This window comes from Phragmites australis, chromosome 22, assembly GCF_958298935.1.
Source record: "Phragmites australis chromosome 22, lpPhrAust1.1, whole genome shotgun sequence".
NCBI classification, from domain to species: domain Eukaryota; kingdom Viridiplantae; phylum Streptophyta; class Magnoliopsida; order Poales; family Poaceae; genus Phragmites; species Phragmites australis.
The window spans coordinates 3,684,268-3,756,356 of record NC_084942.1 but is presented as its reverse complement, the minus strand read 5'-3'; the positions used below and the strand labels follow the sequence as shown (position 1 = coordinate 3,756,356).

At 48.1% G+C, this 72,089-nt stretch overlaps 3 protein-coding genes across 3 annotated transcripts in view; 1 reads left to right on the top strand and 2 right to left on the bottom strand.

Annotated features, from left to right (window-relative positions):
• The window catches only part of LOC133905209 (ankyrin repeat-containing protein NPR4-like), a 17,146-nt gene extending 11,188 nt beyond the window's left edge, over window positions 1-5,958 (bottom strand). Inside the window, exon 1 of the mRNA XM_062346941.1 lies at window positions 5,866-5,958. The gene's annotated coding sequence lies outside the window, so the exon portion shown is untranslated. The remainder of the gene's footprint in view (window positions 1-5,865) is intronic.
• A 39,194-nt stretch (window positions 5,959-45,152) lies between these two features.
• On the top strand, window positions 45,153-47,504 carry LOC133905407 (uncharacterized). Its single transcript, XM_062347167.1, has 4 exons — window positions 45,153-45,392; window positions 45,493-45,594; window positions 45,975-46,134; window positions 47,114-47,504. The coding sequence occupies exons 1-4, from the start codon at window positions 45,153-45,155 to the stop codon at window positions 47,284-47,286; spliced, it is 675 nt and encodes a 224-aa protein (XP_062203151.1). The 3' UTR covers window positions 47,287-47,504.
• Window positions 47,505-60,715: 13,211 nt separating this feature from the next.
• LOC133905070 (uncharacterized) lies at window positions 60,716-61,538 on the bottom strand. Its single transcript, XM_062346775.1, has one exon. It carries the CDS (start codon window positions 61,463-61,465, stop codon window positions 61,028-61,030), a length of 438 nt encoding a protein of 145 aa, XP_062202759.1. The 5' UTR covers window positions 61,466-61,538; the 3' UTR covers window positions 60,716-61,027.
• Window positions 61,539-72,089: the final 10,551 nt, after the last annotated feature.

Below are 72,089 nucleotides of genomic sequence, written 5' to 3'. Positions count from 1 at the left end.
CAAGGGATGACCTTGATGTGAGGATGCGGTGATCTGAGGAATGCTGTCGCAAGGAATCCTTGTTGCACGACATGCTTATACACCACGAGCGCAGCATGCCTAGGTCACCGCGAAGGCATCAAGCCTAGGTTTCCTGGAAGATATTGCATAGCTTCGGTCATATAAATGCCACGCGTCGGGGCACATACTTGGTGGATAGTGTTGCGGTGCACCCGGGGTGTTACCACGGGAGCATGACAAGCCTACACACCGCGGGCATGATATGCCTAGGTCACCTGGAAGGCAAGACTGCCTAGGTTTCCTGGAAGGTATTGTATAGCCCCGATAGTTTGTAGGGCATTTGGCATTAATACATGTCGAAGGGGATACAAAACCTCTGACAAAAACAAAGAGTCTTACAAAACCTCCGGCAAAAACGAAGAGTCCCACAAAACCTCCGAGAAAAAATGAGAGTCCGACAAAACCTCCAGCAAAAACGGAGTCCCACAAAACCTCCGGCAAAAACGGAGAGTCGTACAAAATCTTCGACAAAAACGGAGAGTCCTACAAAACCTCCGGTAAAAATGGAGAGTCCCACAAAACCTCCGACAAAAATGGAGAGTCCTACAAAACATCCAGCAAAAAAGGAGAGTCCTACAAAACCTCCGACAAAAACGGAGAGTCCCATAAAACCTCCGCAAAAAAGGAGAGTCCCACAAAACCTCTTGCAAAAACGAAGAGTCTTACAAAACCTCCGACAAAAACGGAGAGTTCTACAAAACCTCCGGCAAAAACGGATAGTCTTACAAAGATTCTGTCAAAAACGGAGAGTCCTACAAAACCTCCGGTAAAAATGGAAAGTCTTACAAAGCTTCCTGCAAAAATGGAGAGTCCTACAAACCTTCACCAAAACGGAGAGTCTTACAAAACCTCCGCCAAAACGGAGAGACTCCCAAAACATCCGCAGGACGGAGAGTCTTGCAAAAACCTCCACAGGACGGAGAGCCTTGCAAAAACCTCCGCAAGACGGAGAGTCTTCAAAAGTCCCCGAGAGGCACAGCCAACAGACCAAAGGGGTATAAATCCCTCTCCCCGCAAGAAGAGGTATGGACCATGTGACTCAAACACGTATGGTAAAAGGTAAAGTCATTACCCTATAATCTCATCTAAGACATGATTCATACGTCGTTTATGAAGATTATGTTAATATTAAGTAAAAGCCCACTCTGCGTGGCACGGGAAATAGTATGGATCCCCAACTGTTCATTGCAGAGACAGCATCTTCTGGCACGCCATCGCCAGGCTCCGGACGGATTACCTCCGGAGCCGGGCAACGGCCAAGGGCCGAGGTGGTCGAGGACCACCTCTCCCGTCTAGCATTTGGCTTCGCCTCCGACACGCCATCGCCAGGCTCTGGACGGATTTTCGGAGCCGGGCAGTGGCTAAGGGCCGAGGTGGTCGAGGGCCACCTCTCCCGTCTAGCCTTCGGCTTCGCCTCCGACACGCCGTCACCAGGCTCCGGACGGATTACCTCATGAGCGAGGCAACGGCCAAGGGCCAAGGTGGTTGAGGACCACCTCTCCCGTCTAGCCTTCGGCTTTGCCTCCGACGCGCCGTCGCCAGGCTCCGGACGGATACCTCCAGAGCCGGGCAATGGCCAAGGGCCGAGGTGGTTGAGGACCACCTCTCCCGTCTAGCCTTCGGATTTGCCTTCGACATGCCACCGCCAGGCTCCGGACGGATTACCTCCGGAGCCAGGCAACGATCAAGGGCCGAGGTGGTCGAGGATCACCTCTCTCGTCTAGCCTTCGGCTTCGCCTTCGACACGCAGTTGCCAGGCTTTTGACGGGTTGCCTCCGGAGTCGGGCAGCGGCTAAGAACCCAAAGGGTAGTGGACCACCTTTGCAGCTTGTCCCCAAAGGTTCCAGATGGACTTTGTTGGGTCGAAAATCTGAAACAAATTTGGAAGAAGGCCCTACCAACACCGAACCCAAGGAGTACGCGATGACCGGGAACGATGAGGTCGCCACTACTTCGCCCGGCCCTCTTTAGTTACCCTATGTGTCTACCACTACCAGATTCCTGAGGCCACCTCTCCCTAGGAAGGAACGAAGCCGGCTACGATCTATGCGAAGGCTTGGTACCTCGGTCATCTGAAAAACTAGTCATTGCCTATGATGGGGATGAAGAAGCGCAGCATGAAGACACGAAGGCACACAGACATGCGGTCACCTGCTCGAAGGATCTCCTTACACTTCGGTCCAAAAAGAGATACAACCGCCCCCAAGGTCCAAATTATATTATTAACAACTCGTGCATCCGGTGGACGTGTACAAAGAAGCAACAGTGCAAAGGCTGCTACGGAGGAGACAGACCCCGAAAGAGCAAACCAGGGGAGAAAGAGTACAAGGTGGCAAAAGGTAACTATGGCCCGCGGTAGGGCCATAGTCGAACGGCAAGACAGGGATGTCCACAGCTTCACCAGAAGCACCCCTGAAGGCCGCCTTTACCTCCTACGGATCCTAGCAGGGGCCGCGCACGGAGTGGCGTATGCATCTCATCCACGGCCTACCGCCGTGGAAGCTGATACAGTAACCAGCCCCCAAGCTGTCAAAAGATGAAGAAGAAACCGAAGGATCCACCGTTGGGGCCTTCTCCCCCTTCTTCTCGGCCTCCTCCCTCGCCGCCGAAACCTGCTCCTCCTCGTCGCTCTCCCTTCGTAGGAGATCCTAGTCAATCTCCTCATTGTCGTCGGAAGTATCGATGATCTCGACAGACGTGGTCTCCTGAACAGGGGGTCGAGCAGGAGCAGAAGGCAGCTGTCCACCCTGCAAGGACGAAAGCAAGACGGCCACCGGCACCACCGTCGGTAGCTGAGATGGCCCAGCCCCAGTAGAAGCAGTCGAGATCATTGACATTTCTGAAGAGGATGAGGAGGAAGATGATGCCATATTCAAAGTCAAGGTTGAGTGCTCGCTCGTGGGGCAGTGGTAAATCCAGCCAGATGACCCCAGCTTTATATCCGGGCCAAACGGCACGTACGCTCTGGAGGTGAAGCGAAACCCACGCGATGTCGCTCCATGGCGTCCCTTATTAATCTCTGGGGGCCGTGGCCATATCCAGGTCGTTCCACCGACACATGGCAACATCCCACGGCAACGCCTTGTTTTCTCGCACGAACGTCCCGTCACATTAATGACCTAGACTCCTTTCGGTGCATGCTAGGGGCATGGGCACAAGACCCTAAACGAACCCATGCATTATCCATTTAGAATGTGCCAGTGACACATCACATCCTGCCGTTCTCAAACAGGCGAACGTGGGGAGTCCGATCTCACATGTAATCAACCACTCTAAAAAACTCTAATGGCAAGAAGACCCATTACCAAAGAAGTCCGAAGAATCTAGATCGACCTCGGTACGGACCCCAGAGTGCATCACCTCCACTGACTCCCCTCCAGCCTCGCGTCCCGATACCGCATACACCAACTCCGACAGGCTCCGGAGCATGCCTCATCTGCCAATACCTCTTCAGTCTTCGACTTTGACGCCGGTCGCACCTCCGACCTTGGCATAAACCCTGGGTGTGTCACCACCTCCAATGCACCATCAACGCCCATGGTTCCCGCCGAAAAACTTCTCAGGGACAGGGAATGGCCTTCGGGCATTCTTGTTACTATACCAGGCTGGAGTTGGTTTTCCTCTATATCCTCTCACCCCTCCGAACGTCAGGGCCAGAGAATGAGGGGTACTGTTGGAAGGAAATAAACCAGCCTGAGGACAATGGTTGAAGATTGCTATCGAAGGTCCCTCCAGACCCTTCGGTCTCCAGACTCTCGGTAGGAGGCCCGACTTCCGGAGGCTATGGGCCCCTTCGGGTCATCTCTCCGGTACGTACGTAGCCTTCCCAAAACTCGGAGCTACAACAAGCCCCTCCGGAGCCTTCAGCCTCCGGACTCTCAGCAGGAGGCCTAGCCCCCAGAGGCTGCAAACCCCTTCGGGCCACCCCTCCGGTGTGCGGCCTTCCGAAGCCTAAAAATGCAGTCGGTCTCCGGAGATAATATCAGGGAAGAAAGGACATGCCCTGCACCCAACCTGACGCGAGGTGACGGGCGATTAATGTTAGTGCAAGTAGTGCTTCTCCTGACACCCCCAGTGCGATTAAAGTCATTCTGACACCCCCGACAGAGCAGCGTCGGGACGCAATTGGCGACCGGCTCACTCCTCAGGAGGCAGGCACCACAATAGTTACCACGATAGATATTTATCTTCTATGTAGGGTAAAAAGTAATTATACAAGATAAGGCTTAGTAATTCGGTTAGGTCCTAGATATTTGTATATCGTGATAACTTGTACACTAAGCTATGTACCACCCTATAATAGGGGGTTGTGGTCATCTGAGCAGGGACAGGTCACAAAGAGAACACTCAATACAACATAAAGAGCAACACACAGGACATAGAGGTGCACAAACACAAAGTCACGCTGTGATACTCCCCTAGATCGATCTATTTTTTCTACTATCAATAAATTTGTGATGTTCCTTCCTCTCAAATTTCGTCTCCAAACTTAAGTCTTCTACTTAGAAGAAACTCTCACCGTACTTGGTAGGACAAGACGATCTCTTGCTCCAACAATTACTATTAAAATAGCCGGATCGCCTGCGCAATTGCGTGGCTAGTTTTGAAAAGGCAATTGTGTTTGCTACATAATTTTAATTTTATGTTGTGAAGATAGTTGTCTCTGCTATAAAATAGTGATATCTATATCCGATTAGATTTAGAATACAATTCTAATTACTACCTCTCTGAGTTGAACAATTGAAAATAGTTCTATTGTTTATACAAGTATCTATATATATGCTTTATTTAAACCACCATAATTTGAACCAAAAAAAGCAGGATGGATTTTGTTTCATTCGTTTAAGTAGAGAATTTTTAGGATTTTTTGTTCTCTTTTTTCACATACAAATTGAGGATTCTAATACTCAAAGCAGAGGATGTGCCTCAGTTCAACATCTTTAGCAAACTAATGAACAACTGGACAACATGTGTTATTGACAGCTTGCACTGACTCAGTTCAGCTCGTTCAGCAAAGGACGAAATAAACAATATGAGCTTGCACTAAGGGGAAAGAAAGGACAAATCGAGATAGTACGTATATATGTAACATATCTCCCTCTCTAAGTTTTTCCCCCCTTATTTTTAAGCCTAGATTATCTTTATCTATCACCAATGTTGGAATTAACAAAACCTTGTTTTGCTAGCACGTCGAGTGCATCTTGTGTTCTTCGTGGCATGGATATATGTCGAGTGCTTATATGCACACATATATACATCTTAATAATGATTTTTGTTTGCTAGAAAATCTTAATTAGGATCCTAATTCAACGTTTACGTCAAAGCGGAAGCATGGATGTTGATGGGATCTAATTAGTTTCCTTGTGTATTCAAATTACTTCAAGTAAGAGATAGAATCATAGGATCTACGGTAGATATACTCGTTTGTAATTCGGGCCCATCTCACTAAGGCTAGATGTTTTTTTTTTGTGAGAATTTCTCTTTTTTCTCAGATTTTCTTGATGTTAGGATTTTTGCGGTGCCTTGAACGCCACCTGTTGTTTTTATATATAGGATAGGATTGTGCAACACTATCAAGTGCTCTCTGCAAGAAAAAGGTGAAGGACATGTTTGATGGAAAATCACATTTGTTTGTTTCGGGCTATTTAGGACCATTAAATAATTTTGCTATCCATAGCAACGCACACGTGTTTAGCTAATTCGAACATGGAGGTAATTCACTATTTGTTGCATAATTAGTATTGGTCGACAGTGCTGCTAGTCACGTTATAATTAAGAAACAAGGATATTAATGTACTGTAGTACCTGGTAGTCGAATTTGTCGGTTGACTGTTACACACGCGCGCGCAGGAAAAGACCCAACTTGCTAGACTGACAAAATAATCTAAGCAACGGGTTAGCAGCTGTTGCGAAACGAATAGCTAACACTGCCTTTTATAGAGCCAAAAAACTGTACAGGAGAATTATATTCCTGGGCTGCCCCGTGCAAGCAAAGAAGGCATTTCGCTTGCTCGGTGCTGAAGGGGAGAAGCACTGAACATGACTTAACGCATCATGCTCAAAGAAGAAACTAAGGAAACGCACATGCATGCGTGATGCGTGCATCCATATGAAAAGAAAAGGATTTACTTTTGACCATGACCGAGCAGCTGGTGCTTCCTTATTGGAGGCTGACATCTAGCATGCACCGAGAGTTGGGTTTTGGTAATTTTGCTCCTTGCTGATGCAACTATAAAAAGGGATTTGGCTATGCAACCAAAATCATCGGTTTCTTCTGGCCGGTTCAGATAGGCTTCCTCGTTCCGATAATCGGTATCAGAAATTGTCAAAATCGGAATCGGAAAATATGATCGGAATCGGTGGCGGAAATGATCATGCAGACAGTAGCCACCGTAGCCCATTTGCTCCCTGAGTCTGCAAGCCGCCTCCACTCCAGGCTAGGTCAGCAAGCAGCATAGCACAGGGCAACCGCTGCCACTTCCCTCCTGCTTTGGTGCAGCTGCCGCCTCTACAACCACCTTTCCTCCCTCCGTCTCCACAGCCTCATGTTAGTGCAAGTTATGCACCAAAATTTTATGTGATTTCGTGGTTATTTTAATAGTATTTAATTATTTATGCCACTTGGTGGCTAACCTAAACCCCATTTTCCATGTATATTTGTCTTCGTGCTTTGCATGGAAAATATGAAAAAAAAAAAGGCAGTTTTCGTGAAGTTTGGCTTGCAACGCTATTTTGGCGACCAAGGCAACATTTTTTGGAACTTGCTGCTATGTGGAAAGGTGTAGATTTTTCGAGAGGAACAATTTAGACTACTAATATGTTGAATTCAGAGTTTGTATGAATGGGATATGGTCTTTGGAAGTTTCGGCCGAGAGTCGAAACCGAAACACTGGCGAATTGGAGTTGGGGTCCATAGATGGAAGCAATTATCCTTCGGCATGCACGGTATTAGCGCTCCATAACTCTATTAAGGGTTTCCCTGAATTAACACCTTAGGCTCTGTGATTGCACCGTGATCTCCCATGCTCCTTCCTCGTGCCAGAGATGCACTATCACCGAACTCTAGTCACAGATATCTCCTCTAAACGGTCGTCACCTTCGCTTGCTCCAATCCTCATATTTGTGGCCTGCAAACCTGGGAAAGGCAAAATGCATTGCAAAATCTATCTATTACATATTCTAACGGGTCTAGGATTTGCGGCCACCTAGGGCCCTTCCCTCACTGTAGCTACTGTACCTGATATGAGGGCCCCAGAGCTACAATGACAGAGACAAACTATTGAGCCATGTCACCCATAAATGATGCAACTGTACGATTGCCGGCCGACGGTAGGGAAAAAAGAAAGAAAAAAACTACACGTTGCCAGCGAGCGGCGACGCCACGACAGATACGCGGCACACAGGCCACACATATGCACACGCACAACAAGGAGCGGATCTGGCGGATCCGACGAGGGCAAGGCCCTGACAGTGGCCGCCACCACCATCGCAGCATGGCGAGATGTGAGACACGGGCTATGGACTTCCTCCGAGGCGTACACAAGCACACACAGAATCACATGTGGCAGGAAGATCGGCGCCTCAGAGGCTGAAGTTGATGTCGCCGACTGCCGTCCACTTTGCGCCACCCGGATGTAGGCGACCTCACCAACAAATGGAAGTAATCGCCAATCTACTCTTCTCGAACCGCTGATGTACTCCTCGGCGCTCCGGTGCGCCTCCACCTCCCTAGATCTGGACGAATCCAGTGAGATTCACCCAGATCTAGAGCTTCTCCGCGTCAGGGGTCCGCCGACGAGGCAACCATTGCCTTCCCATCACCCCCGGCCTCCATCAAATGCGGCAAGCCGATTAGCTTGCCGCCACCGCCTTCATCACATCTAGTCGCCGCATGGAGCAGAGGACGGGGGCTCAGGGCATCGGCACCCCTGGATATCCTTCGTACCACAAGAGACGGAGCTCCTCCCCATGGCGGTCGGCGAGCACAGAGCTGAGGTAGCGGCAGGCAAGCACGAAGGCCTAGGCGGAGGAGGTGAAATGAGGCAACGGTGTAGCAACTAGATCTAGGTGAAATGGGGAAGAGCGCGGCCGAGCAAAGGGAAACCCTAACCTAACTGCCCAGCTGACCTATTTTATACGGCGCGACACACCCCCAGTTGGGCTGAAAGGCTGACCGGGCTTGAGCCTAGGTTGCCTTAGCCCATTCGGGCAATTGACGAAAGGCCCCCGTGATTTTTACAAAAATGCCTCATCGGAGAGAAAATAAAATGTGTAGCCTATATTATATTCTAATGAGCCCAGAAGCGGCGGCCTCCCAAGGGCCCTTCCTCACTGTAGCTACTGTTCCTGACATGTGGGCCCGTCATCAGGCATGGAAACGCTTGGCCCGTAGCCATCCACATTTTCTAGTCAACCGTTGCCGCGGCAGAGACTTTTGCACATACTCACTCACTTTTACTTCACTCTGTAACAAATATGGAGATTTAGATTGACTGCTTCTTAACCCATCTACTTAATTTCAGACAATATTACCGTATACGTATTGCCTAGACATTATCTCATTTGCTTTGACCAAATACTAAAGTCCCATGGGCGCGCATAGGCGTGCCCATCAGCCTAATAATAATAACACTACAAGTAATTAATCCCCGATCTACACTAGAGTTGCGCTACATGGCGCCTAAGCGTCCTCCATCCCAAAAGGGACTACTCACATATCGCAATAAGATGAACACAAGATAAATAGACAAGGAAGACCACTATTATGAATAAGAGAAATGAACACAAGATCCAATGGATTACTTCCTTGATGCGATGTAAGAGTACACTAGAGTACAAGTATGGACGATTACAAGGATGAACCCTAACTAATGGCGGCAGCGTAGTCTCTGGAGGTGTGGAAATGATGTTGGCTGAGATGTGGTGTGTCGAACCCAGATCTCGGGTTCCCCTATGCTTCCTGTACCAGTCCCTGGATCAAGTAGCCGCTCATCTCTCTGTCTTATCTCTTTTCCTTTGCCAACAACCGCTCATCTCTCTCTCTCTCTCTCTCTCTCTCTCATCTCTTTTCCTCCCCTCAAATCTTGTGAAGCTTCCAAGGCCGGAGACCTCCAGTACAAGTCTCCCTACAACTCGGCCACCTCCAAGGCCATCTCCGCCTCGCCCATGTGTGCACCACCGCCATCGTCGCTCCAGGAGTTCTCCGCCTGGGCGAGCTGGTACCACGTGGGGCTTGCCATCAAGCGCTGCTGCGCGGACCTTGACCCTCAGCCTAGGAACCCTTTCCTCGGTGTGACCTAGGCTTTCTTTGGCGTCAAGCTTGAGTTTTGAGAAGGGATGCGGTCCCGCCTCGCAGTGCTCTGGCCTGGTGGACTCATTGTGCGTCAGTTCCTTGCCGACCTCCCCACCGTGCTTGTTGTCGGTGACTCAGTCTTCGTCCATGGCAGCCTTCTAGAGGGCGTGGAGCATGACAAGCCCAAGGGCCGGCTCGCTGTGTCCACTGAGATCTTCAGCATGGTGTCATCTGTGTTGTGGCATGTGTGCTGTGGTGACAGCCTTCGTGCCACCGTGTTTTCTTTTGCAGGGCGGAGCAAGGCCGATTTGGCATGGCAGTGGCGGCAGAGCGCGCCAGCGGTAGCGGCAGCCAAGCTGCCTTGATTTTGAGGTGGCTCATTTCCTTTTTTTTGGCTCCCAAAATCACTTTCACTGCCGATTGTACAACCTACAGTTGGGGTGTGACTTTTACTGCCCGTTGTGTACTGCCGGTTCCAAAACCGGTAGTGAAAGCCAATTTAGAACCGGTAGTGAACTCCTATTTTGTAGTAGTGTAGATACTTCGAACAAAATAATTATCTCATAAGTATAAAAGATGGTCTTGCGGACTAGGATCCACGATAGACTACCCAGGCAGAAGCGCCTATAGTGGAAGAAGCGAAACATCCCAATGCCACAGGCTACTTGGGTGGGGACGTGACCTTAGACTTCTTCTCTTTAACTTCATCTGGGTTGAGGTTGATCTCTATCTCAATAATCTGAAAGCAGCAAGACTGAGTATATAAGCTACTCAACAAGTCCTAACACTATTTCAAAAGGTTGAGTAGATGCAATCAAGGAATAAGCCTTAGGGTTATAGTTTGGACGCAAAGCCAATTTTACATGCAATGTGAATTAAGGTGTAGTACTTAATTTAAAGTAGTTAATCAAAAGCTAGGTTTGATTGATAAAAGAGTTGTTGGCCCTGGGGGAGAGCTATCCATTCCCCAGTCGTTCCCATCTTTTAGCTGGTTGGTGCATAGTCCATCCAGTTTCAATGGCATACAGCTGGCTTTCTCCAAAACACGGGCACACTGCCCACTCACACGCCAAGGGGTACTCACACCGCAAATCTAACAATCAAATAGCCATAACTTTGCATGTCTATGACCGTGGATACGGCTATTCGAATATATTTACACTCTGTAAAGGTTGTTCACTGTACCCACACGATATTCTTAGTTCTCCAACCATTGTAGCGAGGAGCGGATCATACCAAGATCTCATACCCATCCAGCATATTGCTACGGTATACACCCATAAGAAATCAATGACCAGGGGCTTAAAACTTCATCCTCCTTTAGAAAATGGCTCGAACCAGGCCATTACAGTATCACTAGCCGACTTCAATTTCTGCAAATCTTTTCCTGGCTCCTGTTGCACTCCTGCCTCCAAAGTGAGTACCGAGCTCGGCTAGTGGGGTGTGAGATCAAGTCCTGCTCATAACAGGATGTGTGGTTGCACTAGGGTGGCTTAGCACGATGGCTCAATGATTCGGTCCTTATACCGTCGTGGCAAGCATCTTTATCAGCAAACCTCCCCAGAGGACTTGCTTATCAGATGGCATCCTTCCCAAAGGAATTCCCGTATGAGATGGCCTCCAACTTTCAAAGGACTACCCACTACCCCCCGCTCACCCCGCTAAAGCGGTTTTCATGGTTTTCTTAACACCAACACCATTTCCCCTCACACACGCCATCAATTAGCTCAACACATTTCACCCATTTGCAAAGCAAGTGATCATTATAAAAAACAATTAAGAGCTCTTCAAAGAGAGAGCAAGCATCTCCGAAGAGAATAGAGTAACAAGCCCTAAGCATACTAGTTGACAAGGTTCCGTCCAACATCATTATATCAGATGTTGGGATGATCTAGGGTTATTATTGAGTATGGTGAGTAGTAATCAATAATTTGGTCCTTATACCGTCATGGCAAGCATCTTTATCAGCAAACCTCCCCAGAGGACTTGCTTATCAGGTGGCATCCTTCCCAAAGGAATTCCCGTATGAGATAGCCTCCAACTTTCAAAGGACTACCCCCACTCACCCTGCCAAAGCGGTTTTCATAGTTTTCTTAACACTAACACCATTTCCCCTCACACACGCCATCAATCAGCTCAACACATTTCACCTATTTGCAAAGCAAGTGATCATTATAAAAAGCGATTAAGAGCTCTTCGAAGAGAGAGCAAGCATCTCCGAAGAGAATAGAGTAACAAGCCCTAAGCATACTAGTTGACAAGGTTCCATCTAACATCATTATATCAGATGTTGGCATTTTTGAGACGGTGCCTAAGGGCATGCGGCGCCGTTCTCTTTTGTTGTTTATAGGTTTAACTTTCCACTATTTAGTTCTTTTGTAGTTAGAAGTTGAGTGGTTTTGTCTCCTCCTAGCTCGCTTTTGTTGTAAATTGTTAAAATTAGTTGCATTCTTAATACATGTAATATAAATATTTATTACTCGCTCTTTATTAAGCTATGTTGTGATGTACATGTTGGAAGGCATGTGTTCCGATCCTTGGGTACAAAACACGTGTCGGGACTACCAGAGCGGTGTTCTGTTTAATCGATGAAAGTCATGATTGTGTCAATGATCAACTTAGTGATTAATTAGAATACTGTTTGGACAGTTTCTCACAAAAAATCTCTTGTGCCGAGTTTGTCTCTCTACTTTATTTATGTTTCCGCATTTATATACTTGCAATTTACCTTGCTAGAGTATGTTGCAATCCTCTTGAGCGGTAGAATAGACACATTAGATAAACCTAAAGCACATTTAAATAGAATTTAAGGTAGGTTTATCTTAGTACGTCACCGTTCCTCACAGGGGGTGGGGTGAATTAGGATACTTAGAGACTAATTGCTCTAAAAACTTTACAAGATAAACCTATTTCAATTTCAAGACTAATGTTTGCATACTCTTCTTCATTCGCGTACCATTCATATTTGCACTAGACTTGTTGTATTGTTGGAGGGAAGTAGCTGAATTAGATGAAATTTTTAGCACAGTAGGATATCATGTACACTTACTCCACAATGGTACCAATTAATCGTGGCAAGCGGGAACGGTTTCTGGCATGCTATTTTACCGCAACCGCACTATGACATGTGTGCCTTGTGCGCTTCTATCTGCAGCTCCATCTCCCTCTTCTTTTGCTCTAGGTCTTTATTTCTCTTTCGCTCTTCGTCCTCACACTTGAGTCTATCAAAGATGTCGCGCCTGACCCCTACCCTGGCCCTACCCTAACCCCTATCTTGGGTCCTGCCTCTAGCATGCTTTGGCATGCGTGCTGACATTATAACTCACAAATACACGAAAGCAGGAACAAGGTCTCCCAGCGAGACTGGGAACTCGCCCCGGTCGAACTAGCGCATCACTCGGTGGGCAGTGTAGTCCTCAACGAATATGTCAAAAAGCAGCTTCTTCCTCGTCATCCAAAACGGTGAGTCCCTGTACCACAGTGCGGAGATCCCACAGCCTACAGATCATCGGAGAACCAAGTCGGGGGTGTACAGCTCCCAAACGACCATATCAAGCCTCAGGTGGTCAAACTACTCTGTAAAAGTCTCGTACGCAATGCGAACCTGCGCTCCCATCCATTGCGGATGCAAAATTACAATTCATCTAAGTTAGAGAGTCACTATTACACATACAAAATTTGCGGTTAATTGAAAGGGCGTACCCGTCGATGTGTCCAAAGTGATCCCATCATTGGCTTGTCAATGTCGTCGCTATTGTACATCTCTGAGGTGTAGTACATAGGCTGCACAAGGGGTCGTCCAACCTGAAAGCACTCGAAGGACCACAACTGAAGTAGTAGAGGCATACTGGCCAAAATAGACGATTTACGTGTCCTCACGCATGCCTCGCATATGGCGCGGTATGTGGTGATAAGAACAACTGAGCCCCATGAGACCTAAGGAACATCATCGACGTCTGCATCAGTAATAGCCTAGGCATAGGCTATCCAACATACATTCACGGTGTTTCCATGGATGGATATGAACATCACCCAACCAAACAAGCATAGCAGGTAAGCCTTCAGATATCGAGCAACCTGTGCTCTGTGGGATGGGTTGTAGCCAGGGTTCAAAAAACCGTCGGTAACCACTCAAAAATCGCGGTTACCGACCTTCCCGGTCCGGTCCGGTTTCAAAAACCGCTCGGTAACCGAAATTTGAATTCAAAAAATTCGAAAAAATAAAAAAATTCAAAAAAATTCAAAAAAATCTTAAAAAAAACTAGACATAATTCTAAGAACTTATGTGAAAAAAAGTTCAAAAATAATGTCGTTTGCATCATATTCTATAGGGAGAAAGTTTGAAAAAAATGAAAAAAATTGAAGCGTGCGGCTCAATTATTAACTCACGTTAAGGAAAAGTGTAACATGCAAACACATATTTTTCTTGTATAAAACGTATTTTAAGAGAATCTTTAAAATTGATTTCACTTTATTTAGAGTTTTATTAAATTCTCTATGATTTTTACAAAGTTCACAAGCATAAAGTGAATATGTTAAGAAACATCACTGTAATTAATTTTTTTCATGTCTACTATTATTTTTTCTACGTAAATCATAATATAAATAAGCTAATGAAAGTGGTTTCACTAATTTTTAAGGTGTGATGGGTCAGTTATGAATTAATCTAGTCGCAATACATTTACACAATCATGCATGTTACAATAACTAATTCATGAGTTCATATATTTTTAAAAGATATAGGATCATGTAAGAAGACTAACAAAATTAGTTTCATGATTTTTGGATTAGCAAAGAGTAAACTATGCATTTACCTTGGTTTAACAAATAAAATTTCTCACAGAAAATTTTGAACTTTTTTATGAGTATAAATACTTTTATCATGTAGATCATGTTACAAGGAAGCCAACAAAATTTGTTTCACTTGATTTGAAGCTCGGATGAATTAGTTATTGATTTTACAAGATTGAACCCTTTTTTAGGTTTTTTGTTGAACTGCGCTGAAATTCAATAAAACCACTCGATAAATCGAGAAAACCGAGTGGTTACCGACCCAAACCTCTCGGTAACCGACCGAATCAAAAATGCGAGAAAATCGCTCGGTAACCGACCCAAACCGCTCGGTAACCGACCCAAACCGCTCGGTTACCGAGAGGGCAAAAACATGATTTTTTCGCAAAAATTTAAAATTTGTCAAATGAATTTTCTCCGATTTTTTTTTAAATTTTCTCCGGTAACCACGGTTATCGCACATTTTCGGTTACCATCGGAGCTCGGTAACCGAGCTTCGGTCGGTAAATGGAACCCTGGTTGTAGCTGCAGATGGTCCGGAAGCACATCACCACTAGTGGCAATGCCTCTGCTGCAATTTTCTGCAGCGTAGGGACAGGCCAAGAGGCCCACATAGAGCCCACATTGCATAGCACTGGATAAAAGTGAGGTGGAACAGGCCTCCACTAATGTCATCTGGCCCATCAACATGCATGCACATCCACAGTGAGTTAATACAGCAACCTGATATTCCACGGTCCAAATCCATACGTGCCTGTGTCACTCATCATAGGTACCAACCCGGAAGAGAATTTTTCACATGTATATATGCACGAATGGTTTATTAGAACTATTTATTTACGTTAAGATTTATATTGAAGAAGTAGGTAAAAAAAAATATAGGATAGACAAGAAAAAGTAATGAATAGATGAATATCAAATGAGAGGGATGGACGGCTGAGATAAGTTATGTGTGTATAAGCCTACGTGACTTTGCATTTCCTGTACCAACCATATGCATTCCTGTCAAAAGAAGAAGGAAAAAGGGCACCTACAGTTCATGTTCAGAATGACAAAAAAACATGCAAAACTTCACTGAGATGTACACGCAACATACGAAATCGCGCAATCTGAAGCATAGACTGGTGGGGAAACCATTCAAAAACAAATAAACGGCAGTTTGATAAGGGAAATCAAAACAAATAAACGGCAGTTTGATCCACTCAAAAGCATAGACTGGTGGGGAAACCATTCCTTTCCCCATTCTGGCCGCTCTTGCACCTGCATGCCCTCATCATCAGGGGCAGATAATCAGATTCGCCATTCGCATCGGCACCAACCGGAAGGGCGAGCAACCGCCGGGCTGGGCTTAGCCCTTGATGGCCTGTTTGGATGGGACGAACTCCCGGCCCATACAAGCAAATGGGCCAAGAATTTGGGCCGTCCAAATAGGCCCAAATCTAGCCCAACTGCTCCACACAATCATGTGTTCTGTAACCCCTCCTGCCGAGAAAAAAAAAGTGAAGTTCGGAGAACCCCAATTAACTAGTACTAAATTTAACTTCGATCCATTATATATTTATATATATATTTCCATCCGTTCTTTTTTCAGGAATCGCACCCGTTCTTAAGTTTTTCATGTAAAAATAGTATGCATAGATTCATCTTAGAATTTAATAATATTGTAATGTTATTCTATTTAAACATGATTTAAGTGTAAATTAATTATGCTAAAAATATACCAGTAACCGAGGGAGCAATATCATGTTTACTTAGACCCTATTTAGCAGAGCTACAGCTTTCAACTCAACGTTAGATTTTAAGATTGTAAACTAAAATAAAGTAATTTTAATCTCTATTTTTAATTTAAAATAAAAATAAAATAGCACACTCAAATACTCTTAATATTCCCCATAGCTCTAGCTCTACATATCCTTAAAGCTTGTAATATACAACTCTAAAAATTCTTCGAGATAGAGCTCTGTCAAACGAGCCCTTATACATCCATACCACCAAGGTTGTTAAGATCAGATCCTCATCATAAGATCTTACATCTTACCATCCTACCAAATCGTACCCAGATTTGTATATAGAAGGATCATGGTACGATCACGATCCTAATCAAAGAATCGTATTAGGATAATCATGAACTTTACCTATTATGAAAGATTTCATGTTGTTGTGTGCAATCCTTCAATCCATGTCCTATGTTAACAAAAACAAAAACAAAAACAAAAAGCCGCCTGTGATCCTCCCAGACATTGGCATTGTTGCCGACGTTGATCCACCATCCATGCCGGTTCTGGCAATGGAGTGTGTTGGCGTGCTATTTCCCCTAGCCAACACAACCTTTTCTCGCTTGACAAGCTCAGGTTGTCGAATCGGATCCTAAAATCATGATCCTATCATATTTTGAAAATTACATATATATTATAAGAATTGAAATACATTTAAAAATAGAAGCCTATAATATTTATTTTGAGAAATAATTATATTTATAAATTTGAGTGCACTTATTCAGGTCAATTTTAATTAAACTCAATTTAAACATTATTTAATCATAGCTCAATCATTTAAAAGCCCATACATTAATTACATCATTATTTAACATATCACAACATGTAAAGAGTAAAAAGATATCAAATTAAACTGATAAAACTTAATTAATCATAGCTATTACCCAATTTTAGATGTTGACAAAGTTTATTGTCGAGATCATGATTCTAAGTATGATCGTATCGATCCTATAGGTTCATATGCGTTTCTAGCAAAACAGCGACTGGTTCCCAATATGTCCCTAGCTGCCGCTTCTCCTATCTCGCACCGTTGAAACCTCAAAGCCCCCAGCTGTCACCACAACATCCCCTCCTCCCGTCGAGCTCATGCTAGCACCGCCAAACCGGCCATGGGCGGAGCTGCTGCTCAAATTCATCGCTCGACATCACCCACTATGCCCACTGATGATGCCGCCACCTCCACCCTGTCACCGTCATCTCCATCTCAACTACACTGCCACCGATCAAGCTGAGCTCTCCACCTTTTCCCTTTTTGTGTGCCGCATCCGCCTTGGAGTCACTGAGGCGTAAGAGATAGAGACAGAGGAGTGGGAGAGGATGAGAGAGAAGGGTGCACTCGGTTTATTGTAACCATCAATATTTGGTTTATTCTAGAAAAGGCGAAATAGGATTATTGTTATACCATTAAATCGGCTGAGACACTTTAAAATACATAGTAAAAGGAATATAACTCCAAACATTATGAAACTAGTTTTGTTAGTTCTGTATTGACATGCTCTGCATGTTAAAATTACCAATAACCATGAAACTCATTGAAAAAATAAAACAAAATAATCAGGACAATGCTAAATTGGTCAATTATACTATCATCCCCCTCGAGAAACCAAATCTAGACAGCTAGTCAAACTATTTTCAGAAGTCAGAGAAACTTTCTAAGAAGAATCTCAAACCAAAATGTTTATAGAAAAATCTAAATCCCTACCCATCAGACCTTAAGATAAGTATCGAGACAAACTTGCACCAAACTTGCACGTGAGTGCCTTGCGAGAGATTGACTAGTTTTACTAATGTACTTGTGCGCGCTTGCACTATACACATCACGCATTTATTGGCGAGCTGTGCCAACTTTCCACTCACAGGACCGTTGGTTCATAGCTAAGGATGCCTAAACATGCCAAACATTTTTGCCTAACTTGTTTAAGGTGTGGTGAAGAATTTTGGCGCTACGACGATGCAATTGTGCGATTGGCACGTAGCTAATCACGTAGCAGGTTGGAGTTATTCACGAGTAGTGTGTTTGCAAGCTGCTACAAGCATGGAATTAGTCCCTTCTAGGGAACCACGCGGCTGCCATTGTTCGCTCCGGCCAGGCCGCGTGCCGAGGCGTCTATGTACCGGACCAAGCCGCCAGAACTCCCAGAGATGCAGGGTATGTTTGGTTAATTTATCTATCTTGTCTAGTCTTTTTCTAGTAAGGTAAGAGGAAATGTAAATATGTTTGATTCTTTTATTTGGTTTGAATTTAAGGAAGGTGAGCAAAAATTTTCTTACTTCTGAGAAAGAGTTAAGTTGGCTCTCCTCTTGTAAAGTTTACCTTGCCTAACGTTACTAAGCAAGGCTAGTAGCTAAGGATAGATAAAAATAAATCAAATATACTCGTATTTGCTGCAACGAGAAATTCTAGGTAAAAATATAAAATTAGATAATATACGCGACCGTATTTATCGAAATAGACAACATATCCTCGTATTTACAATTTTAACATTCATATTCGGCACATCGTTTACCGAAAATTGACTTTTGGTACACCGTACATTGAAAATATCATATTTGGCACACGGTGTGCCAAATATGGTATTGTAGCACCGTATTCGACACACGATATACCGAAAATGGGCTATATGGCCCATTTTCGACACACATAGGCTACAAATGAACAGTACCGCGTATGAACAGTAACAACAGTGCGTTTGAATTTTGATTTCCCTCTTTTTCAAAACGGTGGTCTTCTGTTACTCCAAATATTTTAAAACATTTTTTACGTGTTCCATAATCTATGTGCAACCCATTTTAATTGGATTCACCGAAAAATTCTTTGTATTTAAAACTAAAATTCTCCAAAAAAGATTACTTTTATAACTTGTAATAATTGTTAGTGTCTCAAATAAATTCTCAAAAATCTAAAAAATTCACTAATATTCTTCTTATATGATGGACTAATTTATAAAATTATTTACATCCCTAATTTATATGATAAAAAAGTGAGTTCCTTTGTAAATGAAGCATTACAAAAGAACTCAGCTGAATATGGTATTTTCGGTGTACGGTGTACCGAAAGTCAATTTTTGATAAACGAGGTGCCGAATACGAATGCTAAAATTATAAATACGATGATATGTTATGGTAAATACGGTCACGTATGTTATCTAATTTTGTATTTTTGCCGAAATGCTACTCTGCATTACTTTGTACACGTATGGTCTCTTGACTGTTTATCTATCATATCTTATACTTATTTATCCATTGATTTTTTTATTTATCTACAATTTTTTAACATACCTTTTAATACGAATCTCACGCTAAATAAATAGCTTTAATAAGCTATAAGTCTCCATGCCATCGTTTTCTTGCTGCAGCCTGTGCATCACGCAGATTCACACTGCCACTGCGCCCGTGCATGCACGAAGACGCGAAGCCATCGAGGACGGCGGAGGCGCGGCGGCAGATCGAGCAGAGGGGAGGACGCGGCAGCAGCGCTTCGCCGCCCTCTGATCTCGCACCGCCACGGGACCGGGCGTGTACTGCCACACGCACGGCCAAGTAGCGAGGCATGGATGCGAGTGCGTGCAGGCACACGGTGGCAGAGAGAAGAACAGCCCGTGCTCAAAGGCTGACTAGTTTATGGATTTGGTGTAATCGCAGGCTGCAGCTCGGACAAAATGAATTTTGTTTCGAAAGGGTGCTGTGAAAGGTTGCATTTTGCGATATGTGTGTGTGATTAGCATGGAGAATACCAGAGAACGTGCGGATTTTATGACAAATCAAATGTAGTTCTTGTGTTCGAAACAGTATAGCACGATCCATGCTGCCCACTTTTGAAGGTGTACTCTCCCTCTCCTAGGTGATCAGCGTTGGGGGAGGTGGTGCTCTGCCATGTGTTCCTGAACCAGAGAAAAATACATCCTCGTGGGAACCATTTAGGATGTGTTTTGTTAAAGTGCGATGTTCAATAGGATATGATTATTTATGTTTTTTTAAATATAATGATCTAATTTTCTGTTTGATTGGTATGAATGAAATAAGCTAGTTTTATATTTGGTTGGTAGGATTAGAGTAGATAGGATTAGCCAGATTTATATTAGGTCGATAGGATTATAGTAAATAGGAGGATTTATTCATATTTATATGTATTTCATAATTATTTGGATGAATTTGTATATGCTTGAATTTATTTGAATTGAATTAAAAAGAGAATACGATGAAATGATAAAAATTGCATATACACGGAGCATTATAAAGGAACTTACTTTTTCACAAAATAATCTAGGGTTGTAAATATTTTTATAAATTATTACATCACATAAGAAGAATATTATTGAATTTTCACAGATTTTTGGAAATTTATTTGAGACATTAAAAATTGCTAGAAGTTATAAAAGTAGGTTTTTTGGAGAACTTAAATTAAATATTAGCTCAGGATTTTTATCAAACTAATTAAAATAGGTTGCTAGTGAGCTTTACTTTGCTCATAAAAATATTTAGAATTTTTGGACCACTAATATACTCCTAGATAAAATCAATAGTTAAATGAAAAAAATGAAAAAAAATGCACTAACTAACAACATGGATCGGTCTGGACATTTCCGGTTGGATGGCTCGCCCATTATTTAAAAAAAATATTCTTTAGTGGTGGCTAACCCATTCAACTCATTCATGCAATCAAACACTTTCAAAACTAAATTAGGATCATCATCTTTCATCCACTCTCATCCCTTCAATTAAACACACAGCTACTATGCATGATACTATGCGTAGTAGGAAATGCTTTTGTGTGCTAGCCTTAAGTGATGTGTTACAATTTCTTTACCTTTAATATTATGTAGACAATACATACATGAACAAGAGCATTTCATAGGCTTTAATTAAAAGAATTAAGTGCTCATGATCAAAGCATCATTAAACATGGCAGTTAAACAGCATAGGCAGAAAAATATTAACCACATGATTTAATATCAGAACTTCTCTTGGTATATGTGTTACTACTAAATGTAGACTTCCAACGCCTTGCTGCTATCTTCGAATCTAGTCACGTGTCACAGTTGTCAAGTTAAGTGGTAAGTATTTCGGTGATTAATGATAACTGTATTATTGTAACTAATAATTTATTTTGAAGTGAATTAAATATTCAATTCACAATGATAATAGGGTATTCTTAATCTCTACGGTGATTATGTGGACGATCAAATAATTTGTGCACCAAGATTAAGGATCTTTTAGTTCTAAGTGTCACAAAAGAGATGAAGGATGTTGGTGTATTCAGAACCAGGGGTCCCTAAGTCCCGAGGCCAGGCCGGCCATCCATCACATGTCACCACCCTGCAAGGTAAGAAAAAGCTAAGTCCCGGGAGAAGGTGCTCGGGGCCGCCGCCTCTGGTTCCCGAGCACCCTAGTTCCCCGATGATCTGCAGGGCCCAAATACTAAGAACGAAGTGCTCGGGAGAGAGTGCTCGGGGCTGCACGTGGCAGCCCCCGAGGACTCGGTGCCCCGAAGGTCCCACCGAAGTGCTCGGGAGAGAGTGCTCGGGGCTGCACGTGGCAGCCCCCGAGGACTCGGTGCCCCGAAGGTCCCACCGAAGTGCTCGGGAGAGAGTGCTCGGGGCTGCACGTGGCAGCCCCCGAGGACTAGGTGCCCCGAAGGTCCCACCGAAGTGCTCGGGAGAGAGTGCTCGGGGCTGCACGTGGCAGCCTCCGAGGACTCGTGCCCCGAAGGTCCCACCGAAGTGCTCGGGAGAGAGTGCTCGGGGCTGCACGTGGCAGCCCCCGAGGACTCGGTTCCCCGAAGGTCTCACTCGAGTGCTCGGGAGAGAGTGCTCGAGGCTGCACGTGGCAGCCCCCGAGGACTCGGTTCCCCGAAGGTCTCACTCGAGTGCTCGGGAGAGAGTGCTCGGGGCTGCACGTGGTAGCCCCCGAGGACTCGGTTCCCCGAAGGTTCGCGCAAGATCATTCAACAACCCGAAGGGTCCCGTCGTCAGGGTGTCATCCAGTCAAAGGCCCAATGCCGCATTTAATAGGCACGCACGGTCTGACATCTTGACATCCTGACATTCTCAGCTGCCCACGCCCCAGTGTCAGACCCTGCCATGCACTGGCAGGGGGGCGTGGGTCCATTAAATGCACGGGTCCCGTCCCGTTTCATCCAGGTGCCTCGGGATAACGTTGCCAGAATCGAAGCGCTCGGCCTGCCACCCTGCCCTGGCAGAAGAACAAGACAGGGTGGGTGCACCGGGCACCTCTGAGGCTGCCCGGTGGGCCCCTTTCATGGCCCCCCGAGGCTTCCGCAGCGGCTGGTGGTCGAATGCGCGCCGCATTTCTCCACCGCCCCTGTCACTTCGCCAAGATGAAATGATTACGCCTTTCTCCGTGGCACCTTGGCATTCGCGTCCCCTATTTCCCATTCAGGATATGTTGAGGTCGGCGCGCCTATAAAAGAAAAGGATGGAGAACACTAAAAAAAAAATAGCCCCCGACGACAAGACAACCAAGAGACCAGATAACCAACAATCTCCGGCGAGCCAGGCCAAAGATAGATCAACAGACACTCAAACCAGCTCAAGTTAAGCTGGGACATAAGAGCCTCAAGCTCTTTGTAAACAGTTCTCCCCTTAGAACCAGATACCTCCTTGAAGAATCCCCTTCAAGGATAAATATAGCGCTCATACAGGAGTGGGGTGTTACGCCTCCGTGCGGCCCGAACCTGTCTAAAACCCGGCGTACCCACTAGCCATCGCATTTATTTCCGTTCCCGCTTGTTTCCCACACAAGCTTTTCCAGGATCATCCCCCCGGCCGAATCTCTAAAAAGGGGTCTCTCGGGATCCCTGCGACAGGAGTTCACTCTCCGACAGCGGGCGCGCCAGGTAGGGGGGAATATCCCTGGATTGTTTGTTTCACTTTTTTCTCCACAGGAAAAGATGGCCGGTGGGCACCGTCTCCAGCGTTCCGGCTCCACTTCCAGTAACGGAACGCTGCCCCACGACCGAGAAAGCCCCGTCGCTGCTGCGTGCCCGCGGCAGCCGCCATCCACACGTGCGGTTTTTCCCGCCCAAGGGGATCAAGGTGCTGGGCCCATCAGCGCCGCCGCCGCTGCCGACGTACTTTCCGACCCCCAGCAGGTGGTCGGGACCCCGGCCGCCAGGTCCGCCTCTGGACCACGTCGGGTGCCGCCTCGGCGCAGGCTCGCTTTCAGTGAGGCCAGCCCAGGGAGCGCGTTGCTTGCAGCACAAGCTCTCCTCAGACACCCGCCCATTCAGGCCACGCCAAACACTCCGGAAGGCCGGTGGATGCAAGATGTCGTCGCTTTGGTCGGCACTGCTCGTCGCCAGGTGCAGGCCGGGAGTCCTCGCGCCACTTCTCGGCACGGTGCCGCCAGAGCCGGCTCCTCAGCGGGCAACACCCGCACGGGCCGAGGGGTCTCCAGGCGGAGCGCCATCCCCATGGCCATGTCCGAAGCCCGGGACCTTCGTTTGCATCTTGACGAGCGAAGGGGCCACGAAGATGCCCGAGTCACTCTCGAACGTCAGCGGGAGACCCGGCAGGGGGTTGGGGCAGAGGACCAGGCTTCCTCTCTCCCAACCCACGACCACCGGGGATCCCTGGTTCGCCGCTTCTCGCCACCGAGAACCCCCGCTTGTGCTGCGGGGTACGGCACCGGTTGCCGTGCCTTCACCACCGAGCTCCACTGGGTGAGGTGGCCTTCCAAGTTCCGCCCCGAGCTGCCGGAGAAGTACGACGGGTCCATCGACCCCGTCGAGTTCCTCCAGATCTACATGACGGCCGTCCAAGCGGCCGGAGGCAGCGAAAAGGTGATGGTAAACTATTTTCATGTTGCCTTGAGGGGTTCCGCCCGCTCTTGGCTTATGAACTTACCCCCAGGATCTATCAGCTCCTGGGATGACCTGTGCCACCAATTCGTGGCCAACTTTCAGGGCACGTTCGCACGTCCCGGTTTGGAGTGCGACCTCCACGCCGTCCAACAGCAGGAAGGGGAGACGCTACGACGATTTATACAGCGTTTCAGCCAGGTTCGCAACACTATTCCGCGAGTGGCCCCCCATGCTGTTATTGTTGATTTTCGGCAGGGCGTCCGTGATGAGCGGATGCTCGAGAAGCTAGGTACGCACGAGATCGAGACCCCTGCGGAACTTTTCGCACTGGCCGATAAGTGCGCCAAGGCTGCGGAGGCCAGGGCGTGGCATGCTCCTCGCCCCGCTTCCGATCAGCCAAGTTCTTCCCGCTCTGATAAGCGGGAAAAGAAAACGAGAAGGAAGCGCGAGGCAGCTCCCGTCGAGCCAGCCCAAATCCCCGCTCACAGGGTACCGCAAGAGCCCGATCACCGGCAAGAGCGTCGGCCGGGTGTCGATCGGCGCCCCGTCGGGGCCCCTGCTCGGGCTCCTCCTCGGGCCTCTGTGCCCGCGAGGGCCCCGGCACCGGCTAGGGCGCCAGCTCCAGCAAGAGCCCTGGCCCCTGGCCGAGCTCCTATTCCAGCGAGGGCCCCCGCTCCCGCGGGGCCCGAGCCAGGTAAATGGTGTCCCATACACCTGACCAGATGGCACGACCTCACGGAGTGTCGTACGGTCAAAGGACTCGTGGAGCAGCGCCAGAGGGAGCGCGACGAGTCCCGCGGAGGAGGCGATACCGAGGTCGTCCCCAACAACGCCGAGCTCGGCTTCCAGGAGCCCGAGCATGCGGTCGCCTTCATCGACAGGGGCGCTTACACACCCTGCTCGCGCCGTGGCCTCAAGGTCATGCGGCGCGAAGTGTGCTCGGCAACCCCGAGCGAGGAGGCCACAAGACCCCTGAGGTGGTCGGATGCTCCGATCACGTTCAGCATGGCTGATCACCCCGTCAGTACTGCAGCCGTGGGACGGCTACCTCTGGTTGTGTCTCCCACTATCTGCAATGTTAAGGTCGGCAGAGTGCTGATCGACGGTGGTGCCGGCCTCAACCTCCTTTCCAAAGAGGCTTTTGAGAAGCTGCAAGTATCTTCCCGACGCCTAAAGCCGTCACTCCCCTTCTGTGGAGTAACTCCCGGGCACTCCCTGCCCCTCGGGCAGGTTGAGTTGCCTGTCACGTTCGGGAGCCGGGACAACTTTCGCACGGAGTGCGTCCTCTTCGATGTCGCGGAGCTCCCTCTCCCCTACAACGCCATCCTCGGGCGTCCGGCGCTCGCCAAGTTTATGATGGCCGTGCATTATGCATACCTTACGGTTAAGATGCCCGGCCCCGCAGGCTCTATCTCCGTGATCGCTGACTCCGGCGGCGCTGTCTCCTGCGCCGAACAATCATACATGGCTCTGGTCTCAGCGCAGGCCGAGGTTGATGGCTCTTCAGGGGGCCCGGGACCCTCTTCATCCAGACCCCGACTCGCCGCCGACACCTCTGTTCCAACGAAGGAGGTCGAGGTGGGCGAAGGCGCTACCCAGGTTGTCCGAATCGGCAGCGACCTGGGCAGCAAATAGGAAAGCGCGCTCGTCGCCTTCCTCCGGGCTAACGTGGACGTGTTTGCCTGGCAACCGTCCGACATGCCCGGGATCCCTAGGGAGGTGATCGAGCATCACTTGGCCGTGCGTCCGGACGCCCGCCCAGTGAAGCAGAAGGTCCGGCGGCAGGCGCCAGAGCGCCAGGAGTTTATCCGCGAGCAGGTCCGCAAGCTCCTCGACGCCGGATTCATCCGAGAAGTCCTCCACCCCGACTGGCTAGCAAATCCAGTCATCGTCCCGAAGGCCAACGGCAAGCTTCGCATGTGCGTGGACTACACCGACCTTAACAAGGCTTGTCCTAAAGATCCCTTCCCCTTACCTCGCATTGATCAAATCGTAGATTCAACTGCGGGATGTGATCTTTTGTGCTTCCTAGATGCAAACTCTGGGTATCACCAGATTCGCATGGCCGTAGGGGACGAGGAAAAAACTGCTTTTACTACCCCGGTGGGGACTTATTGCTACATGTCAATGCCTTTCGGCCTGCGCAACGCTGGATCATCCTTCCAGCGCGCCATTCGTATCACTCTTAAATCGCAGGTTGGCCGCAACGTCGAGGCTTACATCGACGATCTCGTGGTCAAAACCCGAGACCGCGCCACCCTGCTCGAGGACCTTGCCGAGACTTTCAACAGTCTCCGCTCTACCCGCCTCAAGCTCAACCCGGAGAAATGTGTCTTCGGGGTGCCGGCGGGCAAGCTCCTTGGTTTCTTGGTCTCTGGCCGAGGAATCGAGGTCAATCCGGAGAAGATCCGGGCCATCGAGCAGATGCGACCCCCGGTTCGACTCAAGGAGGTCCAGCGCCTCGCCGGCTGCATGGCAGCCCTCGGGCGCTTCATCTCCAAGCTCGGGGAGCGAGGGCTCCCCCTCTTCAAGCTTTTGAAGAAATCCGGTCGTTTTGACTGGACGTCGGAAGCCGAGCAGGCCTTCCGCGACTTAAAGAAGTACCTTACCTCGCCACCCGTTTTGGTGGCTCCCTCCCAAGGTGAGCCCCTACTACTTTATGTTTCGGCCACTCCACATGTCGTGAGCATAGTGCTGGTGGTGGAGCGAGACGAATGTTCGGGGCCGGGTGCTGGGTCCCAGCTCCCAGAGGCCCCCGACCGTTCACTTATCCTCGCGGCTCCCCCTGGGCAAGGGGTCGAGCCCGAACACACTGCTCTTCCCAGCCAAGGAATCGAGCCCGAGTGCCCGGCCAGCCCCAACCATACCGCCAACCCTGGGGGCTGTGGCAGCCCCCCGGGTGGGGCCACCATCCGGGCCCGCCGGGTACAGCGACCGGTGTACTTCGTCAGCGAGGTCCTCCGGGAGGCCAAGACAAGGTATCCCCAGGCGCAGAAGCTACTCTATGCCGTGCTCGTCGCCTCCCGGAAGCTGCGCCACTACTTCCAGGCGCACAAGATCTCGGTGGTTACCACTTATCCACTGGGACCCATTCTCCGGAACCGGGAGGGCACCGGGCGCGTTGTCAAATGGGCGGTTGAGTTGGCGGAGTTCGACCTACACTTCGTCTGTCGCCAGGCAATCAAAAGCCAGGCACTCTCTGACTTCTTGGCAGAATGGACGCCCGTCCCCTGCGTCATCCCAGAAGAGATCTCTGCCTATCCTGGGCACGACGCGCCCGGGTACTGGGTTATGCACTTCGATGGCTCCCTCTCGCTGAAAGGCGCAGGGGCCGGAGTGGTTCTCACCTCCCCAACGGGTGAAGAGCTCCGGTACGTCGTACAGTTGGAGTTCCGCGCGTCCAACAACATGGCGGAGTATGAAGGTCTCATCGCCGGCCTCCGGGCTGCGGTGGGGCTCGGGATTCGTCGCCTCCTGGTCAAAGGGGACTCTCAGCTGGTCGTCAACCAGATTTCCAAGGAGTACCAGTGCACGGATCCACAAATGGCAGCGTACGTGGATGCAGTCAGAAAGCTCGAGAGACGCTTCGACGGCCTCGAATTACGGCATATCCCTCGCCCGACAATGCTCCGGCCGACGAGCTCTCTCGCCTGTCCTCCTCACGTGCGCGGGCCCCTGCCGGAGTCTTTGAAGAAAGACTCGCACGGCCTTCCGTCCTGCCTGCCGAACAGGATGAAGGGGAAACCTCGAACTCAATTCAGGGAACCCCGGCGGTACCCTCAGTGGGAAGCCCCGTCAGGGCGCCGCCGTCCGGCGAGTGCGCTGTGCTCGCCGAATGTTCTCAAGATGCCTCGTGGATGTCTGACATCCGAGGGTACTTGAAAGAAAAGTTCCTACCCGAGGATGAGGCGTCTGCCGAAAGGGTTGCTCGGCAGTCCAAACGCTATGCCATAGTAGATGGGGATCTCTACCGACGTAGCGCAGGAGGTGTCCTCCTGAAATGCATCTCTCGGGCAGAAGGCGGCGATCTTCTCGCTGAGGTCCACGAGGGCGAGTGCGATGGCCATTCATCGTTCCGCACGCTGGTCGGGAAAACCTTCCGGCAAGGTTTCTACTGGCCTACAGCTCTCCAGGATGCTTCCGAGCTGGTTCGGCGCTGCAGGGCGTGCCAGTTCCATGCAAAGCAGATTCACCAGCCAGCTCAGGCTCTCCATACCATTCCCCTGTCATGGCCTTTTGCGGTCTGGGGTTTGGACATTCTGGGTCCATTCCCCCGAGCAGTCGGGGGCTATGCATACCTATATGTCGCTATCGACAAATTCACTAAGTGGCCGGAGGCGGTCCCAGTCATCAAGGTAACCAAAAACACGGCGCTCCAGTTTATCCGCGGCATCACTAGCCGCTTTGGTGTCCCCAATCGGATCATCACCGACAACGGCACCCAGTTCACTAGTGCCTTATTCGGGGACTATTGCGAAGATCTCGGCATCAAGCTTTGCTTCGCTTCCGTCGCTCATCCTCGGAGTAACGGGCAGGTCGAGCGCGCCAACGCGGAAATTCTGAAGGGCCTCAAAACCCGGACCTATAACGTGCTCGCTAAGCACGGGAAGGGATGGGTAGACGAGCTGCCAGCCGTACTGTGGGCCAATCGGACTACGCCAAGCCGCGCCACCGGGGAGACTCCTTTCTTCCTCGTCTACGGCGCCGAAGCAGTCCTCCCCTCGGAGCTCACTCTGGGCTCCCCTCGAGTGCATGCATACTCTGAGGGTGAGCAGGAGCATCAAAGGCGCGACGACGTGGACTACCTGGAAGAGTGCCGGCGGCGTGCTGCTGTCCGGGCAGCTCGGTACCAGCAGAGTCTGCGGCGTTATCATCTGCGCCATGTCCGGGCCCGGTCTCTCGAGGTGGGGGACCTAGTTCTCCGACGCATCCAGTCGCGCGAAGGAATGAATAAGTTGTCCCCTGTGTGGGAAGGTCCCTTCACCGTGATCGCGGTCCCCCGGGTAGGTTCTTTCAGGTTGGCGACGGAGGAAGGACAGCCACTCCCGAATCCATGGAACATCGAGCATCTTCGACGCTTCTACCCGTAGATTGTCGTGTTCGCGGTTCAGGTTAGCAAGGCCGGGGGCTTCTCCCCGCCCAAGCAGTCTCAAGGCTTCGCCCCATGGGGTAAGTCGCTGTCGCCCAACCTTGTAAATATTGCACATTAAGTTTTTCAATAAGCAATCGCTATGTCAGAATACTTTTTCTGGATTCCGTATGTCTAATCTGTCTGGTGAGGAGCTCGGTTGTGCGAGAAAAAGTTCGCTCTCTCTCTCTTTCCCCGCTGGCAAAAGAATCCCGATCGGTATGCATGCGAGCAGTCGCCGCTGACTTATGTCCGCCATGGTAGGCTGTGGTGTTCGGTGTCGTGACAGGCTCCCGGGCAGTACCGAGTTTCGGGGTGCTCCGGGTGATCCCATCGCTCGAGCTGCTCGAGTAGTCCGGAGCTCGGGCCCCTGGAGCGGGCTGTTGGTGCTCGGTCTGGTCTGTCATACCCGGGCGCCACCAAACCATAGGACCTCTGGGTTATGCCTCTGCCCGCTCTTATCAGCCGATTTGGGTGTTCGAGAGGTCTCGGGTTGAAAGCAAGAGTAATCTATAACAAGTACCGCACTGGCAGAGCGCACCAGACAAAGAAATCCTATTTTTTCTCTTAAGTCACAGACTGGCGATCGCAAGCAGCTCGGCCGCGAGGGCTTCAATGCCCCGGTCTTTGGTCGGCCCCAAGGTTCCTCGGGTGGTCCTGCCACTTAGGCTTGGGTGGTCGAGATCACCCGACCCTAGGAGCCTCGTATGCCTCTGGGCACTCGGGCGCTCCGTTGAAAGAATCGAGTCCCCGGGCACCCGAGCTCGGAAGCACATCCCTCCTGGATCGATGAGCCGGAAGGCCGACAGCTGTCCGGTGAGTGGTTATATTCAGACAAGTCTGCTTTAAGTAAATGTATGTCCTCGAGTCACTCTCGAGGGCTCTCGCGGTTTAATCTGTTCGGCGAGGTGGCCTCCTCGCACGCAAAACCCTGCCGCGTGACTACTTTTTCCCAGAACGACAGACGGTTTGCAGAAAAGAGTCGCGTGCTTGCGATAACGTCTGACCGAAGCCCTTCGTGGTGGTCGTGGTGTTCGGTCCGCTTTTAAGGACCCCGAGCACTACCGAGTCCTCGGGTACCCTGGGTAATCCTATCACTCGAGCTACTCGGGTAGTCCGGAGCTCAGGTCTCGGGGGCGGGCTGTTAGTGCTCGGCCTGGCCCGTTTTAAGCCCGGGCACCACCGGACCGCGAGGACTCTTGGTCACATTCTCGCCCGCACGCGTCTCCTTTCTACTAACTGAGTGGTCGCAGGGCGAAAAGGTGTTCATCAGGCACGGCGTGTTCCGAGCGGGATTGATCCATCTCCCGGGCAAAGAAGTATGTGTCTTTGTTCTTAACTTAGGCGATGCGGATTCGCGAGAGCTTGAAGGCCGACTGTGCCAGCAACAGCGATCAAGACAACTTCCTCCTCGGGGACGGGAAGGTCGGGAACGGCCCGACTGAGTACTCCCCGGGGCTTCAAAATAAAACATCGGAAGAAGCGTTGAACACATAGAGAAACTGGAGTTGCGAGCCCAGGGAAAAACAGCCATTTAATATTCACAGGATACTTCCAAGGCATTTTCTAAGGGTTCACTCCTACATCTACAAACAAAAGAAAAGAGGCTACAAAAGATCTAGTCGGCGGCAGAAGCGTCGGCTGAATCCTCTGAGTCATCCCCGGGGGCTGGCGGCGGCGGCACCTCTCGCCTGAAGCCGGCCGCCACCTCAGCGGCGGTGCTCCGGACCGCTGCCCGGGCGGCCTCCCCCTCAGCCTCGACCACTCCCTCCCGCGCCGGCTCCAGTGGGAAGTTCGGGTCCCTGCTTCGGTAGCAGGCCAGGACGTGCTCGGCCACGGCACGTGCCAAGCCACGTCCCTCCCGGGCAGCGAGTTCCTGGACTGCCCAAGGCAGGGTCTCGAGGCGCTCGCAGACCTGCTGCAACCCCAACACTTGTCGTGCGGGGCCGTCGCCCTTCTTGTCGTCGACAAGCCGTCCGAGACCACCCTTCTCCACGGCCCGTCGCATCCGCCGGAGTATGTCCTCCAGCATATGCTCGAGGTTGACCCGCGAGACAAAGGCAGTCTCGATTTTCTCCTTGGCGGCCCGCAGCTGTGCCTCGAGTCCCTGGTCCCCGGCCGGACCGGAAGCACCACCAGCCGCGGTGGGGGCGGCAGCCTGCTTCGTCTTGGCCACCATCTCGGACAAGGCGCGTTCGCGCTCGGCCAGTTCCGCCTCGTGCTTCGCATTCTCCTCCGCCCTGGTAGCCGCGGCGGCCGTCGCAGCAGCAGCTTCGCCCTCTCGGCGACTCATTCTCCCGCCGGGCCAACACATCCTCCTGCTGGGCCACCGAATCCTCCCGGGCACCGAGATCCGACGCCGATAGCTCGTTGTCCACTTCCCGGATGGAGACGTCCTCCTCCCAGCGCTTGATTTCTTCTCTGATCTTCTGGAGATCGTCTTCCCAGCGCTGGAGATCGGCGCGCGTCTTCTCGGCCGCGCCCTCCCGGCGGGCCAGCTCGGCTTGCCGCTCCTCCGCGGCCTGCTCCCGGGCTGCGACAGCCACCTCCCTCTCCTGCGCCTGCCCCATCCTGGCAAGGGCCTCGGCAGCTTGCTGCCTCGACGCCTCGGCCAAGCGGGCGGCGTCTTCTTGTTCCCGCGCGGCCTCTGCCCGCGCGGTCTTCAGAGTTTCTCGTTCCCGCACGGCTTCCGCGCGGATGTCTTCTAGGAGTTTCTGCTCCCGCGCGGCTGCCGCACGGGCCTCCTCCTGGGCGCCCGCCAACTGCGCCTTCTCCAGTGCCAGGCGGGCGCACTCGGCTTCGAGCTCCCCCTCCTTGGCCTTCACCACTGCGCCCAGCTGCCCGACTGCTACTTGGACGCCTTTAATGGCGGCCAGGAAGGGATCGGCAGGCCGGCCGGGCACTGGGGGGGCCCAGGCTTCTCCGCAGGATGCCTCCAGGGGGGCCGAGCTCTCCGCCGGGCCTTGCGCCGCCATCCGCCCCGAGCTCTGCCTGACCGGGGTAGGCTCCGCCGGAGCCAAGGTTTCGGACAGCGGCCGCATTCCCGCATCGGCCTCCCTGTCCGCCGGCCCCGGCAGAACATCCACCTCCACCATTATCCGCCCCGGGCTCTCCGCGCCCGGGGTAGGTTCCGCCGGCGCCCTGCTCTCAGCCGCCGCCTCCGCCTCTCTCCCAGGGGCCGCCACGTCAATTGGCATCTCCGCCGTTCCTATGCCGGCCTCCGCCGTTGCAGCGGGCAGGCTCGGCTCTGGCCCCGGCGCCTGCTCTCTCTCCGTCACAGCAGCGCCTGCAGCCGGCCTACGGGAGACAAGTGAAAGTTGTCAAAACTCAGTTCGGGCCGGAAATGCTCATGGAAAAGCAAGCAAGAAGACTCACCGATACCGCCATTTGGCCACTGGGAGCCTGATGTCCGGGTCTGGCGCTGTCGGTCCTGACTCCTCCCGCTGCCTCTTCCGTTGGGGGCTCGGCTGAGCCGCTGCGCGGGGTACGGGCGCCGTCGTGCGGGCCACGGGTGCCGCCGCACGGGTCTCGGTCTCCGCCGTGCGGGTCGCGGGCGCCGATGCAGGCCCCATCCGCACCAGGCGCGGCTCCAGCACCGGAAATGCCGCCGCTGCCGTCGGCGACGGCGGAGAATCCGGCACTAGGATCAAGGCCCGGGGACGTTTTCCCCGATCTCCCGGCGCCAACTCCTCAACAACTTCAGTGGCGCCCTCCTCTCTGGTATGGCGGCTGCCGCTTGCGGCGACCCCTTCACCAGCCTGCGCCGAACTACCAGCAACCTCATCGCTAAGTAGTTCCTCCAGCCCGGGGAGTTCGGAGGCCTCAGGACTCCGGCTTCTTGGCCGGTCCACGGGCCCCTGGGCATCGAACTCCGGCAGCCCCGCCATAATGGCCACCCGGCTGGGGTTGGCACAGAGCGCCATCTCCGGCCACGGGAGTTCCGCCCGGCTCATATCCTCCATTCCGGTGATCACCCTTGTCATCCCCCGCAGTTCCGCCGCCCCCAGATCCCAGCTCGCGCCAATCTGGGTCCTGGTGATGTCCTCCGGCCCGGTGTAGAACCAGCTCGGCCGGGCCCGTTCTCGCAGAGGCGCCAACCGACGGCGCAGAAAGTCCACAACCACCATGACTGAGGTCAGCCCGCCCTCGCGCAGCTCCAGGATGCGCTCCAGCACCGGCTTCAGTCTCGCATCTTCTGGTGGCGGCGCCTCCCACGTCGATCGCCGAGGTTCCGCCGCCTTCTCTGGCAATTCGAGGCGCTCGTGGGGGTCGATGTCGACGAAGAACCAGTCCCGTCGCCATTCCTCCCACTTGCTGCGCATCACCTGGGGAATGTAATGATCCCCCAGGCCTTCCCGGAGCCGAAGGTTGCAGCACCCCGCGACGTCCGCCGTGGAGTGCCCCCTCTTCTTCCCCACCGGCCGAAGGACGAAGAAGTGGCGAAGCAGCGTCGCCGACGGCATCACCCCCACGAACATTTCGCAGAGATGCGCGAAGACCGCCAACGCCACGACGGAATTGGGGCTTAGGTGCACCAGTTGAATGCCGTACGTCTCCAGCACTTGCAGAAAGAAGGCGGAGAACGGCGGCACTAGCCCCGCCGCCACGAAGGAGGTGAAGAGGACGGTCCGCCCAGGGACGGTCATCGCCGGCGTCAGAGTCGCCGGCCTCACCGCCACAGCACCGTCCTGACCCTCCGGCACCAGCAGCTTCCTAATCTTGTCCGCCGCCTCCTCGTTCCTCAGGCGAGACTCCGGCAAGATGCTGTCCGAAGTCTTGTCCCGGCGCCCTCCTCCAACCCTCGTCATTTCGGCAAGAGGGGGGATGTTTTCTGGTGGTGAAAAGAGAGAGGAGGGAGAATGCTCCGGTCACCTGGGAGTTTCCTGAGGGCTTCGGAGCACAAAGAAGGCAGGAGCGCAAGTGCAAGAGAGCGTAAAAAGGGGAACGGACCGATCCGTTCCCCCTTTTATATCTCAAAATTCGAAAACTGCCGCCCGAACGGTTCGCTCGGCGAAGCGTCGCCTCGATCGGCGCGACTGTCAGGCGAATCTCCCGCCGATCGCGCGATGTCAGCGGTTGCTAGGCGTATTTTCTTCGATCTGCGCGGCGACTGCGCGTGCCGCCCGTATGGTTATCATACCCTTCGGAAGTTGTGTGGACACGCGTCCACTCATTTTCCCGTTGGAACGTACTTGAGGTCTAGGTCCGCAAGGGCCACCCCTCGAAAGCTTGCCGCATGGCATCCGCGCCAGCCTTGGCCTCGGTCGCAACGAAGGGCCCATTCGCAGTCTCCGTCCCATCGGCTACCAACGGGCCCGGGGGCTACTGTCTGTGTATTCAGAACCAGGGGTCCCTAAGTCCCGAGGCCAGGCCGGCCATCCACCACATGTCACCACCCTGCAAGGTAAGAAAAAGCTAAGTCCCGGGAGAAGGTGCTCGGGGCCGCCGCCTCTGGTTCCCGAGCACCCTAGTTCCCCGATGATCTGCAGGGCCCAAATACTAAGAACGAAGTGCTCGGGAGAGAGTGCTCGGGGCTGCACGTGGCAGCCCTCGAGGACTCGGTGCCCCGAAGGTCCCACCGAAGTGCTCGGGAGAGAGTGCTCGGGGCTGCATGTGGCAGCCCCCGAGGACTCGGTGCCCCGAAGGTCCCACCGAAGTGCTCGGGAGAGAGTGCTCGGGGCTGCACGTGGCAGCCCCCGAGGACTCGGTGCCCCGAAGGTCCACCGAAGTGCTCGGGAGAGAGTGCTCGGGGCTGCACGTGGCAGCCCCCGAGGACTCGTGCCCCGAAGGTCCCACCGAAGTGCTCGGGAGAGAGTGCTCGGGGCTGCACGTGGCAGCCCCCGAGGACTCGGTTCCCCGAAGGTCTCACTCGAGTGCTCGGGAGAGAGTGCTCGGGGCTGCACGTGGCAGCCCCCGAGGACTCGGTTCCCCGAAGGTCTCACTCGAGTGCTCGGGAGAGAGTGCTCGGGGCTGCACGTGGTAGCCCCCGAGGACTCGGTTCCCCGAAGGTTCGCGCAAGATCATTCAACAACCCGAAGGGTCCCGTCGTCAGGAGTTCACTCTCCGACAACCCGAAGGGTCTCTCGGGATCCCTGCGACAGGAGTTCACTCTCCGACAAAGGACATTTAGAGTAGTATATGTTATTTTTTTTAGTCTTTTGACCGTACTATAAAGAGGGGCTAAGAGTAGTAACTTGACCTTGTGAGTCTAAACTTGGTTTGATGCACACTTATGAAATTCTAGCACTAGGTAGCTCATAAAAGCCCATGGTTGATATGTTGAGAAGCTAGAGCTCAAGAACATTTGAATTGGACGAGCTCAGAGAAAATTTACTTCAGTGGATGATCCGATCTATGTGAAGTGATCTCATTAGAGCATATAATTATCTCAAGATAGAAAATACTCTATATGCACCGAATGCTCCGATGAACAAAGTGATGTAATCATCGGATGATTTTCTAGGTAACATGTGTGCAAAATTGATAAAAGTGTTACATCGGATAGTCCGGTGATAATGTGGTGAGAGCAGCGGTCTATTTTCAGCAGAAGGGGGATTGCCAGAAAAAGTTGAAGTATAACTCACCGGATTATCCGGTGATGCAATGATGATTGCACCAGACTATTTATTCCAGAGGTGATTCCAAGGCAAGAATTTTGAAGCTCAGTTCACTGGATAATCCGGTGAAGGTGGTGTTTACACCGGAACAATTCTTGTAGAGAATAGTTTTCTTGTGGCTGAACAAACTTCACTCACCGGATAGTCCGGTGAAGGCAAGAATGGATCACCAGAGTAATATTTCCAGAGAGGGTTGTTTCGGTTGGATTGAAGGAGTGCTACTCATCGGATAGTCTGGTGAAGGCAAGAATGGATCACCAGAGTAATATTTCCAGAGAGGGTTGTTTCGGTTGGATTGAAGGAGTGCTACTCATCGGATAGTCTGATGATAGACACATATGCACACCGGAGCTGTTCTACCAGAGAAGATTTTGAGGGTAAAAGAAGTTTAACCCACCGGATAGTTCAATGATGGCAATGAAATCATCACGGGAGCATATTTTCTAGAGAGGGTTGCAACATGCAAATTTAGCTAGTTTGTACGCACATGATTGTCCGGTGCTAGATCGGTGTTCACCGGATGATGTCACCGGACTATTTCTCAGTAGTAACGGCTAATGACAGTTGGAACAGTGAAAATGGAAGTTTGTACTCTCCAGATTGTCCGGTTTGAGTATGGAGGTACTCACCGAATCATCCGGTGTTAATAGAAAAAGTGGGTGGTTAGGCAATGGCTATAATTTGGATCTCTAGCCTATAAATATCCTTTCACTTGGTTTCATTTATCTCTCTTGTGTCCCAGAGGAGTTCATATACTGTGTATGTCATTAAGAAGAAAGAGAGAGCAACTTGAGTTGATTTCTAAGTCCCTAATTGAAGATTAAGTACATCATTAGCACTTGGCGAGTAGCAAGTGTGCATATAGCTGTAGACTAGGCTTGATCTTGGTCAAGTGAAGCTATTGCCTATTTACTCTTGGTGGTTGGCAACACCTAGCCGGTTTTTGGTGATTGATAGTGTCTCGATGAGCTCTTGGAGTTCTTGTGGGAGCCCCGAAAATAGCTATGTACTTAGTTTGATCTTCGCCAATTCGTAGATGGAGAAGTTGCAATCATGAGAAAGCACTTGAGTCTTGGCGACTCAAGGGGGAGCAATATCATTGGTGGATGCTCCAACGAGGACTAGGGGAGTGCCAACTCCTCGATACCTCAGGAAAAATCCGGTGTTCTCTTGTCAGTTTGTTTACTATTCTGCAATTTAATTTGAGCATTTACATTCTTTGAAGCTTTCAATTTCACATTTTCTTAGTGTCTTTGCTTGCTTATTTAGTTGCATTCTCCTAGCTTGTTCGTGTAGTCGTATTTTTTTTCATCTAGGCTAAGATTACTATTTGTTCTAGTTTTTGGTAGATATTTTTAATTGCCCAATTCACCCCCCTCTCTTAGATCATTCGATAATTTCAATTGGTATCAGAGCCTCGTGTTCTTGATAGTCTTAAAATCCTAGAGCAAGTGCCTTGGGGAGTGGAAGTAGTGTGCCAAAGTTCGAGGGAAAGAACTTCACCTATTGGAATGTTCGCATGGCGAGCTATCTTGAGGCTATTTTCTTTGAAGTTTGGCTAGCCGTCTCCATTGGGTTTGATCAACCTTTTACCGACCAACAAGTTATGTGAAATGCTAAGGCTAGAATGCTATATTTGAGGGGGTTAGTGAAGAGGTTTTTTCTAGAGTTAGGAGCAAGGAATTCGCTAATGAGATTTGGATCGCACTTTGTGAAATTCATGAGGGTTCTAGGAAAATTTGAGAGGAAAGATATCATGTGCTTATGAATGCTCTTAATCAATCCAAGATGCTTTCTAATGAGTTATGCAATGATATGTATTCTCACATGAATATGCTTATGAAAGAAATCAATTCTCTTGAACTCACTCAATTGTCTCAAGGAGACGTTATTCATAGGATCTTGGTGATGCTTCCTAAGCCGCAATATAACATTGTCATCTCTCTTCATTATGAAAGGGACATCAATGATATGACCATCATTGATGCCGTTGGGAAGATATATGCTCATGAGATATTCTTGTTTGAAGATCATGAGTCTTCATCCAAGAAGAATCTTGCTCTCAAGGCAAATATAGTTGACAAGAAGAAGAAGAAGATCAAGCTACCATCATCAAGTGAAAACGATGAAAATGATGATGATGGTGATGACTCCGACACCGAGCTTGCTTTTCTAATGAGAAGAACCACAAGTATGATTTCCAAGTTTTAAAAGAAGGGCTACAACTATAATCTCAAGAAAAACAAATTTCGTCCAAAAAAATTTGACAAGTCCGGTGGCAGAGATAAGAAGAAGTACTACAACTGTGATAACATTTGCCACATATCATATGATTGTCCTCATCCTGACAAGAGAAACAAGAATAAGTCTAAGAAGATTGATGCAATTGAGAATGAGGACAAGCACAAGAAGAAGGATCAAGAAAAGAGGAAGAAAAAGCTCTTCAACAAGAAGGGTGAAGGCCGCAAAACCTACATTGTTGGTGAATAGGTCTCCGACGAAATCTAAAGTGATGATTCAAGCAATGATAAAGACAACAACTTTGCGGGCCTCACCATCACCAATGATGATCCACTTCTACCTCCACCAGCTATATGCCTTGTGGCAAAAGGTAACAATAAGGTGAGTAGTGATGACAATGGTAGTAGTAGTGGTGATGATCATGATCTTTCTCCTAATGATCTATCTAAGCTCATGAATGACTATACTACTATCATCAAGAAACAAAAAAACTAAAACAAAATCTCTTAAAAATGCTAATGTTATGTTTAGTTCTAATTATGATGAGTTGCTTGCTAAATACAATGATGTGATTAAGAAACATGATGAAGTAGTTGCATCTAGCAAGTCTCTTGAGGCTAGTAACAAGAAGCTAAAACTTAAGCCTATTGACTTGAAATGCAAATATCAAGAATTTAAGTTAGCTTATGATGCTATTGATTCTAGCATGAATGAATTGTCAACTATTGATATTATTAAGGACAATGCATCTACTTCTTGTGATGATCTTCTTGCTATACCATGCTCCTCTTCATGTGATAATGTATCATCTTCTAAGACTAACCATGCAAGTGAGCAAGAGCTCAAAGAGGAGATTGCAAATCTCAATTCGTGTGTGGCCCGGTTGACTAAGGGGAGTACATGCATAAGAAAAATTTCATGAAAAATGCATTGTACTACAACAAAAGAGGCCTTAGATGCTTCTCCAACCCGGTGGATAAGATCATCAAGTCCCCGTAGATCAAGAATTGCTTCATCAAGGAAGTTGATTCATATTGCCAACATTGTGAAGTCACCGATCACTACACAAGTAAGTGTCCAATTCCTACTAAATCCCTTCCTACTCTGCCTTCCAAGTACAAGTCTACTTTCAATGATCACTATTTTCTATTGCATAAACTTAAAAGTGGTAAAGTCATAGCTAAATTCATTAAAACTCAAACTAGCTAAATTCATTAAAACTCAAACTAAGAGAAAGCTTCATAGGCAAATTTGGGTGGCTAAAGCTCTTGTGAGTCACTTTAAAGGTCCCAAACTTGGTTGGGTACTTAAACAAAAAGCTTGATCTATGTGTGTAGGTGAACTACAAAGCCGGTGGCAAACATTGGGTACTTGATAGTGGATGCACACAATATATGACTGGCAATGTAAAAATATTCACCTCACTAGAAGATGATGTGGGAGATCATAACAAAGTCACCTTTCGTGATAACTCTAAGACAAATGTGGTAGGTTTGGGTAAGATAGCAATCTCCAACAATCTCTCTATTTCCAATGTTCTTTTAGTAGAGTCACTTAGCTTTAATTTACTTTTCGTAGCTCAACTATGTGATTTACACTTCACATGCTTATTTAGTGATGTTGACGTTATCATAACTAGCAAGAAGCATAATGATATAATCTTTGAAGACTTTAGATATGGACATATATATCTTGTGGATTTCTCCTCTAATGAAGTTAGCTTGACTACATATCTCTTCACCAAGGCATCTATGAGTTGGCTTTGGCATCGTTGTCTTGCACACATTAGAATGAGTCAACTCAAGAAGGCGTTCAGGAACGGAATGGTAGTTGGTTTGAAGAATGTTGTATACACAGGACAAGTTGTAAAACGCTTGCCAAGCGAGAAAGTAAGTTGCAACCTCATATCCATACAAGTCCATGATGTCTACATCAAGACTCTTGTAGCTACTACACATAGACCTCTTCGAACCAACTACCTAAAAGTCTTGGTGGTAATCTCTATTTCTTGTTATTATTGATGATTATACAAGATATACTTGGACTTTCTTCAAGAAGTTCGCGAAGAGGGCTCAAAATGAATTTGAGGCCACACTTGTGAAGATCTAGAGTGACAACAGCACAGAGTTCAAGAACACATACATTGAAGAATTTTGTAATGATAGAGTCACCAAGCATGAGTTCTCATCAATCTAGACCCCTTAGCAAAATAGTGTGGTGAAGAGGAAGAACAAGACCTTGATCACTCTTACAAGAGCAATGTTGGATGAGTATAGTACGCTGAATAAGTTTTGGGCAGAAACAATCAACACGGTGTGTCATGCATCCAATCGAGTGTACCTCCATCTACTATTGAAGAAGACGCCATATGAGCTTCTCATTGGGAGGAAATCCAATATCTCATACTTCTAGTTGTTCGGGTGTAAGTGCTTTATCTTCAAGAAAAAAGAACGTCTAGGAAAATTTGAAAAATGTTGCGATATTAGTTTTCTTGTTAGTTATGCATCTAACTCCAAAGCATATCGAGTATTCAACAATATCACCGGTCTTGTTGAAGAAATATGTGATGTGGAGTTTAATGAATCTAATGACTCCCAAGTAGAAGGTGTTTAGTGTGATGATGTAGGTAATGAACCCTTAAGAGATACAATGAAGAATATGACAATTGGGGATATTACGTCTAAGGATGATGATGAAGATGTACCTTCTACTTCAATTTTATACACCTCTATAGTGCCCCAAGTTGATGAAGATGAGGACAAGGATGATCAACCACTTCCATCACATGATATCTATATCTCTCAAGAGGAATCTCAAGCTCAAGATGTTGCACCACTGCAAGATACACCTCAAGAACCACAAGTGAAACATACACATATTTCCACGGATCGTTCCATTGACTTGATCATTGGATGTCTATCTAGGGGAGTACGAACTCGCACTCGTCAATATGCTTTATTTTGTGAACACTACTCATTTATCTCTTGTTTGGAACCCACACATGTAGATGAGGCTCTTAAGGACTTACGCACCAAGATTAAGGATCTTCTAGTTCTAAGTGTCATAAAGGAGATGAAGGACACTTAGAGTAGTATAGGTTATTTTTTTTAGTCTTTTGACCGTACTATAAAGAGGGTCTAAGAGTAGTAGTTTGATCTAGTGAATCTAGACTTGGTTTGATGCACACTTGTGAAATTTTAGCACTAGGTAGCTCATAGAAGTTCATGGTTGATATGTCGAGAAGCTAGAGCTCAAGAAAATTTGAATTGGACGAGCTTAGAGAAAATTTACTTCGCCGGATGATCCGGTCTGTGAAGTGATCTCACCGGAGCCTATGATTATCTCAAGACAGAAAACACTCTATATGCACCGGATGCTTCGATGAACAAAGTGTTGTAATCACTAGATGATTTTCTGGGTGACACGTGTGCAAAATTGATAGAAGTGTTACACCAAATAGTCCGGTGATAGTGTGGTGAAAGCACCGGTCTATTTTCAGCAGAAGGAGGATTGCTAGGAAAAATTGAAGTTTAACTCACCAGATTATCCGATGATGCAATGATGACTACACCAGACTATTTATTCCAAAGGCTATTCCAGGGCAAGAATTCTGAAGCTTAGTTCATCGGATGATCTGGTGAATGTGGTGTTTACACCAGACCAATTCTTGCAAAGAATAGTTTCTTGTGGCTGAACAAACTTCACTCATCGGATAGTCCGGTGAAGGCAAGAATGGATCATCGGAGTAATATTTCCAGAAATGGTTGTTTCGGTTGGATTGAAGGAGTGCTACTCACCGGATAGTCCGGTGATAGACACATATGCACACTGGAACTTTTCTACCAGAGAAGATTTTGAGGGCAAATGAAGTTTAACCCACCAGATAGTCTGGTGATGGAAATGAAATTATCACCGGAGCATATTTTCCAGAGAGGGTTGCAACGGGCAAATTTAGCTAGTTTGTACGCACAAGATGATCCGATGCTGGGTCGGTGTTCACCGGATGATGTCACCGAACTATTTCTCAGCAGTAACGGTTAATAACAGCTGGCACAGTGAAATGGAAGTTTGTACTCACTAGATTGTCCGGTGTGAGTAAGGAGATACTCACCGGATCATCCGGTGTTAACAGAAAAAGTGTGATTTGGTAACAGCTATAATTTGGATCTCTAGCCTATAAATACTCCTCAACTTGGTTTCATTTCTCTCTCTTGCGTCCCAGAGGAGTTTATACACTGCGTATGTCATCAAGAAGCAAGAGAGAGCACTTGAGTTGATTTTCAAATCATTAATTGAAGATTAAGTACATCATTAGTGCTTGGAAAGTAGCAAGTATGCATCTAGCTATAGTCTAGGCTTGATCTTGGTCAAGTGAAGTTATTGGCTTGTTACTCTTGGTGTTTAGCAACACCTAGCCGGTCTTTGGTGATTGGTGGTGTCTGGTGAGCTCTTGGAGTTCTTGTGGGAGCCCCGAGAATAGCTATATACTTAGTTTGATGCTCGCTAATTTGGAGATGGAGAAGTGACAATCATGAGGGAGCACTTGAGTCTTGGTGATTAAGGGGGAGTAATATCCTTAATAGATACTCCAACGAGGACTAGACGGGAGTGCCAACTCCTCGATTTTTCGGGAAAAAAAATCCGGTGTTCTCTTGTCTATTTCTTTACTATTCTGTAATTTAATTTGAGTATTTACATTCTTGCAAGCTTTCAATTCCGTATTTTCGTAGTGTCTTTGCTTGCCTTATCCTAGGTTGTTCGTGTAGTCACATTTCTTTTCATCTAGGCTAAGGTTACTATTTATTCTAGTTTTCGGTAGAAATTTTTAATTGCCCAATTCACCCCCTCTTGGTTATTCGATCCTTTCACCAAGGCAACCAGTAACTTCACATCACACCAATTATCTAGGTGAAGAAGACTCAAGCGAACGAAGACCATCCTGTCCCAGAAAATCTACTTCGTCGCTCACGTCCGAGGAGCGTCGACAGGAGGTGAAGTGGAGGAAGGGGGCTTCACGATTGAGCTATCTAAGGAGCTGAGGAGTCGAGCCCGTCAAATAAAGATGGGAGGAGGAGGTCATGCTGCCCACTTAGGACCACACATATGCGCGCATGTGCCTCGGTTAGGGTGGGACGAGCTATTGTGCCACCGTCGTCGCCATCCTATCCCTCACCCTCCCTTACGGGAGAGAGAAATTTATGTTTTCTCCCCCTTCGGTTGTAGGCGACGGGATCAAGAGGACCCTAGAGCAGCCAGGCTAGGTTGCTCAACCTTTTGGGCCTTAAAGCGGCCTAGTTCAGTCTGCTCATATTTTCCTTTCCTTTCATTTCTTTTTCCATTTTTTTCTTTTATTTTCCTTTGCAAAATCAAAAATAAAGGGGAAAACCCCCTAAATTGGACAACAGCTAGTTCTACTTAGCTTATAGTTCCGAGTTTGCTACTTGCATTCAAAACTCGGCAAAAGTAACCTTAAAATTATGCTCTTGTTTGTTACACATTAATTGTTTCCCCCAACATTTTCTAATTACCAAAGCTCTTTTCATTTGAGGACTATATATAACCTCTTTTCTTGATCGACATTCAGGAGAGACAGCAAACAACATGCTACGAGGAACTTTTAGGTGGATTTATCATGGGTTCTTGCTTGATTGTGCTAATTTCTCCAGCACATACGCCATCTAGCTCTCCATTCTATGATTTCTCGTCAAGACTGCCCGCGGTGCTCGAGATTTTGAGGGGAAAAACATGCAATTCTTTCTTCGCTTTGCCCTGCTGAGTTTTCTCGGTGATACGCGAACTCACAATTAAACAATTAGTGCATAACTAGTGGCAAAAACATATTTTGTTTCAAAGGAGAATTATTTTATCGGGTTTTCGCTAACAATTAACGACATGATTTGGTCTGAAGAGGTACAAAATTGTCACAATTTCCACGCCTACAGAGATTAGTTGCCTTTTAATCGTGTACTCAAGGAGTGTCATCAAGTTTCCAAACACATACTTTCAACTCAAGGAGGGAGGGAGAAAGGGGTAATTAAGATTCTGTAGAGAAAGGATTGATACTAAACAACCCATAGTCTAGTTAGCACAATTACCAATTAAGGTTCCAAATGGAAATAAAAAGAATGACAAGTTTCCCACTTAATGTGCCCAAGAGTTTAAGTGATTGAGCACCCACATTGATGGCCAATAAGGGCCCCCATAATGAAGGCACCTTCAAATGAAACACGCTAAAACTTAAGTGTTGGAGTGTTCTTACACGATCAATCACCGGATTCACACTTCGCATACTTATTCTCCTTTTTTTTTAACAAGATCTTTCACGGGGTGAGAAAGCACGTCTGTTTGTTCCCTCACAAGCTCTAAATATAGCAAATCGTCTAAATCTACCACTAATTCCATGCAGCCCTTCAACCAATTCATCCACCACAAGTTACACACTGTCAGTGCTAGAAATATATGAGAACGCGTCCACATGAAAGCTTCAAAACCAGAAAGAGAAGAGCAAGGGTTCCAAAAAGAAACCAAAACCTTTTGGAGAAAAAAAATAGAATAAGAGTGAAAGTAAAATAGAAATCGCGCATATCTCCCGTTCCCACGATAGAAGCCCTGTCCTACCCCTCCACGAAAATACGATAAAACATAAGTGTTGAAGTGTCACTACACAATAATACAACAATATGTTACCGTTTTTTGCTGGAACGGACCCATATTTTCCTCTAAAAGGCAAAGACTTTGAATTGGGCAAAACGGACCCATGTTTTCCTCTAAAAGGCGAGGAGACTTTGAATTGGGCAAACACTTGTCCCAATTGGCAAATACGTTGCTCCGACTCCGCGCGACCGCTGACATCTTTCAAGGCATATGTGAACCGAAGCCCACTTGCCGCACTCCTTCCATTTTCATTTTGGTTCTCGCTTTTACATCTTTCAAGGATAGTTAGTCTTTTCATTAAAGTGGAGATGACGACATCGGATTCACACTTTGCGCACTTATACTTCAATTTACGAACAAGATTTTCCACTGAGTATAAGAAAACACTTTTTTCGCACCAACAAAGCGTGTTTATTCTTTCCCAAGCTCTAAATATAGCTGATCCTCCAAATTTACCACGGAATCCATGCCACCCTCAACAGATTCATCCAAGTTTACACACTGTCATTGCCGAAAACACACGAGCAAGGGTTTCGAGAAAACCCCAAAACCTTTCGGGGAAGAAAAGGAAAAATAAAACGAGAGTGAAAAGAAAATAAAAAACGTGGCTATCTCCCGTTTCCACTATGATGAAATCCCCGTCCTGCCCCTCCACGAAGCCACGACGCCCGAGGACACCGCCTCTCCGCCCCTCCCTGCGCCCGCCTCCCCTACAAGAACCCCACGCTCCCCTTCCCCCACCACTCGCTCTGTCCTCGCTTGCTCTCTCTCCATGGCCGACTGCTACGCGCAGGAGGCGGACGACCTCCACCGGCGGTGGCTGCCGCCGGAGATCTTCGCCGACATTGGCATCGCCGACGCCGACGCCGCGCCTCCCGAGGCCGGTGGCGGCGGCGGCGGCGTCGAGGAACTCGCGGTGCAACTCGCCGGCATCCTCGGCGGCAAGGGCAAGGTGGCCCCTCGCGCGCCGCCTCCGACCCCTGCCGTCCCCGCCCCTTGCCACCGCGCGCAGGTGAGCCGGTGGTGCCTGCTCGGAGACTTGTTGTTTCCGGTTCTTGGTGCTTGCTTGGTGGCTCGGCCTTACCTGACCTATGCGGCGCACGTGGCTGCAGGTTTGCGGTCTGGAAGGGAGGTTCGTCGTGGCCTACGGCGGGAGTAATAGCGGCGCGGCGGTGGCGTGGCCGTTCGTGCCGTACTCGCCGGTGCAGTTGCAGGTGAGCGGCCGCGAACTCGCCAGCGCTGCTTCCTCTTTCCTTCTCCCCTTCCTGTTCTTCCATTCCCTCGCCGTTTTCTTTCGTTTTCCGTTTCCAATTCGGTTGCGATTTCCGCCGCCGCTGTTGCTGCCCGTGTTCGTCGCCGTCAACACCCCCCTGGCAACTGTTCCTCGCAACATAGAAGGCATGTTCTTCTTTAGAAAGAAAGAAATGGTGTGTGCCATTGGTTAATCACGAACGAACCATGTTGGAGCACTACTTGCTTTCCATATGTGTCGTGCAATTCTGTTCCGTGCTTTACAAAGCACGAAGAAATGGAAAGGGAATTTCTCCGGTCTTTTAACGCGCTGATGCTGATTCTTCCCCCGGTCCGTTTACAGGTCGCCAGCAACTTGGCGAGCATCGGCGGCGCGCTGGACTACTCGAGGCTTCCCCCGGCGCTGCCCTCCTGCCCGGCGAGGGCGAAGCTGCGCGGCGGCACCGGCGTGTTCCTGCCGCGCGCCGAGGCGTACAGGCACGCGGGCAATCCCCTGGCGAAAGGTAACGCAGCCGCCCCGCCCACTCGCATCTCGTGTACCGCAGTAGCGGGTCTTCAATCTTCTATCATCACGCGTGTGCCGTGCCGTGCCGTGCCATGGGATACGAAGAAAACAATCTCTATTTCAATTTCGTTTTATATTTTTTTCTGTTTACCGGCGGTAAAACCGAAATTCACAAAATTTCACCAATCATTTTTCATCCTATACTCTATTGATCCCATGTGTCACTCAAAGAAAATTTCAGAACTACATATTTCGTTGTCCTCCAAAATTCCCGGCGAAATTTTAATCAAATGTGCGTAGGTGTATAATCTCCTCGGTCTCCGTGCTACTTACTAATCCTGACTCAGTACAACAGCTGCCGGTTAAGATGCCCAAAATCCAAAGAGTAGCATCGATGCATCATTATTCATCGCAAATGCATGATCATGCCATGCGTTGCATCTCTAATGCTTCATCAATAAACGATGGCTTGGCTCCGAGGCCGACTGCAAACGAGCACTGGTTCCACAGGTTTTAGCGTACAATTTTTTGAGCCAGCAACCAAACCGGCACCCAGTTTTCATGTGACTCCTGCTGCTGGTGCTGGTGCTTTTTTGCCTGCAGTTAGTTCCATGCAGCCAGAGTTCATTAGCACCTGATGATAGAGCGGCCCCCACTTCTGATGCCAGTGTGATGCATGCAAACTGTTTCATTGGATGCCCTGACAGTGAAAGATGATGTGGAAACTGGGGAAAATAGGCAGGACTTATCTATTATCTACAAGGGAAGGAATTTTACTATGCATTTGTAACTGCAACACAAGAAGCATATGTTGTTGGATAGTGCTGGAGTGAATTGTTGCCATAAAAAATGCCATCCAACATGGCAGTAAAAAAAATAGAATTAGACGAATTTGTGGAATTTCGTCCCCTGGTAATCCTGCCATTTGCTCAACATGTAGATGGTATTGATAAAGTTTTTGATGACGTTTTGTGCAGATGGGAAAGCACCAGGCCCGAGGGCGTGGCCTGGGAGCCTGGGGCTGCGGCAGAGGGAGGAAAGGGAGCAGCAGTGGCACAACGAGACCATGTACCAGCGGCAGCAGCGTCACAAGGCGACTGCCGCGGCGGAGATGGCGCTGCCCCAGGATTGGAGTTACCACCGATGGTGATGGGCAGTTGGGGATGGTGGCGAACAGTACTTTAGTAGTAGTAGATGTTCTTGTAGCGGCAGTAACAAGGGAAAGAACAATGATAATAACAGGATGGATTGTAGGGAAGGAGCAATGATAATACCAGTAGTTCTGGTCGTATGTTTGCAGTAAGTTATCGTGATCTGTGCCTTCTTCTGGCCTTGCTAATCACTGTGCGGTTGGAACAATAATGAAGTGGCGGTTTAGGAGAGAACTCGTGCCATCTCTGCGCTGTTAAACAAACCAAAACAGCCATGCATCTGTCTCGAACGTCGGAACGTGCATGCCCTTGTGAGAGAAACGTGATGTTGACAGGGTATGTAGTAAGTATTTGTCTCGAACGTCGGAACGTGCATGCCCTTGTGAGAGAAACGTGATGTTGACAGGGTATGTAGTAAGTATTTGTTTATTTACCGTGCTAGTACTAGTACAACAGTTACTATACAATCGTAGAAAGAAGTTTTTACCTCAGCAGTAGTACAGTCGCAGTAGAGTTGGGCGAAGAAAGGTACAACGGTCCCTGGCAGCGATGCGATGCGATGCAGCACTGAAGCTGTGGTGCTCGCAGGCGTGAGGAGCAGCATTGAGTCCTCCCCCTGCTCTGCATGCAAAGCAGCAACTTTTCAGTCGCCTGCCCATGCCCCTGCTCGCCTCCGGACAAGGATCTTCTTCAGTTGCCCCAGAAGCCGGTCAAAAGCAAGAGATCCTGGGCGATTTCTTTAGCTTGTTTCAGGGTGCCGGTGTCCTCGTGGGCCGCGCCCCAGTTACTCCGGCGTGTCTGGCCCCCGCCTGGGACAAGACAAGACGGACAGGCGCAGTGGTGCTGGGGTGGTGCAAGTCCAAGTGCAACAGCATGCAGGGAGGCAGGGAGGACATTGATTTGTGGATCCTCTGCAACACGTCGCTTGTCCCGAGACTGCCGAAACGTTTCTTTAATCTGAGCTCTGGGAAGCATGGGCATGGAAGGGAGATAGGGGAAGGGTGACTGGGTGAGAGAGAGACGACGATGATCGGTCGGAGTGGATGAAACATCTGCTTGTTTAGTGGAAAAGAGCAGGCACATTCCGAGAATCTAAGTGCCTGTCAAGTATCAAGCGAACAATCAGTGCTGTATTAAACTATGGTTCTGTAGATGCTGTTACTCCTCCCTCTTCTTCTTTTATTCAATGGTTCTGTAGTTGCGGTCTTAGGTACTGGTTAGTTCACTCTTAAAAATGTCACACCTCCTTATCAAAAATTAGCTAAGATGTGACTAATAAATTAATGACTATATATATTTTATGACACGTGGATCCCAGTGATAAAAAAGTATGGCATGCCACACTTCCTAAGGGTTTGTTTGGATGGGTGCAGTAGCTCGTGCTTGCATCCGCGTATACGCTCACAGAGACGATCGTTTGGTTGCCATGACCATAGGTCGAAGCTTGCATCAGCTCGTGCGCTTGAATCGGTCGTAGCTCACATGCAGGCTCGCGGGATGCAGCTGAGGATCGGCTGGGCCCACTTGTCTGCGACAGTGAACCCCTCATGCAACCTCAGATTCAGCCTACCAAACATAAACTCAAATTCAACCTGCATCCGTAGATCCAACCAAGCAAACACTCTTCTTTTCTAAAATACAACTCCCCCAGTCTGCTTCTCCTCATCCAGAATATACGATGCAGCTATAAGAGACACAATACAGGCAACCAAACACAACATAAGCTTCAATGGCAAAATTTCCATCCACGGTGGCTTTTTTGGCAGGATTTTCTCTACTGCTGGGCTTAAAGGGAGACAGTCCCAACGACGAGATGCCACCGGCTGCAGGCGACGGAGCGGGGTGGGACACCTGGTTGGAATGAAATGGTTGTGATACAGTGTTACATGGATGATTCATGTTGCTATGGAGTTGATTGTCACGGTAGCACTGAGCTCATTTATCGAAACCAGTTTTTTTTTCCTGTTTGTTCGAGGTCGAAGCACAACACATTTGTTAGGTCTCATGAAGGGATATGAAATTGTGCCATGTTTTCGTGAGGCAAGTTTTGGGGTGAAACCAATGGGTCCCAAAGGTCCATGTGAAGTGTCGACTAGTGGTACAAGTGTAGGGATAGTAATGGATCGGATCAGATGTGAATTTAATCAAAACTCATTCGCTACGAAATCCGAAATTGAAAATCTGACCCGCACCTAAATTCCTAATCGGGTTGAAATGTGCACCTGCACTCGAACCCAATGAGGACCCATCGGGTCTTGCGTCGAAGTAGGGGCAACGTTGACGAGCAAGACTAAAGGGGGTGCGGAGCCGCGGATGGTGAGGCCAAAAGGGGTGGCATGGAGTCGCCAATAGCCAAGGATGAAAGGGGGCGGCACAAAACCGAGGCAACCGAGGCGAGAGGGGGCGATGCGGTCACGCGGAGCAGGTCTCCTCAAGCAGGCGTGCGGCGTGACGACATGGACACGTTGCAGATCGGGGGCGAGATGGCAGCGGCGCGTGGTGGAGCATGATGATGTCGACATGTGGAGGAATGGCCTTAGTGGCTTGGCTGAATGGGAATCGGGGGTCAAGCCGTCGGGACAAGCAACTGGGCTATCTGTACTGATTGTGTAAGCTACAATATACTATTTCGAGTGATCCGATAGGCATCCACAAACGAAAATTGAAGCCTTAGTCTAACCCGTCTCAGTTCGAGTACCTAGCCCGATAGATCAGTGAAAAAAAATAACACCCGAACCCATACCAATCGATTACCGAACCCACTATTTAGCTAAACCCACAAGTCCAACTAACATCCCTACTCAAGTACAGCGGACGCGGTTCGTCCTACCATCGTCCCGCCAGCAATGGCTTGGCCGCGATAAGCTGGCCTGCCGGAACCTCCGTGAATTGCGGCGGTGCCTTGGCGTGGGCGGAATAGCGCGAGCCGTGGGTGTGTGGGGCAGGAGAAGTTGGCGGGCGCGGAACGAACACTGCACCGTTGCCTGCCTCGTGGGCTCACCTGCACTGCACACGACTCGGCCGTAGAATTTCCTCGAGACATCTGTGTGTACATCAGTAACAGCATATCTGCAGCACTGGTACCACGCCGACCAATCTGTCCCCATGGGGAGTACTGTTGAGCAGTGACACTGCGACCGCATGAGACAACACACGGCATCAGGATCCAAAAGTGCTTGCAAGTCGATAAGCTGATTTGTTCAGGTGAATACTGTAGCATGGCAATTCTACCCGGGGAGTTTAGGTACCTACAGGTACCACGCGGACACAGGTAGGGACATGCTTTTTCACCTATGAGAATATCGGGTTGGGTACTTGTAAGAAATTGGATTGGGCACAGGTCTATATTTTTGCCTGCAGTTACCCACGAGTAAACTCGAAATGTGTTAGGATCCTGATCTTAGGTTCCTTTAGGTTTTCTGTATCAGTTTTTTGATTAAGTAATTGATGCTCATATAATTTAATAGAATATTATCAAATACACATTTTAAATAAAATAAAGTAAAATAATTACCTGAAAAGAATATAAGATAGTCTTGCGGATAAGAATCCATAACAGACCAACCAGACAGAAGAGCTTACAACGGAGTAAAACGAAACAAGCAGATAACCCAATACCAGAGGCAACTTAGGTGCGGACGCAACCTTAGACTTCTTCTCTCTAATTTCATCTGGGTAGAGGTTGATCTTTATCTCAATAATCTGAAAGTGGCAAGATTGAGTCCGGAAGATACTCAGCAAGTCCTATACTATTTCAAGGGGTTGATAGATGCATAATGGATATTTCAAGGATAAGACTTTACCGTTTAGTTTTAAATGTAAAGCGATTTATGCAGGTATTCAATGGTATTACATATTGTTAACCTTTTGAAATAAAGATAAACTAGTAACAAAGCTTTTCAAATAGTTTAAAACAAGCTAACTTTTCTACGAGATTTATCCCCAAACGCCAGAGTCCATGTACTGAAGGCTAGTCCCTTTTTAAGCCTAGGCCGGTTGTCGGTGAATCAGGAACCAGGGGTCCCCGAATCCCGAGGCTAGGTCAGCAGTTTGCCATGTGGCGCCTTCCCGTGGGGATCATCTCCGCGAGGTACGAAAAGACTAAGTCCCGGGAGAGGGCGCTCGGGGCCATAAACAGTGGTCCCCGAGTACCCGGGTTCCCCGATGATCTGCGAAGACCAAGTGACCGAGAAGAGAGTGCTCGGGGTCATGAACAGGTGCCGCTGAGCACCCAAGTCCCCCGGCGACCAGAAAAGCCGAGTACCGGGAAGGGGGTGCTCGGGGCTGCGAACAGTGGCTTCCAAGCACCCGAGTACCCTGAGGACCCAAGGAAGGTAGTTCCAGGAGAGAGTGCTCGGGGCTGCGAACAGCGGCCCCTGAGCACTCAGTTCCCCGAGGATCCGAACAGTCGATTCCGGGAGAGAGTGCTCGGAGCCGTGAACAATAGCCCCCGAGCACTCAGTTCCCCGAGGACCAAGAGAGGGCGTTTTTGGGAGAAAGTGCTCGGGAAGGTGAACAGTGACCCCCAAGCACTCGGTTCCCTGACGGCCCAAGAAGTCCTTCGTCGGTGGCCCCCGTAGGGGTCCAGCGGTGAGGTGTCAGCCTGTGAAAGGCCCGATGCCGCATTTAAGAGGGTGCGTGGCCTGTCACCTCCAACTGCTCCTGCCACGCTCGGTGTCAGTCCCTGCCACATTCTGGCAGAAGGGCGTTGGGACATTTAATGCACGGGTCCCATCCCGCGTCATCCGGCACTCCTCAGGATAGCATCGCAAGGCCCGAGGTGCCCCGCCTGCCGCCCTGCTATGTCAGACGAACAAGACCAGGCGGGCACGCCGGGCTACTCTACGACTACCCGGTGGGCCCTCTCCACGGCGCCAGTTGCTAGCGCCATCATGACGACCGAAGACAGGGCGGGGGCGCGTTTTCAACCCCCCATCACTTCGCGCTGGCGAGCCCATGATAACTGCATTTTCATTTATGGTGCCTTCGAACTCGTGCCCTCCCTTTCGGGGCATGCTACCGCCGGCGAGTATTTAAAGGGAGCCGGCGGGCACGGACAAAGACAATTCTTTCAGAGGTTCGGAGAGAGCACAGACGCCAAGACTCGAAGAACACCTCAGTAGAAGCACAGAAGCTGAGACCACCGAAGAACAAGTAGCCTGAAGCTCTAGGATAGACAAACATTCTTGTAACCAGCAACATTCCTGAGGGGCATTCTCAGGGCATTTATAGCATCCACACAGGAGTAGGGTATTACGCTCAGTGCGGCCCGAACCTGTCTAAAAATTCCTCCAGTGCATTTACTGCATTCTGCATTCGATCCTTCCATCTCACCTGCCATCGCATTTACACCCATTTATTTCTCCCGCAAACATATTCAGAATCATCCCCCCGGCCGAATCTCAAAAAAGGGTCCCTCCGGATCCCTACGATAGGAGTTCACCCTCCGACACCGGTACTAGCAACCTTCAAACAGAGGGATATATGGCCACTTGACTGCTCGCTACTCTCAACCTCCTAGTATGATATCCAACTCTGTCCGGTGAACGAAAAGTCAAGTCTTGTCCATTCAGAATATGTGGTTACACGAGGTGGCTAGGCCAGATGGCGCAATGACTCGATCCTTAAGCGGCTGGGCCAGACATCTTCATTGGCAATGAATATCACTAGGTAACTCAAGCCCCCAAGAGCATCCTCCCTGGAGGACCACTCTATATGCCTGTGTCAAAACAATTTTTATCTATTTTTACACATTATCCTCTATATCCCACATGACATCAAGGATTTCACAACCATCACAGAATTCACAACCATCAAGTATTCATGGTATATGAGCTAAGATTGATAACGATGAAGAGATATCAGTATTCATGGTATATGAGCTAAGATTGATAACGATGAAGAGATATCTTCGAAGAGACGTATTTCCCAAAAGCGACGTCTCCGAGGAGACGTATTTAATCCTAAGCACGCTAGATATCATGGCATCATCCGATTTAATATAGATAACGACAGGTAATCCTAAGGTGATATGTATTCTAGATGATGACATTTAAGATATGTCAAAGTGTTGATAGGATTTAGCTATTATAAATAGTTTAAAGAAAACACGATACATAGCACATGCGATAATAAGTTAAGTTTTAGTTGATTATGTAGATTATTTAAAAACATGAGTTTAATATGATCAAGGAAATAGGACTTGCCTTTACGAAAGTCAATTCACGATTGGTCTTGTCGTTTGAGAAATACCTGGTTCTTCATCATCAGGCCTCGTCTTCAGTTCCTTCTTTGCATTCTTGTTCAGATCCGTGATTTCGAGCCTACGCAGATTAACGACGAAAAGTGCATCACGCCTAAGCAAATGAACACCAAAATAAAACTAAAGGAAATATCAAAGTAAAAGAAGAATGACCAAGGAAAACTACAAAAGCTAACCTAACGGGAAGACGACGGCAACACTAAGCCTAGCGAAACTAATATACAGAGACTAGCGAGATTATCTAGTGGAGCTAGGTCAAGTTGTTTACCTAGTTGTTTTATTAACTTAAGAGGAAGTCTAAACTAGTTACTAACGACTATGTGAGCGTTTATTAGCTTAACTGCCGAAAAGCGTTCGTTAGGGTTTCTACGTGTAGGTGAATGCGTGTGTACAGATATGAACATGTGTGTAATACTTACGTCTATATGTATGAGAGCATGTGTATATATATATATATATGTGTGCGTGTGTGTGTGTGTGTGTGTGTGTGTAAGTATAACTCTAGGTGATTATATGTGCTTGAGTGTCAGATTAACATTCTAATCTACAACACTAAAACATGGTTATCTAGTATTTATTCCCAATTACCTAATATTACTTAATTGCCACTCTAATTAAGCTATATATTATTGACATCATAAGAGAATTTATATAATTAACTAATTAGGTTAAACTATTCTTTAAAACTAATTAATTAACTATTAAAAGGGTATTCAATTAATTAATTACTAACATTAAAATATTCTATCATTTTTTAATGACTGATATTTATTTATTTAACAGCTACACTAGTTAAACTTATTTCGTTAATTATACTCAGATTAAATCATGTGGATTAAAGCATGAAATAACAATTTACTTCTAAACATTTAATTAAAAAATTAATTCTTTAGTTTATTCTAAATACTATTCTTTAAATAATATGATGTTAAACATATATTGATGCTAGATTAACATAAGCAACTAATCTACGATTATAACCTAAACACTCTTATCGAAGTAACTAACTCAACTTATTTATTAAAAGACGAAAATTAAATCTAGCTTAAATGTTGTGACATGAATTAAATACTAAATGAGAAAATTAAATGAGCTCCAAAAATTACAAGACTTGGTAGGAATGAAGATCATGATTTTAAAGGAATATCGATGAAATAATCATCGAAATCGGAGTTAAAACGGAGGAGTTATGATCGTCGGAACATTTAACGGAAATAGAAATCCTGAAAATTAGAAAAGGACACTATGTTGTGAACTTGGTCCACGAGACTTATGAATTGAGGGAGTTTTTGAGTGGTGTCCATGGTGCATCGGATTCGTGGTCTCGATCTGTGGTTCGGTGGACCAAGGTTGGTTTGGTGGGCAATGCACGGTGGACCGGAGCCATGAGGTTGCTGGCCGGCTTGACCAGTGGGGTCCATGGGGTGAGTACAAGGTCGGCCAGGTCTTATCCTATGCAGCTAACAGAGAGAGAGGCCGAAGAGACTAAGAGGCAGAGGGGAGCAGCCGGAGGAGATGGTGGTCGGCCGGAGATGGGCTCAGCCGGGGAAGAAAGGGGTGGCCGGTTGGGGAGCAGGAGGTCAGAGAAGAGGAAGAAGGCGGTGCCAGGAGAGAGGAAGGCGTGTCAGGAGGAGGTGAAGAGCGAAGGAAGATGGCGGCTCACCAAAGATGGAGAGAGCGGAGGGGCCTCGGCGTGAGGGAGAGGAAGCTCGATGGCGGAGAGAAGGCCGGGACGATGGGGCTTCTTGGCCAGGCTGGGGCAAGGAGGAGACGACCGGCCAGCGAAAGTTCGGTGGTGGCGGGCTCCTTGGTCGAGCGCACCGGGACGGCGTCTCAGCATGGAAGGTGTGATCAGCTGCGTGGTGAACAGCGCACGAGCGCAGCGGTGTGGGAGAGGCGTGGGCGGAATGACACAGGTTGGTGGTGCGATGTGGCGCGATGTGCACGGCGCGGCACAACACGTGCGGTGCAGAGGGAGACACCGGAGAGGAAGAGGTAAGGCTCACCATGGTTGTTGGCGCTGGGGAGCGGTGCAGTCAGGACAGTGCAGTTGCGGGCGGCAGCCTGACGCCATGGTGATGCAGCACGGCGCACGACCGAGCGGCGGCATGTGCGGGCGGGAAACGCCAGGAGATGCGGTGGCCTGGAGGTGGTTGAGCATGACAACAATGAGCACGACAGCAGTGCAGAGGGGACCAACTCGGTGTTGCGCGTCGCGGCTGAGTGGGCTGCTAGCCATGGTTGCACACTCACGGGAACGGTGCCGTGGGCAAGGAGGAGTAAAGCATAGCGGTGGCTTGGATGGCACAAAGGGGCAAAGAGGGGAGGCAGTGGTGCTCACCGTGCTGCTTGTGTGTGTATTTGATGTATGCATGTGTGTATGCTTGTGGTTGGGGGAGTCTTGCAGGGGAAGCAAGAGAGGAGAAGAGGAAGGGAAAGGCAAGTTTGCTTGCTGCTCTGGGGTGAAAGATTAGCGGGAGAGCGAGAAGGAAGTGAAAGGATAATGATGTCGCCTAGGGGGGTGAATAGGCGTTTTTATAAAAATTCGCTCCCTTTTACCGTTGGTCTAAACTTGCAGCGGAATATAAACTAACAGATTTTTCACAAATGAAAAACCTAAATATGCTAGGCTCAACTAGTGCATAATCACCCTAAATAAGTGTGGAAGTTACAATCCTAAGGTGAGAAAAATTACTCAATTCTAGAAAAAGATATGCAAGAAAGCACTAATTGAAAAAGGCTTAAAACATTGTTCACCCCGGATACTACGGGTCAACTCGGAGTCTCCGGGTTGTACAGTTCCAGAACCTCCAGGTAAATCCGGATTCTCCGGGACCTGTACAGAAACTAGCTCGAAACTAAAAAAAAAAACAACACCTTAAGATTTCTAGCTCAAACCTAGCTCGAAACTAAAAAAAAAAACAACACCTTAAGATTTCTAGCTCAAACCAAATGAAGTCGTGTATTCCATGTAATGATTCCAAGTAGATCTACTAAGAACTTACAATCAAATACACACAAACAAGAAGATCGAGCAATATGCACAAATATTGAGCAAGAACTCAAATGTAAACAACCGAAGTGGAGACACAAATATTTGTTTCCCGAAGTTCGGATTTACCACCATGAATCCTACGCCTCCGTTGAGAAAGCTCCAACGAGCCGAGTCTCTTTCAACCGCTTTCCTCGATCCACTAGCTTTATCTCTTCCCTTGCGGAGGCGAGATCGACCTTCATAAACTTTTCCGCGGCTCACCACATGCACAGGAGCTCACCGGGTAACACCTAGCCGCCTAGGAGCTCAAAGCTCCAAGAGTAACAAACGCGATGATAAACTTCTTACCGATGAACTCGAGTGCTCAAGAATGGATTTTAGCTCACTTGCACTCAATCTTCCAATCTCTCAACCCAACTCACTTTTCTTCTAATCTCTCACTAAAATGGAGTGGGATGGAGTTCTTTTGGCTCTAAAATGCTTTTCTTTCATGCCCTTGCAGCAGCACAAAGGATGGGGTGAGGGGGTATAAATACCCAACCCCCCAAAACTTGACTTGAAGTCTCCGGGTCAACCCGAAATATTCAGGTAAGCTAAACAAGGCAAAACCGAGCACCCAGACTCGGGACCTCACCCGGAATATCCGCAACCCGGAGTATCCGGATCAACTCGGAGTATTCGGGTCAACTAAAAAGGCCCAAACCGAGACCTCTCCCCGGAACCTCACCTGGAGACTCCGGACAACCCGGATAATTCGGGGTTAACCCGGAATCGTAGTGATTGAACTCGAAGAATCAGATTATAACTCGAATGATTCGAATTGCATTCAAATACATAATCGTCGAAGATTTGAAAGAGTTGGGATTCAAGATATTTGGGATTAAATTCAAATAGGAGTATTTGAATTTGGAGCTAAATTTGGATTTGGCATCAATTCAAATAATGGTATTTGAATTATGAGTTGGATTCGAAGCTCTGACTTTGGGAGAGGAGTTGGATTCAAAAGATTTGAATTTGAGAGAGGTTTGACTTCAAAATAATTGAATTCAATTTGGACTACAGCTGAAGTGAAACTAAGAAAATAGATTTGAATTTGAGAGATATTTAAATTCAAATATTCACTCAAAGAACCATAAAAGCAATAAACCAAAATGCATATGATAAATGTATTGCAACGATTAATTTGGAAATTAATTTGATGCTCTCTGTTGAGGGTAAATCCCTGACAGTGATTCCGAGGTATGTTGGACAGTGGGTGCGTGAACGGTGTTTCAGGGACTGGGTGTGTCTGTGTGTAGATGATGGATTCGAGGACACCAGTGTTTATACAGGTTCGGGTCTCTCGAAGGATAACAACCCTACGTCCTGTATTTGTGTTATCGTAGATCTTACTGGGTTACAGACGGTGTTCTAGCAGTTTACCAAAATTGATCTCCCTTGGTTACAGACGAGGTCCTCATCCCTTTATATAGTAGGGAGAGGGAGGACTTACATGCGGACGAGACGGAACGATGCCCTTCTGCACCAAGCATGCCAACTTGCTTTGACGGCATTGCATATCGTGCTGCCGCGCGCCATCTTTGCTTAGCCTATAGAACCTTATCTTGCTGCATTTAATGTGACGAGACGGAACGATGCCCTTCTGCACCATTCCCGTCCGCTTGCCTCTCCGCACCGTCCCCGTCCACTTGCCTCTACGCCGTCCCCATCCACTTGCCTCTGCGCCGTCCCCGTCCACTTGCCCTGTCGGGTGGCTGACAATGTCCCATCTGTCGTGCGGTGCTGCACCGGCCTGTAGAGTCTCACTTCGTAGCCTTTAATGCTACGGGATGGGATAACGCCCCCTGCACCGCCCATGACCTTATCCGTCGGAGACGGTGCATGGTGAAGAGAAGCGTTCGGGCGAGTGTCTAATAAAGGCGTTTTGGATGGGTTGCGTCCAATCTGATCCCGCGACCAGGGGGTCTGGTCATGGGTTTATGTGAAGACGTAGCGAGATTGGTCACTAGAGGCCTTACACTGGTTGTGGTAACCCATCAATCGATTAGCTTTTTAGGAGGCATGTTCCCTAGGCTGTTTACACCCTTCGTGGGGCCTATTAGCTGGGGTACCCCTTTATTTGATACACCGACACTCTCTGAAATACTTAGTCAAAATATTATATTTAAATATATGCATATGAGTATATATACATTGAATATATTTCTTTGATTTTATCTTGGTTTAAATAATTAGAATTTTTTAATTTAAAGTGAATTTTGTAATTTTCTAAAATGCTAAAACTCAGGATGTTACAAAATGCCTCACTCCACCATCAAGCCTTATCTTCTCCCAAATTCCCACAGCCCGTCCCTATCTGCAGGAAATTCTCTCTCCCCCCCCTCTCTCTCTCAGATTCGTGAGGTGTGAAGCAGGTCACCAGTCACTGCACGGCTACGCCCCGCCGCCAAGTGGTAGTGCCCCGCCCCGCCCAGGCCAGCCACCACAGCACGTCCACGCATGACTCAAGCCCGCATCACCCCGCCCTCGGTTGGCCGCCACCTCCATCGCACGGCCTTGCCTTACCACCGGTCGGTCGCTGTCGCCGCCACCACACGACCGTGCCTTGCCTCTGGTCGGCCGTCGTCACTGCACCTCATCTCCAGTCGGCTGCTGCCGCCATCGCCCAGTCGCGACTCGCCTCAAGCCGACCGCCACCGCCGCGCCTCACCTCTAGTCAGCTGCTGCCGCCATCGCACGGCCGCAACTCGCCTCAAGCCGACCGCCACCGCCGTGCCTCACCTCCAGTCAGCTGCTGCCGCCATCGCACGGCCGCGACTCGCCTCAAGCCGACCGCCACCGTCGCATGACCACGGCTCGCCTCAAGCCGGCCGCCGCCGCCACACGACTGCGCCATGAGCTAGCGGCCATCCCGCGGGCGACCCGTGGGTTTCGGGTACCCGACGGGCACAGGCATGGTCATAGAATTCTGCCTGTCACCTTTCACGGGCACGGGTCGAATAACCCGATTCAGATCTTACGGATTTGCTTCGTTCACACCCGATTTGACCCGTTGCCATATCAATCTGTTGATGCACGTTGAGACGATTCAAGATGGAGTAGATAGGTGCTTTCCGTGTATAGTTGTGCTCTGCTCACGCAGGCATCGGTGTGCTTACATAGCACGTGCCTACTGCATGCCTACACAATTATGCTCGCCAAACCATCTTGCTGACAACATGTCGCATTCTTGCTGCATTTTTCAGCCAAACCACTGAGCCACTGCATGTACAAGGCGTGCGTTCGGTCTCGCGGTGCAGAAATCTCAACAGGCACGCACCAGTGGACAGTATCACGAGCAATTACAAGGCAAGAGCTGCTCGTAATGAACATCGCTGTAAAGTAAACATTCGTTTGCAAAATAGACAGGTCAATTTGAGACTGGTTCTTCACAGCTGCTGTCTGCTGGCCGCCCGATTAACCGATCCTACATAAATCATTGTCAATTTCTTGCTGGATGTACTTGGCGCAATGGACTTGAAGACGGCCAACAGGAGAAAGAGGAAGAGAGTTAGACGGGATCGTGTTGGAGATCTTGATCCGGCTGCCTGTGGAATCCCTGGTGAGGTTCAAATCCGTCTGCAAGGCCCCTCCGAAACCCTCAAAATTCGTAAAATTTCAGCGAAATTCTAATCCTAAGTGTTGTTCTCCACCAACAGCAAGACTTACTTCAACCCGGCCACAAGGGGTGAAGGAGGAGGAGAAGAAAAAAAAAAAGAAAAAAGAGAAAGAGAAAGAGAAGAGGAGGGACCTCTTCCCATTAGCTCTGGATTCACAATCGGGTGAATTCACCCTACCCTATGTTGAGCTCAAAGACGGGCACTCACGATATCTATTCTATTTCATTAACATGAACATCCAGCAAATATTATTGGGCTGTTTGGTTAGGGGCTAATGGAAGTCAAGTTAAATTTTAGCTGTGCTCTAAAAATTTAGCCTCCGTTTAATTTGAGACTAAAATTTAATTATGTTCTACAAATATTTGACCAACCAAAAAATTTTATAGTATTTTGAACAAATCTCGGATGGCCAAATACTCCATCAAAAAATTTATCCGACCAAAATTTAACTTACACTCAAATCAAATACTATTTTAACGATCAAAATTAATACTACTTTGATTTGACATCTAACCAAATCTTAGCTTAACTTATTGAGACAAAATTCGAACAGCTCCAAATCCCCGTGGGCCTATTCCGTTTCAGCCTTCGGGACCAAACACTTGGTGTCAGTATGCTGCAGGCCGTACCTGCGTGTACGAGGCGTGCCTTCGAGGCTCGCCCATCGCCGGTGGCATCAAGGACGCATCACCAGCAACATAAGGCGAGAGCTGCTCGTCGTAACATCGCTGCAATAGTTTAGCAGTTGTTGGTGACAAAATGAACATGCGGATTATTAAACAGCAGGCCCGGGAGAACCTCAGAAAACACGCCTAGGAAACACGTCACTGGAAGTTTGCAGCAAGAGACACCAACACCAAGAACACCAACACGTAGATACTCGACCCGGCGCAGCTGGTCCGGCTGCTCCCGGCGGTGAAGAAGTAGTAGTAGCTGCTGGGCCGCCCTCCCTTGCCCTGGCCCGGCGGCGACGGAGGAGCCGACGGCGAAGAATAGCTGCCGCTGCCGCCCTTCGCTGACGACGGTGGTGGGTATCCCCCCTCCGACGGCGGCGGGGGCGACGAGCACACCGTGGGGCACGTCCCGCACTTGCTGACGCACAGCACGTTCGTGTCCTGCCCGGCTCCGGCCGTCGCCGGCTGGGCGTCGGAGGCCATCGCAGCCTCGCCGTTGAAGGACACCGCGATCCAAGACACCAGCAACGCCAGCCACAGCGCTCTTCCTCCTCCCTCCATCGCCACACGGAACGGAGACCTCACCATGCGATGTGCGCGACCGGCGTGGTTGTCTACTTGTGAGAATGAGATTCCTGCAGCACTTGTGTGCAGGACCGGAGTTGTTATTGTTATATAAAGCAGGGCCAGCCGAACCTACCAGTGCAGCAATGTGCCAAGCTTGAAGCAGAAGCTCCAAGCGAACATGAGCACAACGCAGGGACGTTGCAGGAGGTGGCTGTAAAGGGAGAAGCTTCGATTCTTGGCAGCAAAGGATTGAAGATGCTTATGCCAGCTGATATAATAGTTATGTCTCGGAAAATTCGGTGGACTCGCCGGGGTGAACTATTGGAGCGTGAGGTGGTTTTTGGTTGATGACCTGCTGCCACGGTAGCATGCATTATCTTCCTGTTGCTTTCATGAGTAGTACAAGGCAGGCAAGGGATCCACGCACCTCAACTGCCAGTTCACTGAGGCTCTGCTAGACGTTTGTGTAGATATATACACTCCCCAGTATTCAAACACTCGATATCCTTTTTTCAAAAAAATTCTTCGATAAATTGCCAGTTTTCTAAAGAGCTAGCAATAGACATGCAACACATGCACTGTAACAACCTTTCCAAAATTGTCGCCAATTTTTTTTTAAATGATGTTTTGGGCTTGGGTCAGGCTTACTTTGCGGTCCTAAAGCCCACAAACTTTTTTTTTTAGAGGACGAAAGACCACCACCTGTGCACTGTAACTAGTTCTGGCTAAGTGGGCCTGACGGGCCAGTTCGGTACAGGCACACCTAGACACGGCCTGTTAGGTCTGACTATATAACCAGGCCGTGCCATGTCGGCCTGTGTGTCAGAGGCTCGGCCCATGGCACGACCCGTGAGGCCCCGTGCCTACCGGGCCAGCCCGGGCACAGCGGTCTTGGTGCGGCCCTTTTTTTAAAATTCCATCAAGAATAGAAAATTTCAATTAATACATTTTAAAAACAAAATATTGACATTCATTTTTTAAATTGACAGGAGTAGGCGCTTGTTGCTCACATAATAGGTGACTTTTATAAAACCTATGACTTAAGAACGATAGCATCCAATCGCCCACTAGTCAGGCGATAGGTTCCGAGTTGGCATGCATTGCATCCTAGGTGGAGCTAACCTGGAGCCTGTCGCCCACGGCAACAGATAACAATCGCCCAGTAGTAGGGTGAGTCCAGTAGAGGGGAGACAAGATCCTAGGGCCCATCAGAGGGGCGACAAGCTCTTATCGTCACTCCTCGAGCGACAGTTTTTTTTAAAAAAAAAATTGTACAAGTTTTGTTTGAGTGATTTGTACAACATTGAAATTTTAATTTTAGCAATCCATTTTATCTCAAATTCTTATAGCCCAGTATCACAACCATACTCCGAGGAAGTTATCTTTACACTTTGGAGTTGTAATTAGTTGTAATTTACGAATATAAGTTTAGAAGAAAAAAGTTCGAAAGTTTTTTTAGTCTACCATCATGACCATACTCCGAGTTGTAGTTTTCGAGGAAGTGTTTTTACTTATAACCCGACAGTCGTATTGGTAGATGAAATGAGGAAATACATCACGCGTAGGGTATAGTCGAGTACAAATGTCACGTCATAATCACTACCCTACTCGATAGTGCGTAAACTTGATTTCTTGTCAGTTCATCTAGTCTTTCTCACATAGCGTTGAACTTCTTTGCTGGTTCTGACTGCAAAGCAAAAGGTGTTTAGCACTCAAGTGCCTCATGCACCACCTGCTCTATAGATCGGACCACCACGCCAGCACCTCACGCTGAACAGAACCATATTAAATATCCAAGATCACCTACAACAACATTGCATGACGGTCATGTATAACAAATACATACATTAGGGCGGCCTTGCACTGCTACAAGCTTCACACGCTCGAGGAATCATTACCAGCTGCATATGTTCTCACTCTCCACAAAGGCAATGGCCACTAGTAACACTTGGTTGTTTCTATCTACTCTAATTATAGTCACTATCTGCCCTCTATATTTGCTTGTAAAGAATGCACCACCGTTCATGTACAAGGATAGGTCGGCAATGCCTAAAAGCATTTATGCATGGTCCCAGAGCAAAGAATGCTTGCTGAAGTATAAACTTGCTAGGCACTTTTGGATCGGAGTAATCCTTTATGTCATGGTAAGTTTCAGGGTTTCTTGCAGCAATGGTACTTAGAAAGCGTGGGAGATTTTCATAAGATGCCTCCAATGGTCCGAACCTCATCTCCAGCGTCTTCTGCCCTCCAAACCTTCACATAGCTTATAGCACTGAAAGTCCTCATATATGGTTCAAATTATGGATCTTGGCTCATAGTGTTTGTTGTCCACAATCCATGGGTATATGTAAGTTGCAACAAAACTGGATGAAAGGTTCTCGTGGGATTTCTCTAGTTCTTCTAGCTTGCATGTATGCTTCATCACCATCAAGCATTTTCATTGATCATTCCACTTTCTCTTGTAAGCGTGCACCCGTAATGGGCAATTTGGCATCACACATTTCATTGTACTCCTTCATGCTATACTTAACAATTTTTAATGACTTCTTAAGAGATAGTACACAATACTTCACATCATTCATAACAACCTCTTTGATTGGGTACATGGCTCCTAGTGACACCTCATTCTGGTGGTACTCCCACGACACCTTAATAGAGTGTTTGGTTTAAGGAATGGCAAGATATATCACCATCTCATTCTTAACCCACATGTTTGGTTTGAGGAATGGAATAAGTTGATCCATCACCACCTCATTCCTCAAACAAGTACATGACTAGTGTAAATATGATGGATGGTATCATCCCACCAAAATTGATGAGATGAACCCATGATAGACCATCCCATCTAGGATGAGTTTATCCCTCAAACCAAACACTCCATAACCCTTTGTTCACAACTAGGTTTGCAAAATTTTCATTGTTTCACTCCGCATGGACATGCAAACCACTCTCTTCGTCCGAAGAGTCTCATCAGGAAGTTGCTGGTGCTCAAGGTCCTCCCTCTCCATCTATGCAACTATGCCTTCAGTCCGCTCTCCTTCGTCCACAACCCTTGGATTAGCTCCTTCCCAGCTGATAGATGGGGCTGCCAGTGAGCCTGGGCCAAATTCATTTTTGGGCCGAATAGAGGAGCAAAATGATTGGCCCATGAAGAGAAAAATCAACATTAAAATTTAATCAAATAACAACAATCCCCACCAAAATTTTGATGTTGGAAAAACTGGTTTTATATACAGGTTTTAAGTAACATGTACCTTTCGAGTTTGAATACACTACTGATCCACACAAACTTCAGCCCACACAGGTAGAAGAGGACATAACCTTGATCCTCCACCTTGGTGTGCGGACCTCCATTCATATAGCACCATGTACGAGGCAGTCTTGCTTTCAGCTCTCGGGTTGGATGTTATGGTCATGTTCATGTATCTTAATTCATGAGTGCCACACAGAGAAGTATCCCTATTCTCTATGATTGCGACCATACAATCACTCTCATATAGGTGAATTCTCCTAGATGTCCTGTAGAACGACATCTATTGCCATTCAACACTGAATTCATTAAAGAGCCAACGACTCACCCTCTCCTACAGAAGAGCAAAGAGAAAATGAGATTGATTTGCTCTTTTATCCACACAGTTTGTTTTCCTAGAGCCTAATTCATGGGATCTCCAATCTCCTAGAATAAGTTACTGCAGATGTGAACCTTGACAGTGGGTAGTAATCCCATCCCTCTTGATGATGCCTGAATGAATGCTTTAGCCATTCCTTTTGTGAAAGGATCTGCAAGATTTCTTTCAGACTAAATATAATCCACATCGATTATACCCATCTCTACTACATGCCTCAGTGACTTGAGTCACCATTTTATATGCTTAGAAGTCTACATATTGTCCTATTTGACTAGTTGAGTGTCATATTTGACTAGTTAAGTGCCCATGCATTGTAACGAAACAAAATTTTCATAAGATGACATCAAGTATATGGATAGATATTACTTACATTAATGGATCTAAGGAGTGATTCCCTGTGCTACCACATGGCAGATCGGCTGCTCATTTGTTGACTCCTCTAAAACCCGCCATCATTGTCGAAGTATCTTTCAAGCAATAACATTGTTAATATTATTGAAGCACTGTAAACACATTCTGAACACCAGATAACATACTGCCGTACAACCAAGTTTACATATTTATTCGAGTATACACTAAACACCCATAAAAACATAAGGAAAGGAGATTCATGCTACTGTGTGAGGACCTCTTTGTAGACGATGTTCTTAGTGCATGTCCCACTCTGCTTTGAGCGCTTCTCCTTTTTCTTACCTTCATCCGGGGTGGCGAGGATCTTAATGTTCCTTCTGGCTGTATCTCTAGATAGCGCGATGTATAGCTGGCCATAAGAGAACATTGGCTGGGGAAGGTGCACGCCGACATTCGGGATGGTCGGTCCCTGTGCCTTGTTGATTGTCATGGTGAAGTTGAGCCTAACAGAAAACTGCTTCCGCTTGAACCAGAAAGGGAACATCTCATCATCTAAGGGACATAGGGGGATATGAGGCAGGAAAATCCTTTTCCCAGCATGCTGCCCGAGCACAATCTCTGCGTCAGTAGCATTTCTTTGGAACCCTCGAACAACAAGCCTTGTCCTGTTGCAAAGTCCATTGGCGGGGTCAATGTTTCTGAGCAGTATGACAAGACAGTTAACCTTGAGCTTCAGCACATGCGGAGGCAGCCCGTTTGGGGTCAGAGAGTTAAGGAATTCCGGGGGTAGTAGTTGTGGGGGTCATCTTCAGCGCGATCAAAGCTATGATACACCATCTCATCCCCCCCGCCCCCACCCCCCCCCCCAGAAATGACCAATCATCTTCATGTTAATCGTATCCATGTACTCGTTTCGTGTGGATAGGATGGCTCTCGACGTGATGTAGTTTGTGTCAGCTAGGTTAGCGTCAAGCATCGAAAACATGCTATCTATAAGTTTATCGAGGTCTGCGTCCTTTCCTGTATACAGCACGCATATATCATCAGGAAGTCATATGTTGCCATCGCCATCAGCCTCCTCGGTGCCATTATCGATGCGCAGTAGGTATTCCGCAAACCATGGGTTGCTCTAAGCCCTCATGTTACGCATGAGCCTTAGGTGTCGTATGCACTCCCACAGGTAGGACCTGCGCAACGTCGAATCAACTACCTAAGACCTTGATCTCTTTTGGACAACAGGGAGGACCTGTCTAAAGTCACCACCAAACACAACTGTCTTCCCGCCAAACAGGACATCTGGCCGGCGCATTATGTCGCGCATGCTGTTGTCCAAGGCCTCCATTGCATGCCTCTTAGTCATGGAGGTTCCATCCCACATAATCAGTGACGTCGCATGTAGAAGCTTGCCCGTCCCACTCTGCTTTGTGAAACTACAGCGACCCCCATCATCAATGGTCAGAGGTATCTTGAATCGCGAGTGCACGGTTCTTCCTCTGGGCATTATAGAAGCGGCAACACCAAACGTAGACATCGCCACGACGATCTTCCCCTGGCCGCGGACCATAGAAAGCAGTGTCTTGTAAAGAAAAGTCTTTCCCATGCCTCCTGGGCCATCAACGAAGAATATGCCTCCTTCACCGCTATCAACCGCGGCTAGAATCTCGTCGTAGGCGACCCTCTACTCGACATTGAGGGAGTCAGATAAGGATGTGTGCTCATGGTCCACACTGATCATAGACTCCTCGAATATCTCCCACGGCACACCGTTTTCCATGTCAAGTGCCGCATCGATCTCAAGAAGAGGGAACAATCTTATATCCTTCCCCATCGCCTGCAGCATGTTCCTGATATCTATCAAAACCTTCTGCTCGGCCGTGTGTGTGCATTGATCGGTGCGACGGTAGTCATTCGACGTTGCCTCAAGGTGAATGTTCCAAAGGCCACGCACGTCGCTGGGCTCACAAAATACCAATATTGTTGCAAAGAGCCTTCGGGGCGACGATAGCATCTGGAACAACTTAGCCTCCGTGAGGCACTCATCTAGCGTATTGTCTACCTCAATCAGACCCCTTTTCTTTGCGGCATCACGGAAGGACGATAGGACCTCGCCATCAACTATCCTTAGGTCCTCATAGGATGTCACTTGTCACGTGGTTCTGGAGAATCCGAAGGTAGTAGCGTTCCTCCTCGGCCGGATAGGTTGTCACAATTCTACCGACTTGTCCACCACGTTTCTTCGGTTGCTAAAATTTTCTATTTTTCCCTGTTTGCCAAGTAAACCACTCGGGGAAGTCACGGGTACCGACTTATACGACTTTGTTTGTCTCGAAGTACTTTGTCAGCATTGACTTCTCGACATCATCACGGTTGAGCACCTCCTGTATGTCCTGCACCCCTCGGTACGAAACCATATGCATATTCAGGAGATGAAGTTGTAGTTGCATCACAGGTGGAGAGTTCTTGCTCAGATCAAAGTCGTATATCCTCCACAAGGCTTCTGGGGGGTAACCCACCTCGCCTCCTTGTACTACTTGATCTCGTCGATGTCATTGTTGTCGACCTCGTTCACAGATATGGATGCCCGGTCGTGGCCCTTGTATATGTACTTGAAAAGGTACTTGACAGCCTTTATGCTCGAGTGGACCTCAATATTTATGTGACAATTGAACAGCCGCAAGAGGTAAGGGTTGTAAGGGACGACCCATCTGTTATCTAGTTGGCATTTCCAAACCATTGCATGACGACCGTCATCGCGTCTCCTGTACACCGGGTAGGAGTCATTACCTTGCATGGTGGCCGTATTGAAAGGACGGGGATAATGGTTCTTGCATGACCCACGATCCTTTGTGCATGGGCACTATGAGTTTAGTATGCCACAAGAGGCATGCATCATGTGCTTGACTACCATCTTGTATAGCTCTGGATACTTGTGCTTGTCCGGGAGCTCGGCAGAGATGATACAATCATACTACTCCAGACACACAAGCTTGTACTTGCCCTGCATGATCAGCAGGAAGTGGGCATGCAGTAATCCCTTCTTCTGGAACTCCACAACATAGACATAGGCCTGGACCTTGCCGAGCATGTGCTTCTCAAACAACTATTTCTTTAGTTCCTCGAGCTTCGCACTAAAAACACGCACGACGAGATCTGGACAATCCTGGGGTATCTGGCCATGCTCAACCTCACACGTGATCTCTTCCTAGTTAGGGTTGTAGGTCATTGTGAGGAAGACGTCCAGCTTCCTGTACTTCCGCACCAATGCCATAGCATACATGCACCGACGCCTCCTATCTCGAGGTCCTCCGATAAACAATGTAGCCAGCACGATCCTTTTACCGACCGCGTCCGCTCTGCTCCCTCCAGCATTAATGCTGTCCACCAAGCTTTGATAGAGGTCCGCCCTTATCTCCTTTTGATGATTCCATATGTAGTCTAGCTGCGAACTCTCGATCTTGATGTAAGTATCGACCACGAACTATTGGAAAAGACGTTTACCGAACAGTATCGGGTTGAATATCCCTGGCCTCATCTGGAATTTGTAGTAGTAGTAGTCCCTCATAGAGACGCACAGCCTGCTATTTGAATCTACGCAGAGCGTAGGACGACAAATGTTAGTGTGAGATATAAACGAATGCAGAGGCAAAACCCGTGCTAAAAACATTAATTGAAGGAGAATATTAGCCTGGATCCTCGTTATTGTTATCACGAGCCGCACGAGCCGCCCTAACCGCATCCATGGATACGCCAAACTTTGGGATATTGGGATGCCAGCCAATCTCACCTCTCATGAAGAAGAGAGGGTATGATAGGGGGTCATAGCACGCATGATACAGCCGGATGTCATACGTCTCGTTGTTGTTCCCACGCAGGATAACGCTACAGTCAAAAAATTTCCGTTGCTCGCTGCCCTCAACCCACACAGTTGCCACCTCTAAAGTGAGCGATACGTTATATGTCCTCTGGTTGAGCCTATTATCAAGATTTAGTGTCACACGGTAATCCTCAAGGTCTTCAACCTGTCTCATCCTCCTGAAATGCTGAGATTATGGGTTGTCACGAAGTATGCCAACCAGCCTCGCGATGACTTCTTGGTCTTGTCGGTATTGCTTCTCATGGCATCACCGATACCGGTGCTCTAGACTTGGGTCGTCATCATAGAAGTACATCTCTAGATGTCGGGGGTCCAAGCTATTAGTTCCAAATGAATGTATGTTGTGGTACAATTGGTCGTGGGCTCAAAACGTGTAGATACTACCGCTTGCCATGTTGGAGGTCTCGATGTCAAGGCGACAGTAAAGAGAAGTGAATGAGAAATGGCCATTGAAGAACCTAATGTTGTCCCGAAAATGCTTGGCGTCCGAATCTGCGCTTGACCATAGCCTCATAAGTTCGGGTGGCGTATTTGAATTGGATAGAATGATATTTCTGTTACGGTAGTAGAACCCCTTAGGCTCACACTCGAACTTCTTCGCGTCACAGAATTCATAGTTCGGTTGGGGCTTAAGCACATGCGTGCTTTGGGGTATGTTGCTATACATGTGGTCATACGGATCGGGGACGCTCGAGGAAATAATAGTGGAATCGTCAGCTTCATCAAATTCGACACCATCATTGTCCCCATTTGAAGAGATTTAGCATCAAGAGGTTAAAGGACGCTTAGTGTTATGATACTAACAAGAGATGCAACCGGTGCAAAAAGTGCCTCGACCAATGAACATGTAGTCCTCCTCATCCATGTCCTCTTCGAATATAGCTTCATCATCACCTGTGGAACATTACGGTAAAAAGTGGTTCCTTTTGTATTGTATTTCAAAAGCAAACAAATACAAACTAGAACTTTACCGTCTTCGTTAACAAATGGACGTGTTGGAGACGTTGTCATGTTGGCAGGTTGAGAGGTTGAAGAGGGGTTTTCTGTCAAAGGAACATGAGTTCACATACATGAGAGTAGGTTTCGCATTTGAAATACAAGGGGAAAATATACACAACTGAGGGAATTAGGTAAATTCTCAAGTAGCATAAACAACAGGAATGGCCAAATGGCAATCTCCAGTTCACATTAAAAAATGTATGTTTCCTAATTGAAGAGCATATACCATAAATACAATTAGAAAGGAAAGGAGATCAATTTCCAACAAGTCACACAGTATAGAAAAAGGAAAGTAAAATTGGACATCAGTGATATGGACTTCGAAATGAAGAATCAATCAATCAACACTCCTAAGTGGTAGTCATAAACTAACAGAAATATCTGTTAGGTAGAAAACTTGTCTCGATAGTTGGATCCTTTCCAAGCTTGACAGGGCCAATTTTCTTTTGAGTTTCTTCTGTAGAGAATAACACAAATTATGTTATTATTAGGTTTGGTGCAATTCTATTATTCTTGGGTAATTTCAAGTAATGTAAAAGTCAACCGCAAAAAAAAAAGGTACTATAAACGTCAAGAGATAGCAAGACATTGCTGGTGACAGTGGAAGAGAATTATGCCATTCTGAATTAAGCCCTGAAAATGACTCATATAATTCACTTCATCTTATTTTAGTTTCAGTTGTTTCTCTACAGGTGATATACACATGAAATGATCCAGTTAGCAAGATCATGATGACAACAATGTCATTGCAATATTGTGTCAATCAAACTTCACCTCTTCACCGGTTCAGCAATTGAGGCAAAGTTAAAAGCAATCAGCTTCCACGGATGTAAGCTCTCAAATTTAAAAATGTTACACAGCAAGAAACACAAGAATTCTCATTGGCCTAAAGCAACAGCACAATCCTTCACCATAAATGATCGACACAATATTCAGGTAGAAAGATTACGTGCAGAAAAGGAAAAGAATGCATGACGATTCCACTTAACTTTTGCCTATGGAGTATGTACACCGTGTGGTCAGAAACTAAGGGCATTAGAGGCAAAAACATTTCAAACATCAAACACCTGGAAAACGAGTAAACATTTGCTTAGATTGGTCGTCACGCAAGCTATGGTGCAACAATTTGCTTAAATTTCATACGAGGAATCATTTGCTTAAATAAACAGTCCTTGCAAGGTTAACTATTTCACAAATCTTAAATATCTTCAGCCATCAAACACAATTGGCAGATCTATGATAGCTTTAATCCAAAAATACAATGACTTAAATGTTACTGCAACCATTTCTACATCAGGTGCGAGTATGAGGTCTACTAAATGATAAGATGAAAAGCAGAATACGCGGAACTCTCATTCTAGCTTATCGCATCACAGTTACAAACGCAACTAATAGCAGTAGCAGATCTCAGCATACGGAGGAAATCCATATCCTTCGTGAACAGAATCTTTCTACTAAGCTTATGATAAAGGACCTTCATCGTGAATTGAATGCATTGAAGGAATTGAATATGGAACTTTAGACAGAAATTGGGTTACATATAGGTGAAAAAGAAGAATTTCAGAGAGATTTTGCTTGTCAAAGGGAAGAGAAAGAAAATCTAGGGGGGATACACCATGCTCTGGTTGATGAGATGGATGCCCTAAAAAACAGTGCAGCAACAAACCAGAAGTTAATTGAGGAACTGCAAATTACAAACTCAAAACTGAAGGAGGTGTGTGCAAAGAATGAGATCGAAAATGCACTTCTTTCAGAAAAGGTCCAAGAGGTGGAGAAGCTATCTGAAGAATAT

Bases quoted from the DNA above. Each gene is read 5' to 3' on its own strand.
- LOC133905407 (XM_062347167.1), top strand. From the start codon at position 45,153: ATGGCCGACTGCTACGCGCAGGAGGCGGACGACCTCCACCGGCGGTGG. The intron at 45,393-45,492 runs GTGAGCCGGTGG...ACGTGGCTGCAG, and splicing joins CCCCTTGCCACCGCGCGCAG to GTTTGCGGTCTGGAAGGGAG. The intron at 45,595-45,974 runs GTGAGCGGCCGC...GTCCGTTTACAG, and splicing joins ACTCGCCGGTGCAGTTGCAG to GTCGCCAGCAACTTGGCGAG.
- LOC133905070 (XM_062346775.1), bottom strand. From the start codon at position 61,465: ATGGTGAGGTCTCCGTTCCGTGTGGCGATGGAGGGAGGAGGAAGAGCG.